Raw genomic sequence first — 60,948 nt, forward strand, 5'->3', positions numbered from 1 at the left:
TATCTAATAATCTTAATGAATAAAAAAAAAATAAAAAAATTAGTTTAATAAAAATAAAAATTTAATATATAAAATAATGAATAAAAAAAAAAAAAAAATAATATTAATTAAAAACTAAATAATTAATAGATAAAAGAAATAAAACCAATAATGAGTTATATTATAAAATTAATATTTTTATTATAAGATAAATATTTATATAAAAATAAAAATATATTTTAATAATAAATTAAATTAAATAATTTTATAAATTTTTAAAACTTTCATTTAGTTATTTTTTTTTATACACATAACTTAAATATATATATTATGTAGAATAAAAGTTGATATAATTTTTAAATTTATGTTTTGACACTTATATAAATCGATGTTATATAAGTGTTATCTATGTAGAGCTTGTTACTTCTTATATAAAAAAATATATTTATTATCTTATTGTACTAATGTATATTATTGATATAGTCATCTATATTGGATTGATTTTAGAGTATAATTTTATTATGATATTAGAGATTAATAGAAAATAATATTTTAAAAATATTATTTTATATTTATAATTATATTTTTAATATATTATAATAAAATTTATAAATTATAATAAAATATTAATATTTTCATAGTATTATAAGTTTGATAATATCATTTATTTAGTATATTTTTTTTCATAATAAAAATTATACTTTAAATCAAGCTAATATAGACGAGTATATTAATAATATACATTAGTTCAATAAGATAATAAATATATTTCTATATATAAGAAGTAACAAGCTCTACATAGATAATACTTATATAACATCGATTTATATAAGTGTCAAAAAACATAAATTTAATATTAACATCTATAGACTTTACTTATATATTCTAAATTTTAATATATATATATATATATTATCTAATAATCTTAATGAATAAAAAATAAAAAAAATTAGTTTAATAAAAATAAAAATTTAATATATAAAATAATGAATAAAAAAAATAAAAAATAATATTAATTAAAAACTAAATAATTAATAGATAAAAGAAATAAAACCAATAATGAGTTATATTATAAAATTAATATTTTTTATTATAAGATAAATATTTATATAAAATAAAAAATATATTTTAATAATAAATTAAATTAAATAATTTTATAAATTTTTAAAACTTTCATTTAGTTTTTTTTTATACACATAACTTAAATATATATATTATGTAGAATAAAAAGTTGATATAATTTTTAAATTTATGTTTTTTGACACTTATATAAATCGATGTTATATAAGTGTTATCTATGTAGAGCTTGTTACTTCTTATATATAAAAATATATTTATTATCTTATTGTACTAATGTATATTATTGATATAGTCATCTATATTGGATTGATTTAGAGTATAATTTTATTATGAAAAATTATATAGTAAATAATAGTATAGAAAGTATTTATTTCTATTAGAGATTGATAATTAAATATTAATTTTTTTATAAAAATATGATTATATTAGATGTTAATTATATTTTAATTGATTTAATATTTAATTAATTTTTTTAAATTTATGTTTTATTAATAATTATTATTTTTTTTTGAAGTAATGAAATAAAATTTATTTATTTATTTAATGTTTCTAATGGCCGCCTTATGCACCTTTACTCCGCCAGACGATATCTAATGTTCCTTAATAATTATTATATTTTAAAGGGATTGTAAAAAAATTCTTTAAAGTTGACTAATTTTTTATTTTATATAAATTTTTAAATATTCTTAAAAAAATTTATCATTAATAATATATTGAGTATATCATATAATATATTACTTTTATATATATTTTATATATATATATTCAACTGAGCTAAATTAGTTTCATATAAATATAAAATATTTCTTAATTAAAATTATTAAAAAAAGAGTATAATAAAATAAATTAATTTAATAATCTTATTTAATATTTATATTAACTTTGATATATTTAACTAAATTTTTATTGTATTTTCAGATTTAATTTTTGCTAATAATTTTTATTTATGTAATGAACATTCAAAAATTAAAATATAATTTCTATTAATAGTTTTAGATCATCTCTATATTAGATGGACATTAGTATTAGTAATACTTAAAAATTTATTCATTTGATATTTTTTTTTTTTTTTTTTATAAATTTTAATATATTATTATAATTATATTTTATTTAAAAATATCTTTAGTTTATCTATTTATAAATAACTCTTCTTTTATAATTCTTCTAATTATAAATTTAGATAAATTAAAATTATTTATATTTATTTTAATATTAGCTATTATATATATATATATATATATTTATAGTTTTTTATTAGAAAAAATATTTTTTACATAATAATTATAATTTTGAATAGTATTTGTTAAATTTTTATAATTAATATTATATATATTAAAATTATACAATATTATAATTTTTTATTAAGTGTAATTATATATAAAAATATAATATAATTAATATATTGAATTATTATATTTTATATCTTTATTTTTTATTTATTATCCGCTCTATTATCTAATTATTTTTTTTTGATTTTTTTATTGTTATCTTATTTTTACAAAGTCTATATTCTATTATTTTAATATTAAAAATTATATAAACTTTATATTTATATAAATATCATACATAATTAATATGAAATGAAATGAAAAGAAAAAGAATTCAAAATTCAAAATATTAACAATAATAATAATAATTTTTATTATTATTTTAATTTCCATTATTGCTTTAATTATATTTTTCAAATATAGAAAAAAATCAGTTAAAATTTATGAAGAATTTAATTATAATGAAATAAATCTATTAAAAAATAAATATGTTTTATTAAATGAATATTTTATTTCTTATTTTAATAATATTGAATATAAGGAATTTATTGAAATTTTATCAACTGAACCTTTATCTTTTAGTAAAATAATAGTTTTAATAGAAAATGTAACAAAAACAATAAAAACTATTAAAAATATATATAAAAATAAAAATCAAGAATTAAAAAAAGAAATTGAAATATGTAAAAATTTACATATAAAATATTTAGATTATATATAGAAATATGAAAAAATAGAAATAGATAAAGATATGATAGAATGAAGATATAATTTATTAGAAAAATATTTTTTTGTTTTTAATGAAAATATAATAAATTAGCTTAATGAAATGAAAAATTATTTAATATATGATGAATATGAAGAATTTCTTAAAAATAATTATAAAAAAAAATTAGATAGAATTAAAAATATTTTTTCGTTAGAATTAAATATATTACACTTAGAATTAGATAATATTAATAATAATATTTTATTAAAAACAAGAAAAAATAAAATAATAAATAAATAGATAATAGATTATATTATTACTAAAAATTATATATTAATGGATTATCATCGACTTAATAAAAATATTAATTCATATGATTGATTGTGAAAAAATATTGAAATATTTAAATTTTCATATAGTTGTATATTTTTTGTTTATTTATTAAGACATATTGAAAAAATTTATCTTGTTATAGAATTATTAAAAATAGATAGAGATAACTGAAAATTAATACAAATATCTGATTTTGATAATTTAGATATAATTATAAATATAAAAGATGAAAATAATATATAGGATGAAATAATAAATTATTTAGAACAATAGTATATTTCTAATAAGAATATATTTAATAAAATTAAAATAATAGAGAAGAAATTTATGGAACAAATTTATGAGAAATTTCCTGAAAAAGAATTATGACATGATTCATATTATGAAATATCTGAAGAAAATAAATCAGAATATTATTCATATTTATCTATTATGTCTATATCTAATATTGATGATATAATACATATAATTCAAACGTTATACCTATAAAAATCTAATATTAAAAAGACTACTATAATAACACATATAAATTAACATATAATACTATAATAATAATAATTGAAAAATAAAAATTAATTATTGATATTGATTTTTTATATAATTATATCATATGAAAAATTTTAAAAATATTATGAAACAAAATTTAATATATTTATATTCAATATCGATATAGAATTTATTAATAATTTCTTGAAATATATAAAATATATTTTAAAATATAATTAATTATTAGTATAATTTTTTAATCTTATATGCTAATAATAAATCTATTGTTTTAATATTTATATATATTCAAATTCTTTTTTTAATCGATTATATAATAGTTTATTTATTAATACTTCTAAGTTATAAAAATGTTTATTTAATTGATATTAATTTCCTTTTTATTATTATATTTTTAGATAAAATACTTCTTTATTTATTATTTATTAATTTTTAATTTTAATTTTTTTCTTAAATTTTAAATTTCTACTTTTCAACTATTTTTAGATTATATAGTATAATAGTATAAAATCTAATATAAAATAATTATAGATATATAGTAACAATAAATTTATATCTATATTTATTATTCTATTAATTAACAATAATATTTGTATTTTCAATTATAAAGTTATATTTAAGATATTTTAGTGTTATAGAATTTATCAATTAATATAGATAAGCATTGTTATATATATTTGATATCTTAACAATAAAAATTTATTCAATAGTGTAAATATTTTAGAATAAATTAAAAAAAGATGAATAAAAAAATGAAGATGGATGGAAGAAAAAAAATTAATTAATTGATTTTATTCTTCATAAGGTGGTGGTGAAGATGGATTTAATTGTTCTAATTGTATAACTACGGAGGATTCTTCTTCATATGGAGGAGGTAAATTTTCTATTTGATTTTACCTTGAATAATATTTAGGAAGATATACAACTGTATTAAAATAATTTTCTTCTTGATTGAATTCTAATTCTATATCTGTAAAACTTCTTGAATAAGAATATCTTAAATATATATTTTTTATAATCTAATATGTTTTTAAAGAACAAAATATTATAAAAAATATAAAAATTCAAAAGAATAATGCATAGCAAATCTCATTAAAAAATCTCTTTTCATTTATCATTTTTAATCAAATAATGATATTAATATTTAATTTAATATAATAATTATTTTAATTATAATAAATTTAATTTTTTTTTAAAAAAATAAAGAATAGTTAAAAAAAATAAATTTATATAATATGAATTAAAAATTAATTAAGATTAGATTAATATAATATATTCGGTATTTTATTCATCACTTTGAGAATTATTAAAAATTTCATCATATGATGGAGGAGGTAAATTCTATGATTTTATAGCTTCTTAGTATGTTAGGAGAATTATATTCTATAATTCTATTATGTTTTCATAAGGAGGAATATAATGAGGTGGATTTATCATTGGAAATATTACAGAAGGCTGGGAATTATCGCTTTCTATATAATGAATTCTATCTTCATTGGCAACTGAGTTGGGTCTACTCTGAGACGTGAAGACTATTGTTGTTCCAGTAGTTATAGGTGCCTTTGGCGCTGTTACAAAGAACTTCAATCGTCTGATTTCAGAGGTCATGCATGCTAACATAGGCAAGTAGGTGGTCCATAGAGCAATCCGTGAGACATTAGATATCGTCTGGCGGAGTAAACGTGCATAAGGCAGCCATTAGAAACTTTAATTAATTTAATTTTAAAAATTAAAATTTCTTAAAAAAAATTCTATCTTCGCTTTAATTTAATGATATATTTATATTAAAAATACTTAATAATAAATTCTCCTCTGAACATGAACATGAACACATTATATTATATATTGTACAAAAAATACCCCCATAAATATAAAAGCAATTAGAAGCAATAAAATTAATAAAAATGGACCTTTATCAAGTGTTAAAATTTTAACCATATTTTTAAGTAATATTATTATTTTACTTAAAATTTATAATTTTATAAATAAAATTTTTATTTCTTTTGAAATTTTTTTTTTTTTTTCTAAAAAATAATAATTATTATTAAAATAATTTTATATGTAAATTATAATGAATTAAATATTTCCTTGAGTTTAATTAATTAAATTTTTAAACAAATTAAAATTTGAAGAAATAATATATAAAATTTATGTAATAATAAGACAAAAAAATATTATATTATATTTAAATCTTATTTTAATTAAAATTTATATTATTAAATTATTATTTATATTCTTTTTACTCTACTAGAAAATCTTTAATAATTCATATAATACTTTATAAATGATTTATTTATCAATATTAATAGATATTATTTATATAATCAGATAATTAAAATTCAATAGTATTAAAAATATTAATAATAAATGAAATATTGTTAAAAAAATAGAATTTAATAATAAAATATATAATATAAAAAAATAAATATGACTAATATAAAAAATTTAATAAAATTTAATAAAATTTTTATTATATTAAATTAAATAGAAGCCCGGATAATTCTTTATATATAGAAAAAATCTATATGAATTATAATAATAAATTAGAAAAATATTATAAGTAATTTTAAAAAATAATTTTTTTATTAAAAATAATCTTAATTAATTATATTACTTATTTATAGGTTCTTGTATTTTTCTTTTTTTGGGAATTTTCTAATTTAAATTATTATGTAAAATTTTATTATTATTTAATTCTTTTATGTTTATTTTTCCATGAGTTTCTAAATATATTTTTTCACCATCTAATAATATTTCTTCTAAATCCAAAATTTCTGATTCTATTAGATTATCTACTACTTCTGAATCGAAAAATCTTATGTCTATTTCATTATTTTCACCTAATATTGGTATATTTGGTTCTTCTGTTATTATTTCATTAGAAATTTCTAAAGTGGAATTATTATCTAAATTATTATATTGTAATATATTATTATAATAATAATATATTAAAATTCCAGATAATATACAAATGAAAAATATTACTATAATAAATAAATATTTAACCCTAAAATTCATAAATTTATTATTTACGATAATTTTTTTAATATATTAATTTTTTAAACTAAAAATAAAAATAGTGAATATATAAAAATTACTTTAATTAATCTGTCTCTGTCTCTGTCTCTTCTTCTATTAATTCTGATTTTTTAAAATATAAAATATCATTAAAAATTTTATCTTCTAATTCATCTGTTTTTATTGATTAAGAAGTTTCTAAATATAAAAAATTATTATAAAAAATTTTTTCTTCTACCCTGTTTTCTTCTATTTCTTCATAATTTTATAAATTAAAAAATTCGTCATCAAAAATATTATTTTTTTCTGATAAAAACTCATTTTCTATTCTAGTATAATTCATATCATATATAACAACTCCAGATAATAAGGAAAAAAGAAAAGTTATCATAATAAATAAATATTTAATACTAATCATTGTATATAATTCGATATTTTTAAAAATAATTAATTATTATTATTATCCATAATATTTTTTAATAAAAAATTTATTTGATCTAATACCTTTAATTTATATATTATTACATTTTTTCTTATTCATTTCCAATCTTTTTATCCAACTCTCTTATTTACTTTTATTATTAATTTATTTCATAATATAAACTATTGTACTTCTAAAAAGTCTTATTATTTCTTTTATTAATATATATTTTTTCATAATTAATATTTCTAATATTTTTTTATTTTATATCTGATCCATATAAATAATATTAATTTATATATTTAATAGTTTAATAATATAAAATTTTTTAATTAAATAATTTTAAAAGTAATTTTTTAGATATAATTTTTTATTTTATATAATAAATTATATTAACTAATATTTTTTATTTTATTAAAAATAACATAATAAACCCGGATATTATTTAAGAAATATAACTTCTTAATAAAGTTTATTTTTTTAATTTACATAATTTTTATATCGGACTTAATATAGAGTATATAAATATATATAATTTTTATATCTTTAATGATACAAATTAAAATTTTATTTTTAGTAGTATTAATACAAATTATTAATTCAAATAAAGTTAATGATAATAAAGATATATTAGAAAACTATTATGGATTATCAATTTATGCAAAAAACCTATTATCAGCAGATGATTTAAAGCAATCACAAAATATATTACAATTATGGGAATATATATATATGTTATCTAATTCTAGTGATATGAAAATTGATAACGAAAGTAATTTAAATGATTTATATTTTAGTTATTTTTTTAATAAAGATAAAAATGATTATTCTATTTCTAAACATATAGAATATACAAATAATATAATTTATGAAATGTAGAAAATATTATAGATAGATTCAATAAAAAAAGAAGAAGTAATTGATTTATTAATATTTTCTGTTATATTAGATATTGTAAGTTATGTAGATTTTAAATCTTGATATCCATCCGATCCAGAATATTTTCATAAAAGATTAGAAAATCTTTTAATAAAGTTAGATGAGGATGGTATTATATATAATAATAGTTATAAAGATATGTTAGAGTTATTAAAAAAGTTTGATAAAATGAATTTTAAAGAAGATAAAACTAATAAATATATTTTAACAAAACAATATACATCTGATATGATAAAATTGGTTTTTAAAATAGTAAATGAGGTAACTAATAAAAATGTTAAAAAAATATATATTTATTCAAATATATATTATTTATTTTATTTTACATCATCTACTATATCTACAATATATTTTTCTTTAGATGTCGAATATAATTTAATATGATATTCTAGTTTAATTAAAAATATATTAGATTATGTACCACATATATTTGAATATTTAGATAATGAACCACAAAGTAATAATATCCTTTTTAATTATTTAAAAAAAATTTTTATTAATTATAAACCAGCATTATTAGAATTAAAAGAAAAAATAAATATAGAATTACCAAAAACAGAAGAAAAATATAGATTAATCAACGAAGATGTAGATAATCCTAATAAATCAGATGAAACGGTTAAAATATTTAATATATTTTATGAAGATATTTTAAATTATTTTAATAGTAAAAAATTAGATTTTTTTAGTGAATATATGAGTTTATTTTTTAATAATACAGAAATTTTACTATTTAAAATATATTCTTTTAATAAATTACCAGAATCTTATTTAGAATTAGGGTCAAAAATATATACAAATAATGATTTTTTTGAAAAATATTTTGAAAAAAAGGATGGTTCTTTAATCAATGAATCTATGTATCAAAAACTTACAAAAATTTCTAATGTTTCCTATTATTATAATTGATTAATTAATATATTAGAAAAATTAGATAACTATATTACATAGATTTTAACTAAAGTTAATGAATCATTAAAAAATGAAGTATGAATAGTATATTTAAATTTAATAAAAGAATCAATATTATTATTAAAAAATGATAGAGAATTAAAAAATTGAGCAGTATTAAAAAGAAAAATGAAAAATTTAATTAATAAAGAGAATTTAGAATTAAAAAAACTTAAAGAAGTAATAGATATATTAATTAAAATTGAAGAAAATATAGAAGCATTTAATAAACAATCCAAAAATATACGCGAAGTTTTATATTTAGATGAATAATGATTAATTAATTAAATTTAAAATTATTTTTATTAGTAATAATCTTATATTATATCTATATTTTATAATATATTAAATATTCATTTTATCTTTATTTTAAATTTCTATTTTTAAAATATTTTCTAAAAGTATAATATATTATTTAAAAAATCTAATTAATAATTATTATACCTATATTAGAAATTGATTTATATCTATATATTATTCTATTAATTAACAATAAAAATTAATATATTTCTAATTCTAATTTTATAAATTATAAATTATAAATTTTTTATTTTTTTTAATATTTTTATTTTTTAAATAATAATATAATAATTAATAAAAATAAAAAATATATTTAAATAAATTATAATAATAATATTTAAGTTTTAATATAAGATAATAATTTATTTCCTTGTATTATCAAATTTTTTTTAAAATACAGTTAAATTTTAAGAAATAATTGAATATGAAAATTTATTAAAAAAAAAAAAAATAAAATTAAAATATTTTATCTGAAAATATTAAAATATAATAAATAATAAAAATATTAATATAACACAAAATGGATAAAAAAAAGATTAAGAATATATTTATTTTATTTTATATTCTTAACTATAATATGAATCTATATTTTTTTAATAGTTTCAATAAAAAACAAAAGTTTTATAATAAAATATATGGGAATATTTATATAGTAGATGTTAAATATAAAATATAAATAGTTAAATAAAATATGAAAATTATAAGAAATACATAATAATGTTATTTTAATATCATAAAATCTATTATTAAAAATATAAAAAGAATTATTTATATTAATAGATGATGAAAATATATTATCAAATAATTATTGATTTGATTTTAATATTGAAAATTAATTTAGATAGTGAAACTAGTTGAGATATTAATATATGAAATATATTAAATGTTATTACAAATAAAAATGATCAAAAAGTAGCATATATAATAAATAATTAAAGTAATTTAGAATAATTTATGTAAGATATTCTTAAATATATATTTAAAGAGAATTTAGTATTTTTTAAACATATTTTTTTATTTAAAAACATCATGAAATAATATATAACAAAATTAAATTATATATATATTAAATCAAAAACTATGTGATGAAGTTATATATTTTTAAAATATTTATTCATAATAATAAAAAATTTTAAAAATAGGATATAGAAACTTTTAAAAATATAGAATTAATTAATAATAATAAAAAATATTTATATAAAGTAATTGAATATCATATTATAATTAAAAAAGAATTTAATCATAATATAAAACATATATTTATTGTTATAAATGATAATAAAAAAATAGATTTTTTCATGAATTTAATTATTATTTAGATGAAGAATTTGAAACTATTTCATATTTTTATAAATTAGATAAAATAGAATGAAAATAATAATTTTTTATCTTAATTAATTATATTAATAAATAATAATTTTTTTAAATCAAAAAAAAATATAAAAATAAAGAATTAAAATATTATATATAAAATAAAATATCTCTTCTATAATATTAATAAATTATTGAAATTATATATTATAAAATTCATTATAATTATATTTTTTATTATTTATTTTTTCTTTAATTTAATAATAATTTTATTAAATTTTATTTCTAATTAATATATCAATTTATTTAAAATATTATTAAAAACATTCTATTCTCTTATTATTTTAAATTATAAGATATGCTATAGTATTAAAATTAATTCATCTAAATTTATATATAAGATATTGAATTTTCTAACAATTAAAAATTAAAATATTATAAAATAAAAAATCCTTAGAAAATAATAATTTAAAATAACATTTGATTATTCTATTCTATTAAAATATAATATAAAAAACAAATTTAGTATATTTTTATTAAATAAAAGAAAAAAACAGAATAAATAATAGAGTTGAAAATAATATCCTATCAATAACAATAACCTAAATAAAGTTGAAATATAGAAATATAATAAAATAATATATATCTAAATTCTTTTAATCGATATTAGTAGATTTTAAATTTATCAAAATCTCTAATAAAAAAACTATTTCTATTAAAAAATTATAAAAATTATTAAAAAATGATATAATTAGGATAAATTAAATTAATAAAAAATATTATTATTAAAAATTTTAATGAATTAGAAAAATTAATCATAAAAACTTTTGAATAAATAAAAATATAAGTTAATAATCATAACTAAATAAATTATCATTATAATAATTAAAATATATTTATTTAATATATATGTATTAATTATTTTTATACTTTTAATTTTTAACAATAAAAATTAAAAGTATAAAACAAGTTGAAATAGAAAAAAAACTAAAAAATTAGAATAAAAACATTAAGATATATATTAATTGTATATATACATAGACTATCATCTATTACACATATACTTATATAATATTCATTTATATAAGTATTTTAAAACATAAATTTAAAAATATTTTTGATCTAAGATATAAATATATCCTGTTTCAATTAATATTTATAAAAATTGATATATATGATAGTAATTATTTTTATTATTAATAAAAAGAACATAAATTAATATTAAATATATAAAGCAAATAATCCAAATTATAAATTTATTTTTATATCATAAGTCATTATTTTATATATAATTATGATTTATAATTTTTCCATATAAGTTATTATTTTTTAAACACAAATTTAATGAAAATATTTTTTGTAAATATAAAATATAACTATAATTAGAAAATTTAAATTTTTAAAAATGAATTTAATTATTTTCTTTTTCATTTTTATACTATATTAAACTTAAGTTTAAATTATTGTAATATTCTAGATATTTTTCTTTAAATGAAATGGGGTCATCAAAATATCTAACAAAAACAGATAAATAAATTCCTAAAAATGAAGTTTGACCAACAATTACAACAATTACTAAATTTATTATATAAGAAAATAATATATAAGAAAATAAATTTGTATTATTTCATCATTTTCATGATATATAATCTGTTGATAATTTATTATATATATTTACCATAAAAGAACAAATAAACAAAGTAAAAGTAAAAAATACCAAGTATAAAATTTTTGAAAATACTCCGGATAATAATTTTAATAATCCCTAAGATTTAAATAACTATTTTATATTTCTTGCTCCATTTATTATACCAAGTCTTTTTTTATAAGTATAAATAATCGCATAATTTAAAAATATATCTATAACATCTCTAATATTTTCTAATAATATTTTAATTATGATAAGAAAAATAATAACAAATACATTATCATTATCATCAATATTATTGTTATCATTTATCATAATTTCTATTGATTTAATTAGTGGCATAAAAAATGATAATATAGAAGCTGAACCAGAATGAAAACATATATTATATAGTATTTTAAAAATATTAATTTTTTCTCCTTTACTATCTATTTGATGTTCTATTGATATAACACCTATAAATCATAAATATGATAAAAATTCAGTCATAAAAAATATTATTAATGGTGATACTATTGATAATATGAATCATAAAATATTTAAAATATTTATATATTTTGTAATATTATTCTTTTTTATTATTATCATTATATAAAAAAGTATATATATAAATAATAAATAAAATAAAAAGAAAATTGGGAAAATAATATAAAATATAAAAAAAATAAATTTTGTTTTTGATATAATATTAAATGTAATTTTTATTATAATTTCTTCAAACTTAAATAAATTTATTTGTGTATATATTATACAAAATATTATTGAAAATATTAAAGAAATACTTGAAAATATTTGTAAAATCATATCTTTTATTATAAAAGAAAAAACCGTTAATAATAAATTTAAAAATAGTCCGATGTAAATAACTTTATATTCTATTATAATAATTAATAAAAATAAAAAATACTATATAATAATAGCTATAATTCCAATTAAAAAGAAATTAAAAATATTAAGTAAAAATATTTTATTAAATATTAAATTTTTAGATTTATCATTTACTAATAAATAATATATACAAATAGATAATATTATTGGAATAGCAATTGTTATAATAGGTATAATTAAATATATATTATCTGATTTTTCATTTTTTAATTTTTTTATATCTTTATTTTTTTCTTTCTTCATTATATTTATTTAATAATTGTTAGTATTATTAAATATAAATTATTATTTATGGATTATAAATCACATATCACAAATTTATATAATCTAATAATTAATTATAAATTTAAAAATATTTTTAAATTAAATTATATCTTTACATAATATACCTTAAATTCATTATATAATTATAATATTTAATTCTATCTACTAAAAATAAATTTTACTATTTTAATATTTTTATAATTATATTCAAACTTCTTTTTTAACTAATTATTAATTATAGTAAGAAATATTTATTTAAATTTCTAATTTATAAAAATGTTTTTTAGTTTTTATAATATTAATAGTTATTTATTATTAAAAACTATTTAAATATATTATATAATAAAAATAAAAATATTTTTCTTAAATTTAAATTATTATTTTTCAACTATTTTTAGATTATAGATAAGATTATTTAAAAATTTAATTAATAGAAAATATAGATTTATAATATAAATAAATTTATATCTATTCTATTAATTAACAATAATATTTGTATTTTCAATTATAAAGTTATATTTAAGATATATTAGTATTATAGAATATATTAATTAGTATAGATAAGCATTGTTATATATATTTGATATCTTAACAATAAAAATTTATTCAATAGTGTAAATATTTTATTTAAACAATATTTTTTTTATTTTATAAATAAAACAAAAATAATTAATATAATTACAATTACAACTATTATTATTAATATTTTTTTCTATATTTTTTCTATTCTTTTATTCTTCTTATTCTTTTTCTATATCATCATAATATTCTTTAGATATAAATTCAGTTGTAAAAAATATTATATCTTTATTAATTTTGTTTATTAAAATATTTTTTAAATCATCAATATTATCATTATAATCTTCTTTTGTCATTTCTAAATCTTCTTTTTTGATCAATATATTTTTTTAAAAATAAGAAACCCTTTTATCAAAATCAGAAATTCTAGCATATAAATTATTTTTTTTATGTATATTAGGGGTCACTATTATAATACATATTAGTTATCTATGAATCTATAGTAAATAACTAATTATAAATAAATTTAGAATATAAAAATTCATTATTAAAAAGAATTATTATTTTATTATTTAAAGGTATTTTTCTGAATCTATTATATATTTAAACATATAAAAATTGTCTATATAATTTTCTAAAGCTATTTTATATAAAAAATACACATCTATATTAAATATTTTGGAATTATTAAGTATATTTTTATATATATTATTAATAGAATTAAATTTATATTTTTTATATTTTTTACATATATTCTAATATATTTTTTCAAATTTTTCATTATATATTATTTTTATATTTTCTTCTATTTCAATTACACATTTATCTATTTTATCTAAATAATTTTTTAAATAATAATTAAAATCATCTTTATTTATAATTGTTTTCATCTATTTATTTAATAGATGAAAATTTTCTATTAATTTTTTTATATTTGTTAAATATTTTTCATATTTTTCTTGATTATATATAAATATATGAGATATAATATTTTTTATTACAAACATTTGTTTATAAAAAGGTGATAATCAATTATATATTTTATTAAAATTTTTCAAATTTTTATATATATTAAAAATAATCAATTTATTATGTAGATAATTTAATTCAATATAACAATCTAAATATATATCCAAATTTTTTGTTTTTCTTTTAATGCATCGTTTGTATATATTATGGAAAAATAAACTATAAAAAACAATATTAAAATCATATTTTATATTAATTTTAGGGTTAAATAAAATAATGACAATAATTTGATATATCTAAAATAAAAGAATATTATAACATTTATATTATAAAATATTTTTTCTAATATAAAAAATATAAAATAAATAGTTAATTATATATAATTCTTAAATTATCCATTAATTATAGAGAATCATAATTTATATATTTAATTACTTAATCATATATATATCTTTTAATTTAAATATATTATTGTTAATATTTTTTAAAATATTATTTTTTTGATAAAGATATGGGTTGTTATTTAAAATAATAATCTATATCATATATATAAATTTTTTAATATTTTATTTATTTTAAATTTATGTTTTAAAATACTTATATAAATGAATATTATATAAGTATATGTGTAATAGATGATAGTCTATGTATATATACAATTAATATATATCTTAATGTTTTTATTCTAATTTTTTAGTTTTTTTTCTATTTCAACTTGTTTTATACTTTTAATTTTTATTGTTAAAAATTAAAAGTATAAAAATAATTAATACATATATATTAAATAAATATATTTTAATTATTATAATGATAATTTATTTAGTTATGATTATTAACTTATATTTTTATTTATTCAAAAGTTTTTATGATTAATTTTTCTAATTCATTAAAATTTTTAATAATAATAATGTAAAAAAATTATTCGATAAATTTTTTAATATAAATTCTAATCTTTATGTATTATATCAAATTATATTTATATTATCCATTACATAAAAAAATAAAAAAAATTTGTTTAATTATTATTAACAACAATAATTAATAATGTAAAAAATGTAAAAAAAAATTATCCAATAAATTTTTTAATATAAATTATAATAAATCAATTATTATTTTAAAAAATCATAATCTTTATGTATTATATTAAATTATATTGATATTATCCGTTATATTAAAAAAAATAAAAAAAATTCAATTAATTAATCAGTATTTTCTTTAAATTTTTTTCATAAATTTAAAATTAAATTATTTATAAATTTAAAATTAAAAAAATGAAAAATATTCATATAATAAAAATAAAAATAAACACCCGATAAAAAAATAATATAAATAATTATGACATAAATCATATAAAACACTAAAAATAAGAATAAATGACAACCATAAAATTTTCAAAAATAACAACCATAGTAATAATTTTATGCATAATTTCATTGAATACAGTATATAATAACACAGATGAAGAAAAAATAAAAGCTGCAAAAGAAGAAATTGAAAAAATATCAGATTAGCTTACAGCTGTAATCCAAGAATTAAAAAAAATTCCAGATACTACAACAGAAAAAGAAAAAGACGCAATAAAAAATAGTTTAAAACCATTTTTTGAGACTGATGGTCATCACGAAAAAGCAATCAACCATTTAAATGAATTATAGACCAAATTAAAAACACTAGAATCTACTTTAGAAGATGGAGGAAAAATAAAAACCGATTTAACTGATAAATTATCAATTTTAAATAACGAAATAAAGGGGTTAAACGACGCTGTAATAGATATAAATGACATAACTAAAGACTCATATACTGGTGCAGTAAAAAAATATAAAGAACAATTAAATACCACAGAAACCGCATATTTAAATACATTAGGAATAATAACTAAAGGATTGTCAACAGTTATAAAAGTACTTATAGGAATTGGTTGTGTAGTAGTTGTTATTGCAATAGTATTAATGATATACTGTCTAATAAAAGGTAATTCAAGCGATAAGTAAGTAAGTTTCAGTTTTTAAAAAAATATATTTTTTTATTATATTTTTAATTTATTTAACACAAATATAAATATATGTTAAATATAAATTGAAGTATTGTTCTATTAGCAAAAATGTTTTATGATATAAATATAATAATATCTGAAATAAAATAGTTTCCTATAACAATATCTAACATAAATATACAAGACTTTTTAAATAAAACCTTTATTTTATATCATAATAAACTAAATAAAAGTTTAAATATTTTAATAACTACTATTACTGCAAAAGAATTATGAGAATATAAAAGAAAAATAATTTTAGATAAATTATTACAAGAATTGTTAGATAATATTAACGATTTAAACTATATTTATAATAAATTTGTATTTATTACAACTAAAGAAAAATATGAAATAATTATTAATGAATATTTAATCAAATTAGATTCCTTAAATATAACTCTTATAAAATTAATGAATTTTTTTCAATATAGCTAAAAGTAAAGATAAATCAACTCTTAAGTTTATAATATCATTAATTATTATATTAATTATTATTATTGTTGTATTTATATTTTATTTATATTATTTTGATAATGTAAATGAATTATTAATTTGGTTAAAAAAATAAATTAATTTAAATTTTAATTAAAAATTTTAAAAATTTTAAAAATTTTTAAAAATTTGACTATTATCTATTAATATACATCCCATTCCCGTAATATATTTTAAATTACATACATTTATACTATTAGTTAACTAAGAATACTAATCATTATTTTCTTTATAAAATTTCATACTAAATTTATCTATATCCTATGATGTCACATCTCATAATATACATAATATTCTCGGACAATTATATACCATTAATTTTAATATAGAATTCTCAGGTATAAAATTCTTATAATATTCCATTCTTCCACTTGAACACCCAAATAAATATATTATAGACTTAATGTCCTACTTAATACTATTATAATTAATAATTTTTGTACCATTATTATGTCCCATATAATAAAATATTTTATTATTATATAAATTTGATATATTCTAATACTCTTCTTTTATAAAATCTTTAAATTTTTCATATGTATTTTTTAATTGCTTATCTATATATCATATTTTCTACTTTCCCAACTAATTATTGTTCTTCATTAAATTAATTAAACTTATTACTCTTCTAATTTTTCTATTAAATGTATATTCTATTGGTATATTAAAAAATTTAAAATCTAATAAAAGATAAATTTCTTCCTATGGTATAATTTCTTCATTCTATTTATGTATAATATTCATCTTCTATATTATACACTTTAATATCATATTTGCTATATATCTACTCTTTCATCATATAATCTAATTTTCTTCATTTTCTTTAAGTTTAAACTATTTAGCATAATATATAGTCTTTTCTAAATAATTATTAAAATTATTGAAATCGTTCTATATTAAATCTATTAAATTATTAGAATTTATTCTATATATATTAAATTTATTCTAATAATAAATACATATTAATAAATTATCTGATAATATTCCATATGTCATTATACATTTCTTCATATTCCTTAAATATTTATTAAATTCATTTATATAATCTATAAATTTATAATTATTATTTTTTAGTTTCATATAAGTTCTTATATATGGTAACTATAATTTAAATGAATGTAATATAAATAATTCATTGTTATCTTTTTCATTAATTAATAAATAATCTATTGTTTTTTCTATTAATAAATAATTAAATACATTATACTAATATAAATATTTTTTTCTATCTTTATTAAATAATAAAAAATCATTATAATATATACATTCAATTCTTATTATCTATTTATATTTAATTAATAAATAACTATTTATAATCTATAAATACTTATTATTATATACCGTTACTTTTTTATACTTAATATTATTTTCAAATATTTTTCATACTTTAAAATACTAATAATAATTAATAAATGAAATCTATTTATCTTCTTCATATATTAAATTTTCTAAAAATTTATATATTACTATATATTTTTTCATTTTATTTTTTTTTAAAAATTTTATTCTTTCTAATAAATATTTACTAGTAGATAAATCACCTTCTATTAAACATATAAAATAAATTATTATAAGTAAATTAAATAAACAAAAATAATAAGAATATTTATTATCAAATGAATATGTATTAATATTTTTAATTAAATTTAATAAATAATTACTCTTTTAAAAGTATTATTATATTCATATTTTCCATTAAATATAATATCTAATATTATATTGTTATAATAATGTTTTATATTATTATTCATTAATGCATTAATCATCTAATATCTTATATATAATTCTTTAATATTAATATTATTCTTTAAAAAAACTAAAATATAATTCATGTTTTTTATATCCTATTCTAATATTATCCTATCTATATACTCTATTATAAAATCTATATTGATATTTTTTATTATTTTAATATTCTAAAATATTAAAATATTTTTTATTATTTCTAATTTCTAATTTTTTATTTTTTTATTCAAATTACTTATATGATTAAATATTTTCTATGTTAATAATTCATTTTTATTATCTTTAAAAAATAATAATTCGCATATCAAATATATTATATATTCTAATGAATTATTATAATCCTGATATTTATATAATATTAAAGATATATTAAATATATCTCTATAATACTCTTTCTTATATTTAGTATTATAAATAATTAAATTTTTCATTCTTTTATTAATTTCAATATTAATACTCTATTTTAAAGATAAATATATAAAATTAACTAAAAATAAAATTTCTATATTATTATTATATTTTCATAAATATTCTAAAAAATAAATATTAATTTTAATATTATTTTTTATTAATATTTTACTTATTTTTTTTAAAAATTTACACCCAATATTTATTATATCTTTATCTTCTTTAATATATAATCCAATCATTATTTTATCCTAAAATATTTCATCTTCCATTATATTATTAACTATTATATTATTTTTTTCTCCTAATTCTCCTATAATTTCTATATTATTAAAATAATTTTTTCATGTTATATAATATAAATAAATCTATTTTAAATTTTTATTATTTTTTAAATAATAATCTATCAATAAATAATAATCATATTCTTCATTAATATCATTATCAATATTAAATCTTATAAAATTATAAATTACTGGATTAATAGCTTTATTTATAAACTCCTACTAAAAATTCTATATATTTCTATTTGTTAATACATTATATATATAATTCTAAAAATTTATTTTTTTAATAATTCATTCATTATAACATTTATTTATTAATTTTAATACTAATATAATATTTTCTTTCTATAAAATAAATAAAAAAATTATTTGACTTCTTTTACATTTTAATAATAAAATATTATAAAAATTAATTTTAATAATATTATTTCAATTAAATAATAAAATATAATTTAAAATATCTATAATATCATTTTCTCAATTATCAAATATTTTTATAATAAAATTTAAAAATACTTGTAAATCATTTTCTTTAATATTATTTATATACTAAAATATTATATCTATATTTATAATTTTTTTATTTATTATAAAATATTTTAACTCTACATCTTGAAATATTATTTTATAATTTTGATATTTTAATTTTAATTCAGAAAATAATTTATATAATAAATTAAATTCATAAATATCTTTTCTTTCAATATTCACCATAGTATCTAGAATTTCTTTTATATTTTCTTCTACGTTTTTAATATTTAATATTCAATTTTTAAAACTATCAAAAGACATTTGTGTTAATAATGAAAAAATTAAGAACAATAATATGTATTTTATTAAGTAAATTAGATGCATATGATTGATTTTCTGAACCTGTAGATCATGAAGGATTAAAATTATTAGATTATTTAATAATAGTTAAAAATCCAATGGATTTAGGTACAATAATAAAGAATATAGATAATAATATTTATACTTCAAAAAAAGAAATAGTAGATAATATTAATTTAACATTTGAAAATGCTTTAAAATATAATAATAAACATACTTATATTTATAAATTATCAGATTATTTATATAAACAATTTTAGTTATTATTATATTTTTATTTTAATGAAAATGATATATTAGATAATAAAAAACCAGTATTAAATCAAATATTACCATTAAAACCTAAAATTATTTTTAATAAAGTATCAAATATGTTATTAATATTATTTAATTCATATTTTTCAGAATATTATAAAGAAAATAGATTAAAATTATCTATTAATCTTAATGAAATAATAAAAAATCTAGAAGAAAATAAATATATATATGTAGAAGAAATAATAATAGACTTAAGAAAAATAACTATAGAAATATAGAGTTCATTTACAAAATCACATCTTGTTTATAAATTATCTGTATTATTTCAATTGACTAGTGAATATTTAATAGATCTTATTTATATTACAAATATAAAATATTTTAAATAGAATTGTAATATAAATTATAAAATTTTAGTTTTAGATTCATTTATTAATATTATTGATATAAATAATTTATATGAAAGTTTATTTTTTAGAGAATTAGAAAATAAAATAAATATTTAAATAATTATTATTTTTAATAACTTTGTGTTAATATTTTAAATGACAACCAAAAATATAGACGAATCTTTATATAGTAGATAGCTATATGTACTTGGACATAGTGCAATGTAGAAAATGGCAAATACTAATGTTATTATTATAGGTCTTGATGGCCTTGGTGTCGAAATAGCAAAAAATATAATTTTGTCTGGTATGAAATCGGTATCTTTATTTGATGATACATTAATTTAGGAAAAAGATTTGGGATCATAGTTTTATTTTAATAATGAATTAATAGGAAAAAAGAAAGCAGAATCTTGTTATAAAAAATTATAGGAACTTAATTTATACTGTAAAGTTATGAATTTAGATACTTTAATATTGGATAATATAAAAAATTATAATATTGTATGTTGTTGTAATCAATCGATAGATTATCAGATAAAAATTGATAAAATTTGTATAGAAAAGGATATAAAATTTATTTCAGCTAATACTTATGGTTTTATTGGAATAGTTTTTAATAATTTAAATGAAAATTTTCCTGTTATTGATATTAATGACGAAGAACCTATATCTATTTTTATTGAAAATATTACTAAAGAAAAAAATGCTAAAATTATTATAGATGAAAAAATTCAAATAGAAAATAATAGCGAAATTATATTAAAAGAAATAAAAGGAATGGAAGAATTAAATAATAAAATATTTAAAGTTAAAATAGTTAATGGAATAATAGAAATAGATTTTGATACTCAAAATTTAAATAATTTTTCTTCAGGTTATTTATTATAGTAGAAAGAAAAAAGAAATTTAAATTTTTAGTCTCTAGAAAAATCTTTAGAAAATCCTAAAATAATAGAAATAGAATATAAAACTAAAGAAATTTTATTTTTTATGAATAAAATAAGAGAAAATAAATATAATAATGAAAATATAGAAAATATTTTTAAATTATTAGAAAATGTAGAAGAATTAGATAAAACTTTTTTATTTCATTTATTTAGATGTAATGAATATATATTAGGTCCTATGTGTTCTATAGTAGGAGGAATAGCTGCTTAGGAAATAATAAAAGCAAGTACTAATAAATTTATGCCTATAGAATAGTTTTTATTTATTAATTAGTATTTAACTTTACCATGATAGGTAGAATATAATGAATTAAAAAAATTTAAAACTGAAAATTTTATAAAAAATACAGGAAGATATTAGGATTATATTAATGTATATGGAATAGAATTAATGAATAAAATTTTTTAGATTAAATTATTTATAGTAGGTGTAGGAGCATTAGGATCAGAAGCATTAAAACAATGCGCTATGTTAGGAATAGGAACAGAAAATGGAGAAATTATTATAACAGATGGAGATGTAATAGAGAAATCAAATCTTAATAGATAGTTTTTATTTAGAGAAACTGATATAGGTTAGTATAAGTCTAATGTAGCTAAGAAAGCATGTTTAAATATTAATAAAGATCTTCATATAAGATCATATACTATGAAAATATCTTCAGAAACAGAAAATACATATTCAGATAATTTTTTTGATTCATTAGATTTAATATGAAATGCATTAGATAATGTTGAAACAAGATTATATATAGATAAAAAATGTTTACTTTATAAAAAGCCTTTATTAGAATGTGGAACATTAGGAGCTAAAGGAAATGTTTAGATTATTATACCTTATAAAACAGAAAGTTATGGTAGTACAAGAGATCCTCCTGAATAGTAGATACCTATGTGTACATTAAAACATTTTCCTTATTAGAAGGAACATACTATAGCATGAGCTAGAGATTTATTTGAAGGTTATTTTGTTTCATGTATAGAAGTATTAAATAATTTTCCTATAAAAGAAGGAATAGATGGATAGAAAATAGAAACATATAAAAAAATAATAGAAAGATTTGGAGATTTTCCTATAGAAAAAGATGAATGTATAAAATGAGCACTTGATTTATGATATATATTATTTTATTAGAATATTTAGTAGTTATTATTTAATTTTCCAAAAAACTGTAAGACATAGAGTGGAGAAAATTTTTGACATAATAAAAAAAGATGTCCAGAATTAAAAGAATTTGATATTAGTAAAGAGCATAATTTATATTTTATAATATCTTTAATAAAATTACATTTTAATAATATAAATAAAAACATAGAAGTAACTGTAGAAGATATAGAAAATGTTTTAAAAACTTATAAAAAACAGGAAATTAAATTTAAAAAAATTAGAATAAATACTGATGAAAATAAAAATGAAGAAGATGAAGTAGAAGATGAAGAAATATTAGAAAATATAGAAAATAAAGTTAAAAAAATAATAAAAATTAAAAATTAGAAAAATTTATAGATAGAGCCTATAGAATTTGAAAAGGATTAGGATGATAATTATCATATAGATTTTATTATGTCAGCAGCTAATTGTAGATCAGATAATTATGATATAGAATTAGTAAATAAATATAATTGTAAGAAAATAGCAGGAAAAATTATACCAGCATTATCTACTACTACAACTATAATAATAGGATTTGCTAGTATGGAAATATTTAAATATTATTAGAATATGAAAATCGAATAGTATAGAAATATTTATTTGAATTTATCTGTTCCTTTATTTTTAAGTAGTGAACCAGGAGAATCTGTTATTATTAAAGCTATGATGAATGGAAAAATAGATAAGTTTACTATATGAGATAATTTCGAAATAAAAGGAGATAGAGAAATGTTATTGGATGATTTATTTTTATATATAGAAGAAGAATGTGGATTTCCTAGTATTACATTTTTTACATATGGAAAATTCTTAATATATAATACATTTTTAAGAGAGGAAGAAATAGAAAGAAGATTAACAAGTAAAGTTATAGAATTAATTGAATAGATAAGTCAATAGAATATAAGTAAAGATAAAAAATATTTAATATTTGAATTTTTAGTAGAAGATAATGATGAAGGAGAAGTTAATACATTACCTATTAAGTTTATTATTAATTAATTATATTTTTAAAATTTCAAAAAATTCAATTACGGAAAATAAAAAGAACATAAAAAATTATAATATGTTTTTAATTTTTAATTTATTATTATGAATAATGGTAAGAATGAATACGGATGAAATGGATGAAATTAAAAAATTAAAATCAGAGATTGATAATAAAACTGAAATAATAAAGGAAATAGGGAATATAACAAATGAATTATTAAATACATAGAATAATAATATAATAGATATTACTAGAAATTTATTAAATATTGAAGTATAGAATATAAAAGAAAAAACTGAAAATTTTTAGAAAATTATAAATTAGACATAGGTTATGAAAGTTAAATAGTTATAGAAAGTTAATGAAATATTTTCTAATTTATGTAATAAAAAATTAATAGATTAGATAAACGAAATATAGAGTGATAAATAGATTGAAGATTTTATAAAAACTATTGATAATATATAGTATTTAGATTTAGAAAATATAAAAATATTTGATTATACGTATGAAACATGATATTATTTAAGTATATGATTAGAAGAAGATCATATATGGAATATATTTTGCAATGAATTTAAATTAAAAAAAATAAGTATTGATACTATGTTAAGAATGCGTATATTATTTTATATGTAGAAAAATTCTTCTTATTATATTAAAAAAGAATTAAAATTAATAAATACTTTAGATGATAATTAGTTTTCATCATAGGAAATAAAATTATGAGAAGCTTTAAAAAATGTTTAGATTTTCAGTGAATTTATGATAAAATATTCACATATATGATTAATGGCGAAAGGAATAAATGTAAAAATTCATTTATTATGTGAAAAGATGAATATAGAACCTATAACTAAAAATCAAATAGATACATTTAATGATTCTTTAAAAGAAATAAGTAAATATATAACAATAGGAGAAAAAAATTATTTAAGTTTATATGAAAAGATAACAAGTATTTATATATTAGAAACAATGATATAGACATTTGAAAATATATACGATGAAAATAATTTTATATTAATTAATTATAAAAATCTATATGATAAATTATGAAATGAAGAAATAAGAGAAGAATAGAAAACATTATTAGAATTATATATAGATGAAAATAAAGAATTTGATAAAGATATTAATTTATAGAAAGATAATTTTTTAATAATACCTAAAGATAATGAAATATTTTTTTTAGAAACTGGAAAAAAATGACAACAATAGATTAATATAGAAATAATAAAATATGTAGAATATGTAAGATTTATAATAAATAAAATAAAATCAATTAAAAAAATAAGTAAAAAAGGAGAAAAAATAAAAGAAGAAGAAAATTTAATAGATAAAACAAATACAGATATAGTTTCTAAAGTTGATTTATTAATTGCTAATTATTAGAAAATATAGAAAATATTTAATAAAGATTTAAAATTTGAATTATGCATGAATAGAATATTATTAAATAATATATATAGAAAAATATAGATAAAAATTAAAATAATAATAAAATTATTAAAATAGTTAAATATAAAAAGAAATAAATTATTTTGACATTATGAAGAATTATAGAATTTAATAAATAGTTTATTAGAATTTGAATATATATAGATAGATAAGCGATCAGATTTAATAGATGATTATTTTAAAATATAGAAAAATAATTCATTTGTAGTAACATGTATTTTTTTATTTATAGTAATAGCAATATTTACATTTTAGATTTTATACATTTATTATTGGTCAAGAAAATTATAATTAAATTTTTTTTATGTATTATTAATGAAGAGTGTTTAAATTGTTTTATGTATCGATATGTATAAATAGAACATTATTCTTTCAGGTTTAGAAGAAGATGAAGTAAAGACTTAGAGATAGAAATATGGAAAAAATGAGTTTCCAAAAGAACAGGGAAATAGTATTTTAAAGATTTTTTTCAGTTAGTTTGAGGGATTGTTTATTGTAATATTAGGAATAACAATTTTTATATCTATATTAATGCATTATATAGGAAAATAGAAAGAAAATCCATTAATAGAACCAATAGGAGTATTTTCAATTTTATTATTAAATGCAATAATAGGAACAATATAGGAAGTATAGACTAATAATAGTATAGAAAAATTAAAAGAATATAATCCAGAAAAAGCACTTGTATTACGTAGTAAAATATGAAATTATATAAATTTTGAAGAATTAGTTGTAGGAGATGTAGTAAAAATATCTTAGGGAGATAAAATACCAGCAGATTGTTCTATAATATAGATAGAATCATCAGTATTAGAAGCGAATGAATCTATTATGACAGGAGAATCAAAATCTGTAAATAAAATATCTAGTATTAATAATATGACAATAGATTTAGGATATTTTAAAAAAGATAAATTATATAGTGGTACAATATTAGATGAAGGATAGTGTGTTTGTATAGTTATAGATGTTGGATTAAGTACTGAATTAGGAAAAATATATCAAAGTTTATAGAAAATGGAAAAAATTAAAACTCCATTAGAAAAATAGTTAGATGATTTTTCAAATACATTATCAAAATTAATTATTATATTATGTGCATTAATATGAATATTTAATATTCATAATTTTCAAAAAAATGGTAATGGTAGTTTTCTATTAGGAGCATTATATTATTTAAAAATTTCAATATCATTAGCTGTAGCTGCTATACCAGAAGGATTACCTACAGTAATAACAACATGTTTAGCATTAGGTACATAGAGAATGGCAAAAAATAATGCTTTAATAAAAAAATTACATTCCGTAGAAACTTTAGGATGTACTACTGTAATATGTACAGATAAAACAGGTACATTAACAACAAATAATATGAAAGTAGTTTATTTATAGTTTGATTCATATATTTTAAAAAATGATAATGATTTTTTAATAAATTATCCAAATCATATTTTACTTCCGGAAATAATAAAATCTGTTTGTTGATTATGTAATTCTTCTATTATTAATATAGATGAAAATAATAATGAATGAAATAAAGTTTCTGGTTCTGGAACAGAAATAGCTTTAAAATGTTTATTTATTGATAAGGAATTTGTATAGAATATGACAAATAATATAGAAATAATAAAAATTTTTTCATTTAATTCTACTAGAAAAATGATGTCCGTAATAATTAAAAATAAACTTACAAATAAATTTTATATATATTCTAAAGGAGCTCCTGAAATTATTATGAATAAATGTCAAAATTATTTAACTACAAAAAATGATGAAATTAAAAATTTTCATTTAAAAAGTATTCAATATCAAGAAAATATTTTAAGTTATAATAAACAAGGATTTAGATCAATAGCATTAGCATATAAAGAAATAACTTCAGAAGATATTACAAAAGAAGAAATAAAAACAGAATATTCTATTTTAGAAAATAATTTAACATTTTTAGCTTTATTACATTTACAAGATCCACCTAGAGAAGGATTAGATAAAATTTTTAAATTATGTGAAGATGCGAATATAAGAATTATTATGTTAACAGGTGATAATAAAGTAACAGCACAAGCAATAGGTAAATAGATAGGTATAATAAATAATGATGATTTATTAAATACTTGTTATAGTTCAAATGAATTTTTTACTTCTACTACTGATGAAAAAATAAATTCCGTAAAAATTATTTCAAGAATGACACCATTACAAAAAAATAAATTAATAAATATATTACAAGAAAAAAAAGAAATAGTTGCTATGACTGGAGATGGAGTTAATGATGCTCCTGCATTAAAAAATGCTAATATAGGAATTTGTTTAGGTCAAAATAGTGCTTCTATAGCTAAAGATTCAGCTTCTTTTATATTAGAAAATAACAATTTTGAAACTATTTTATATGCAATAGAAGAAGGTAGATAGATATATAACAATATAAAACAATTTATAAGATATATGATAAGTTGTAATTTAGGAGAAGTATTAACAATAACAATTTCTACAATATTTCTTAATCTTCCTTTAAATTTCTTTAGACCTATACATTTATTATGAATAAATTTAGTAACAGATGGTTTACCAGCTATAGCGTTAGGTATTACTAAAGCAAATACTAATGTAATAATGAAACAATCTCCTAGAAAAAAAGATGAAAAAATAATTAATAATAATTCGATATTTAGATATATAATAATAGGGTTATACATAGCAATAGCTACAATTTCAATATATATTTATAGTATCAAAAGTAATAATTTAAATTTTAAAAATTTAGCATAGTCTTATAAATGTAATATAAATAATCCACCTCAATGATGTTCAATTTTAAATAATCCAATACATAATACAATGGCAGTAACTACTATAGTAATGGCAGAGATGTTTAATGTATTTAATTGTTTAGATGATTTAGAATCTATAATAATTGTTTCTCCTTTTGTTAATATTTATTCAATAATAGCAGTATTAACTTCAATATTATTGCATTTGTTTACATTACATAATTCATATTGTCAAAAATTATTTAATTTAACTCCTTTATCATTATCTGATTGATTTAAAATAATAATGATCACTTTTCCTATAATACTAATAGAGGAATTAATAAAATATTACAATAGACATGTAAATAAAAGTTACAAATTATTTAAATAAGAATATTTTTTGTTAATAGAATCAATTTCATATACTTCTCTTAAATTTTTAACCTGGCTAGTTTCATCATATATAATACTATTAAAATTTAATAAATCATCTATATTAATCTTAGTTTGTATGTTTTCGTTTGATATCTTTTTTCTTTTTTTATTATGATTTTTTCTTTTCTATCTCATCACAAAATAATTTTTACATAAAAATTATAAAATAAAATCTAAAAATAATTATTATATAATTGCTTCTTCTTTAATTTGTTCTTCTTCACCTAACTAACTCTATTTATACTAAACTGCGATTTTTCAGTAATAAATATATCCACATATTGTTCCTAAATGAATAAACAATGCTAATCAATAAAACATTCTTTTTAAACCCCCATATTTTACATCTCCACCTGATTTTAAAGGGTTAGATATTACATTAATTATACCAAACAAATTATATAATAAATAAAACCCCTATATTCCATAATTTACTACAAAAAATAACCATCTAATTTTATTAAAACCAAAACAAACTAAATTATGATACTAACAATATCATCCAATAAATGCAAAAACTATTCCTGATGCACATAAAATAACATTTATAATAAAAACAATAATTCCATTTAAAGGGTCAGAAAATATATTAAAAAAATCTCCTATTAAAACAAGTGCATAAGTTATCACAAATAGACCAAATACATACGATAAATGTTTCATATCTTCTTTATATTCTTCTGGTATATCATTCTTATTATAATAAATAATTGGAAAAAATGGTGGAAAATTTGATTCTTTTCCTGTATTTAACTAACTTCTAGTATCATCAACTTTTTTTTTAGTATTTTGTGCTTTTTGTGCTACATTATGCATTTTTCTTGCTGTTTTTAAATTGTTTTCAATGTCTGATGGTACTAAATCTTTCATAAAATATTTGATTTCTAATTTGTGTTTAAAAATGTTTTTTACAATTTTAGAAAATATAAAATAGAAGTTTAATGAGAATATTTTTATAATAATAATATTGTTTAATTTATATGGGTTAAAAATTAATCGTGAATCATAGTATACATAGTATATATTATTTCTTAATTTACTTTTTTTATATTATATAAATTATGAAATATTTTTAGATTTGAAGAATGAAAAAGAATAGATTAAAAATAGATTAGATTATTTAAAAAAATTATTTAAATAGCAAGAAATAGATTTATCAACTTTAAAAAAATTATTTTTAGATGAAAATCTTGTAGTAGATAAGATTAAATTTAATTTAAATTCATTATTAGAAAGTAAAGAAGAAATAAATAAAAATATTGATATTTTATTTAAAAATTTAGAAGAATTAAATAAAAATTATTTAGAATATAAAAATAGTTTAAATAAAAAAATAAATTCAATATTTAATGATATTAAACAAATGGGAACAATAACAAATAAATCAATAGATAATAAAAATAAATTAGAATATTTAAAAGCTTATCGTAATGCATTAAAAGAGAAATAAATAAATAATTTAACACTGAAGAAAATGGAAAAAATTAATTTATTATTTTCTCAACTAGAAAAGGAATTAGTCGATGAAAAATTAGACAATATAATAAAATATATAGACAATATAAAGAAGGAATGTAATATTATAAAAAATAATATTTCTATTGATATTTACAGCTATAAAAGAGAAAATCTAAAAAAATTATTAAATCAATTTAATTTAAAGAAAAGAAAACAAAAAGATATAAAGAGATTTAATAAAATAAAAATAAAATTTGAAACTTTACCTATTTTTACAGAGGATATTCCTGAAGAAGAAAATGAAGAAGAAAAAATAGATAAAAATAATTTTGATGATATAGAGCAATTATTTAAATTATTTAAAGTAAAGGATTTATTTCTTAATTATTTAGAAAAAAATTTATTAGAAAATAATAATCTTACAGAGGAATAGAAACATAAAATTATTAATTATTTAATATTAGATGATAAAAAACTTATTAAATTTGATAAAATATTGGAATATTATTATTATAATTCTTTTTTATTAATTACTATTTATGATAGATATTTAGAGAATAAATTGAATAATATTAATTTAGATGATAATAAATTAAATAAAATAATAAATAAAACAAAGAACAATATAGAAAATATAAATGTTTATCTTATATGATTACAAAATAATTATTTAAATATTTACAATGATAATAAGAAAGAAATTGATGAAAAAAATTTATCACATTTTAACAGTGAATGAAAAAAGATAATAAATTATATAATAAAAAATAGTATTATTATTGAACAAAAAATAGAATGTTATATTTATTTAATTTATAATTTATTACTTAATGATTATTTTATAGCAGCATATAATTATTTTTTTAAAATTGATAAAGAAGATTTTCAATGTATTAATGAAACATATATTCAAATATTATATAATAGATTAATTGTATTATTTTCTATTAAATTTTATGAAAGAAATATGTATAAGGAAACATATTATTTTCTTTATAACATTATTAATTATAAGGACATTGATATTTTATTAGGTCAAGATAATTTAAATCAAATTTTAAAAAAGAAGAAACCTTTTTATATTAATAAAAAATTTTATTTTAATATTCAAAATTTAAAAATAAATTATATTACTTCAGGTTATTTAATAAATCCAAATATTAGTTTAACATTTTTAAATATAAAAGATAATATAGAAAACAATATAATAAATTTATTTTCTTCTATTAGAATGTGTAAATTTGAAAATTTAAATAAATTTACAAAAAAATTAAATTTAGATAAAAAATTAATAGAAAAATATAAAAATATAAGTTTAGAAAAATGAAAAAAAGAAAATTAGATTTTTTTAGAAAATATTAGTTATCTTAATTAATTTTTAAAATTGAATAATTTTTATAAATTATAATAATTTCTTTTTTATTCTATTTTATAAAAAATAATTTTTTATTATTAATATAAAATTCTTTATATTTTTCAAATTTATTATTATAAATTATTATTTTATCAAGACATATACTAATATAATGATAACTACTATTATTTCTTATTATATTAAAATAAAGTGCATGCTATTTATTTATTTCTTGAGTTATTTTTTTAAATAACAATAATTGAAATATTTCTTCATCAAAATAATAACAATAAATATTATTTAAAAAATCTTGAACATATACTAAAGAATTTATGCATTTTATATTAACTACGTATCATTTCAATCTAATAAAACATCTTTCTTCTAATTTATTATCGAAATAACTATAAACAATAACTTTAAATCCTATTCCTAATATTAAATATTTATCATTTATAGAAGAAGAAACATATACATTACTTAATATTTCATTATCATATATTAAATTAAACTAATTATCATATAAATAAATTTCACTTTTAGATATTTGATGTTCTGTACTATCTAAAATAGTACTTACAAATAAAAAAGATAAAAATTCTTTATTTTTTATTTCATTAATATCTATAACGCTTTGATATTCTATTTCATTATCATCTGTAGCAATAGGTATAGCTTTTAAATTATCAAAATAAAAAGTGGGTCTATTTACATTCTATAATTTTATAGAATTTATAGAACTTACTAATCATTTTAAAATAATATTTTGTAAAAATTTTAAATTTTCATCTAATATAAATAATATATTTTTATTATTATAAATTATATGATTATTAAAAATATTAATAAAATCTATTTTATAATTTAAAAATTTATAAAAATGAGTAAAATATTTAAAAATCTAGAATGTATTTGTTATAATAAAATTATTATTAATAATTCAAAAATTTTCTAAATTTAATTTTATTACATTTCAAGATATATCTATTATATTATCATATAAAATCACATAAATAGAATTTTCAAACTATAAAATAATTCTATTATACATTTTATTTGTTTTTATTATTTTAGTATTTCATTGTATCATTTCATATAATTCCTATTTAACAAAATTATATTTATATATACTATAATCTTTTATTATATATAAAATATTATTAATAAAAATAAAATTTAAAATATTTTCTATTACATAAAAATTATCCTAATAAAAAATTGAAATTTTATTTTTATAGTATAAAATAGTATAAATATTATCAAAATAATAATAACATTCTAAATCAAGTAAAAAATTATTATCTATTTTTATATTTTTAATTATTTTCAATTCATTAAATATTAATAAATTATCATCGTAAACAATTACTATAATAGGATAAAAAGTAAAAAATAAAAATTTTTTATTAATTTTATATTCTCATTTTATTTTATTATTTAAGTCATATAAACCAATAGAAGTTGAATAAACATATAAAATATCATCATTATAACAAAATAATTTATTAAAAGATAAATTAATCTATTTATTAGAAATCATTTTATTATTTTCTAAAATAAAATAATTATTTTTATTATAAATTATACTTCTATTATTATTTCAATGACAGCCTAATATTTTCATATTTTTATTTTCTATAAATTCTAAAATATTCTATTTTATTTCTATTAAAGTATAATTTATATCTTTTCTTATTAAATATGAAATATTATTTAAATATAAGATTTCTGGAATTTGAAAATTATTTCATTTTTTTAAAATTTTTATTTCTTCTTGAATATTTATTATATAACAATATAATATTTTAGAAAATAATAAATAAATATTTTCTTTAATATATATAATTTTTATAGTACTATCATGAGTTTTTAATATTTTATTTATTATAAAATTATTTTTTTCTATAATTATTTTAAAAACATCTCCATCCTAATTAACAGCTAATAAATTATTATCAAGATAAATTTTTAAATTAATTGTATTAAAATTAATATTTTGATTTTTATTTAATTTTAATATAGAATTATTAGATATTAAAAATACTTCTGGTATAAACATATTATTGTCAAATAAAACAAAAAATTTTTTAAATGAATAATTAAATAATTTTGTGGAATGTATATAATCTGTATTAAGATATCTTTTTATAATAAAATTTGTATCTTTTAATAAATCTTCTCTACCTTTATATATTAAATATTTCTAACATAATACAAATATTTCATATTCTTTCTATCTTTTTATTATTTCAAAATTTCAAATATTTATAATAATTTGATCAGATAAATCTCAAATATTTTCTTTTATAATAATATTATTTTCTATAATAAAAATGAATAAAGAAAGTACATTAAAAGTACTTATAATTATTATATTATCTTTTATTCTTACTTTTTTCTATTTTATTTCCTTTATGTTTAAATAAGAGAAAAGAATTATTAATTAAATCTGATAAATAAACTTCATTTTTTTCTGTTATATATAATAATTTATTATTAAATTTATAAGATTTTATTATTTTATCAGTTCAAATAATATTAAATAACTAATTAGTTTTATAAATTCTAATTTCTATACATATATTCTTAATTAAAATAATATATTCATCTATAAAGATAATGTTTTTATATTTTTTATATATTGTATTTGAATTTTATTTATATTTAACATAAATTTATCACTATGGATGATATAATTTGAGATTGTATTTCAAAAAATTGTAGTTATAAATTACCTATTAATAAAAAAGTATCTCTATGTAGTAATAAATATAATGTAAGTGGAAATTGTTCTAAAAAATTTTGTCCTTTAGCTAATAATATTTATTCTACTGTTAGAATAGTAAAAGATAAAATTTATCTTTATATTAAAAATTATAAAAATAATGTATCAATTTGAAATAAAACTTTAATAAATGATAAAAATGAAATAAAAAAATTAGTTAAAAAATTTCCTAATCATTTAAAAAAAAGAACTTTATTAAGATATAAAAGATTAAAAGAAATAAAAAATAATATTAAAAGATTAAAAAATAAAAAAAATAAAGAAATTTTAATACCTAAAATTAAAAAGAGAGATAAAAAAGAATATAGTAAAGAAAGAAAAGCTTTAAAAACTTTAAATATTGAATATACTATAAAAAATGAATTAATAAAAAGAAATAATGAAAGATTAAATATGATTGAAATAAAAAAATTAAATTTAGAAGAAGAAATGATAAATATTGAAGATTTTAATTATATATAAAATATTTTAAAAATATTTATTTAAAATAAAAATATTCATAAACGTTTCTAATTTAGGTCATCCTTCCTAATATTCAAAATAAGTTTTGAATACTTGAAATAATTTTTTTAAATTTTTTTCAGTGATTTTTATATTATCAAATTTTATATTAAATAAATTATTTTTTATTTTGATTTCATATCATTTATTATTTAAATTATTTATATCTTTAAATAATTTTCAACCTTTAAATTCTAGAATTTTTTTATCTTTATAAATTATTTTTTCTATTATTAATGTTCCTATCTATAAATATTTTGCTTTATTCATATCTTTTAAATTAAAAATATTCTAGTTTCTTATTATATTTATAGCTAAATAATTATTTCTTTTTATTATATAATTATTTTGATTAATAGTATAAAATCCATATTCATAACTCTATAAATTATTTTTATTAATTATTTTTTCATTAGTCAAATCTGTATCTAATATATGTTCCTTACAACAAAATATTTTTTTAGAATTATTAGTAAAAATTCAATTTTTACTAATACAATGTAAATGTCTATATTCTTTACAATCTTCATTAAAACAAAATATATTTGCATATTCTAATTTACATCAAGTACACATAATATTTTTATTTAATTCTATTAAAGATTTAAATGTAAAAACAGGAATTTTTGGAATTTTTATATATGTTCATATGGCGCATACTATATGTATTCAATCATCCTATAAAAAAGGTATCAAACTTTCTTTAGCATTTTTACATATAAAACAAATTCTATTATCTATTTTATTTTTAAACTTATTTAATTTCTAAATTTCTATTTTTTGCATTATTTTACTTATCTTAAATTTTAAAAAAATTTTATTATCTGTTTCAAAATCTTTTTTTCAAAATATATTATATTCATCTAACTATAAACAAATAAAACATGTAAAAAATTTATAATCATTTTTTCTATTAATATTTAATATTTCCTAATTCTACTCTAAACAACTTTCATGTAAACTTTTATTACAAATATTACACTATATTATTTTATTATTTAAATCTCTATTACAAATAAGACATAAATTTTTATTTAAAATTTTAAAACAATTCTTACAATTTTTCTAATTACATTCAATGCATTGATCACAAGAATAACAAATATTACCCACATTCTTCTAACACTTATTATGCGATATCTTTTTACAAAATGAACATTTAAATATATCTAATTTATCTAATATTTCTATATTACATATTTCACATACTAAACAATTAGGACAAAAATCATTAATATAAATTAAATTATTATCATTTAAACAATAAGTATGATAAGAAGAATAACAAGATAAACATTGTATCAATTCATTCTTACTATATGATAAACAAATTGAACAAAATATTTTTTTATTAAATTCTAAAATATTTCTATAAATTATTCTCTAATTTAAAATATAATTTTTTCTTTGTAAATTATTATAACATATTATACAATAATTATCTCATTCCTAATTATATAAACAATTCTTATGTATTTTTACTTGACATTTTTTACATTTTTTATATAAATTTTTATTAAGCTTTATTTTAAAATATATTTCTGTATTTTCATATCTAATACATAATATATTATGAATATTCTTATGAATTTCTGGAATAAAAATATTACATTTTTCACATTTTTTAACCTAAAATTTATTAATATTTACCTAACAATTTATACAATTATTATAACATTCTAAACAACATAATTTTATATCAAATAATTTATATTTTTTTCATATTATTTTAATACAATTATAATGCTTATATGTATTACAAATCTAACAATGAAAATTTTCATATTCTATTTTTTGACTACAATAATAACAATTCTCATACTAACTTTCATAAATAATTTCATATTTACTATCTATATCTATATCAAATATTTCCGTATTTTTTCTTAACTAAATACTAATTTTATTAGTATCTTTATTAAAATCTATTATTTTAAATTTTTTACTATTATAAATTATCTTATATGCCTTTATATTAATTAAAACCTCTTCTATTAATAAATTTTTATTTTTTATTTCCTTATTCTAAAAATTAATTATTATTTTCTTATATAATGTAATATAAGAAAATTTCTTTTTTATATTAATTTTTTCATTTATTATTTTTTCAATATTATTACTATTGTTTTCTATTAAAATAACATTTTTTCCTTTATTTTCTTTTTTTAAACAAAAGAAAAATAAATAAAAATCTTCAATATCTTTCATATCTATTACCTCATTTTTTTCATTATAAATTTTTAATTTTTTAATAATTTTAATATAATTAAAAATAATTTTACCAATATTTCATTTATTCTTAATTAAAAAGAAAATAATAAAAATAATAAAATCATTTTTATCGCTTAACTATAAATTTTTAATAATATAATTATCTTCAGATATATTAATATTAGATGAACCAATTATAAATAACATTTTGTTATTATTTATTATTTTATTAATTCTATAATATATTTGTTTTTCCATACTTTTAATATTTTTTTCTTCAACTTTTGTTTCTTCTTTTTTATTATTATTATTATTAAAATCTTCAGATTTTTGTAGTATTTTTCTAGGAACATATGTTAAATTTAATTTTTCAGGATTTAATACACCAATATATTTAAATTCTCTTGAAATATATTTTTCTTTATCTTTTTTCATTTTGTGGTTATTAAAAAATAAAAAAAAATAAAATATTTAATCTAAATATATTTCATTATATTTTCCCATAACATCAATATCAAATAAAGCTTTTTTTCTTAATAATTTAGTACCTGATAATCAAGATTTAACCATTCATTCTTCCTTTTTTATATAATTATTCTTAGTACTCTATAAAGAACAAAACATTTTAGCTCCATATATACATAATGCTTCATAATATTTTTCATCTATTTCTAAAATATTAATTTGATTAATATCTATTTTATTTTCTTTAAAATAATTTAATAAATTATTATGTAATTTCTATTCTAATTCTTTATTAAATGAATTATATAATAAAATTCTTTGAACAAAAAATTCAAATAAAGAAAAATTTTCTAATTTCATTAAAGAATAAACAATTGCCTTCTCTAATGTTAATAAAGTATCTAAAACATCCGGAACAAATTGAAATGATTCTATAAAATATGCATCCATATTGAATTTATTTTCCTTTTCTCCTTTTTTTCTTTTTTGAATTAATTTCTAATATGTATTTCAATCAGAAATTGATTTGTCTAATCTTAAATTATTATATAAAATTTCATCATAATCACAACTTTCATATTCTAATCCTAAATTATTAACTTTTTCTTTTAATTTATCTTCATCAAAAAATATATCAAAATTATTAACATCTTTCTTACCATATGGTAATACTATTTTAGTATATACCAATTCTATACAATCTTTTATACATACAATTCTAATATTATTATACCCTATATCAACAATACAAACAGATATTAATTTAATAGCAATAGTACATAATACAGTTTCTAAATGAAAATAAATACCTTTAAAATTATATTCAAATATTTTATTAATTATCATACTTAAAATATTACTTCTTCATTGCGTAGGTATAATAAGACATAAATTATAATCTTTAATATCGACATTTAATTTTAATAATAATTTATTAAAAATTAACATAAATAAATCCATTCCATTTATTCTATTCTCTATATTAATATTATTTTCTCTATATAAATTACTATTAACATTTTCTGTATATATCTAATTTGATAAATATAATGTCATTTTAAACTAATATGCTCCTGGATTGAATATTATAATATTTTTATCTAATTCTAAATTCATTCCTTCATTCAATGTTGATTCTAACATTTTATAACTATAAAAACACTAAGAAGTTAATGACTGATAATAAAAATGAAACTAATAAAAAAATTGAATTACATTATAAATATATAATCTATAAATTAAAAAAAGAAAGTATTATAAAAAAAGAAATAGAAATTGTTAAAAAATATTTAAAAGATTTAGAAAGTAAAATAAATAAATATTTATATGCAAAAAAGAAATATAAAAATTCAGCTAAAGAATTAAAAACTATTTTAATAAAATTAGATGAAAAAAAATATAAAAATTATACTTTAAAACAAATAAATCAATTATGTATTAATAAATATAAATAAATATATTTTAATAACACAAACAAATGAAAAATCAATATCTAAATATAAATGCAAGCGTTTATTGCCCTAGTAGAGATTAGAAAAAAATTACTGATAAAAATGTTAATTTAATTTTTAATGAATTAAAAAATGAAAATAACATTTTAGATCATGATAAATTTTTATTTTATCTTAAACATACAAATGATAATTTATTAGGACCTAAAAATAATGTAACTGATAATAATGTAAAATCATTTTTAAAACTAATATCTGAAAATGATAGTGGATTAGTTGATAAAGATAATTTTAAATGTGCTTTAATTTTATTTCCAGGATTTTTAAATTTCTTTATATCTTTATTAGAATATTTAAATTCTAATAATAATACAAGATTTGATTCTTCCATATTAGAAATAAAAAATACAAATAGTTTACATGAAAAAAATCATGTTAAAAATAATAATAGAAAAATTTATATAGATAAAGAAGTACAAAGTAAGAAAAGAAAGAAAAAATCCTTTTGTTTTTAATTTATTATTTTTTATGATTAATTTCTTTTATTCGCCCTTCCTTTTCTTATTTTGTACTTCTTTATCTATATAAATTTTTCTATTTTTAAATTTATGTAAATTTTTAAAAAAATAATTAATTAGACTTTTTCTAATCTATCTGCTGGTTGACTTGGCGTGTCTTTTATAGTTTGATCTATTCTTAATATAATCTTACATGCTTCAATTACTAATTCTATCATATTCCTTTTCATTATAGCTGGTTCTATTATTACATCCTATTCTACTACATTTCTTACTTCCTTTTTTATAACATCAATTCCATAATAAATATTTCCTTTTTTAATTTCTATCTATAATTTTTCTAATAATAAAGTAGCTTCACGTTCATTTAATCCATTCTTTCCTAAACATCATGGTATAAAAAAGAACGCATTGCCTATACTTTCTATTATTAATCCTTTTATATCTTCATATCCTAATCCATCTTTTGTTAATTCTATACCTATATTAGTTTCAAAACATCCTGCTCCTGGTAATACCTTAAAATCACCTTTGTATTTTATTGTATTATATAATAATGAAACAGAATCATTAAGAGATCTTTTAACTTCATCCAAAAATATATCTGATCCTCCTCCTCCACATAACATTAATGTAATCTATTGAGATTCCTATATATTATCATATCCATATATAAAATTGTATCTTGTATTAGATATTTCTCTTTCTTCAAATAATTTACATTTTCCAATATACTTCTATATATCTATCTAATCTATATTTCTTATTATAGGAACATCTAATAATCTTGAAATCATATTCATAGTATCCTAATTTACTCTACCTGCACAAAACATATTTTTCTATTGAAAATACTATGTAGCTAAATCTCCTATAGCTAAATTAGATAAAATAATATTAGCATTTGAATTTCCTAATTTATCTAATATACTATAAAATATATCCCATTCTGTATTAATAATACTTTTATAATCAGATGTTTTTATTTCTATCTCAGGATTAATCTATTGTCTAGCACTTATCTCTAATTCCATATTTAATAAAATAATTTTAGCATTTTCAAATTTCTTCTACATCATTTCAAATCCCGCATAACTAAATGTTTTTTTAAAAACTACTCCATTTACTAAAAATGAATCCTCTAATGAACTTGTTATACCTAAATTACTTTTAACTTTTATTATATTTAAATCTTTTATATCTAAATTATTTTTTATTAATTGTTGTACTATATCTAATACTAAATTTGCAAAATATTTTTTTTCAGTCTTTATTAATTTTGAATTTAAAGGTGTCATACAAATATCTTTATAAACTTCTTCTAAATTTTTGTTATATTTTATAGACATTTTATCTATTTTTTCTAATATAAATTTTTTAACTATATCTAAAGATTCTATTATTAATTCTATATTTCTATTATTTTCTGTATATTGAGTTAAATATTTCTTTATATTTTTTAATATTTCTACTGTTATTAATACTACAGAAGTTGTTCCATCTCCTATTTCATTATCCTAAGTTGATGATAAATCTACTATCATATTAACAACAGGATGCATAATATTTAAATTTTGTAATATATATGAACCATCATTTGATACTATTAATTTATTATCATCTTTATTTACTATTAATTTATCTAAACCTCTTGGTCCAAGTGTAGTGCATAAAATAGAACTTATATTTTCAAGTGCTTCTATATTATTTATTACATGAGAATTCTAACTTTTATTTATTTCATATATTGCATCTTCATCTAAAAAATGTACTGGAGTTTGTATATAACCTTCTTGTTTTTCATTCATTTTTTGTGTATTTATATATAAAATAATGAATAAAAAAGTAGCTTATTATTACCATGAAGACATAGGAAATTTTAATTTTGGTACATATCATCCTATGAAACCATTTAGATCAGTTATGTTACATTCACTAGTTTTGGCATATGAATTATAGGATTATATGACATTTTATAAACCTGATTCATTAAGTATAAAAGAAATGACAAAATTTCATGCAGAAGATTATATTCATTTTTTATCAGTAGTAGAAAATAGTAATAGAAATTTATATGCAAGATTAGCAAATAGATATAATATAGATTCAGATTGTCCTATATTTGATGGTATGTTAGATTATTGCGCTATAGCTAGTGGAGGAAGTGTAAGTGCAGCTAGAAAATTAAATTCTAAATTATATGATATAGTAATGAATTGAAGTGGGGGATTACATCATTCTAAAAGGGAAGAAGCAGCTGGATTTTGTTATGTTAATGATATAATTTTAGCTATATTAGAGTTATTAAAAGTACATAGAAAAGTATTATATATAGATATAGATGTTCATCATGGAGATGGAGTAGAAGAAGCATTTTATACTACTAATAGAGTATTTACATTATCATTTCATAAATATGGAAATTTCTTTCCAGGAACAGGACATATAGATGATATAGGAGTTGAATTAGGTCAAGGATATGCTGCTAATGTTCCATTAGAAGAAGGAATAACAGATGAAAATTATTAGTATATTTTTAAACCTGTAAGTAAAAAAATAATAGAAGGATATAAACCAGATGTTATAGTATTACAATGTGGAGCAGATTCATTGTCGGGTGATAGATTAGGTTGTTTTAATCTTAGTATAAATGGACATTGTGAAGCTGTAGAATATATTAAAAGTTTTGATATACCTTTATTAGTATTAGGAGGTGGAGGATATACAGTAAGAAATGTAGCTAGATGTTGAATAAAAGAAACAGCAGCTTTATTAGGTAAAGAAATAGATAATAATATACCAAAACATGAGTATATTTATTATTATAGTCCTGGATGTAAATTATATTATGAACCAAATAAGGAATTAGAAGATAAAAATAATAAATTAGAATTAGATAATATGATAATGAAAATTCATGAAAATGTTAAGAATATAGAAGGATTATATGTAAATGTAGATAGTTTATTAAATACTGAAGAAGATTTAGATGAATTAAATAAAAAATTTAAAGAAGAAAATGAGGAAGATATTAATCATGATAACAATTAAAGTTCTAAAATATTTTTAATTAATTTATTTTGTTCTATTATTAATTGTTCAGGGTTAAAAGAATAAATTTTATTATTAAGAATTTTTATAGAATTAAATAAAATATTTATTTTATTTAATTTATTATCAATATTTATTGTAGGAGATTTTAATTCATTTATTTTTTGAAAATTTATTTTTTTATAATTTTTTATTTCAATAATTAAATGTTTTGTTATTTTTATGGTTAAAGAAATATATTTATTATATAACTTTTTATATATCAATAGAGTATTTTTAGCAATAATTAATTCTTCTAATAATTTTACAGGATGAGTATTAGTTAATTTTATATTATTAATTAAACTATAAAAATTTAACATTTTTGTGCTTTTATATGTAGAATTAGAATATAGATGGAGATAAATTAGGTGCAATATTAAATTATGTAACAAAAAGTGAGTAGATAAGTGAATTAGGAAAGATGTATAATAAAATAGATGATAATTCAAAAGATAATAAGTTTAAGGGAATATTATATAATAAAGTAGAGGGTGAAGTATATAATAAGGAGAGATATAATAAACCAGAAGGAATTAGTAATTATATGTGGGATTTAGCATGAGAAAATAATATAGATAAAAGTAAATATATTCCTGTTTTTATAGATAAGGAATAGGATTTATTGATTAGAGGAAATATTTTAAAGGAAAATAAGGAAAAATTAAATAGATAGATAGGAAATATGTATGAGAAAATAAATAATATTATATAGAATATAAATATTAATATAAAAAATAAAGTTGAATAGATTAGGTAGAATAATACGAATATAAGGAAAAAATATTTAGATATAATAATAAGATTAGAATTATCTATATTATAGAATATATAGATTTTAAATAAGGAGAAGAAGATGCATATGACTATAAAGGAATTAAACAATAAGATAAATTCATCATGAATTAAGGAAATATAGTATGAAGAGATTAAAGGGGAAGATAATGAATTTATATTAGGATAGAATTATAAGGAATTAATGGATAAGAATTGTAAATTAATAGAAGAATAGGTTAATACAGTATTAAAAATAAGATAGGAAATAGATGAAATAAAATAGAAATTAAAAATAAATAAGGATTAATTATTTAATAATATATCTTTAATATTTTTTAAAATAAATTTAATTTTTTTAAAATTATTAATGGAGAAAATTATAAATTTTTTTTGATTTTTATATAAATCTGTTGTTATTTTATTATAATTTATTAATTTTTTATAATTTTCATTTAAAATAAGATTAATTTTTATTTTATAATCATCAAATTGAGTATTTAAATTTTTATATTTTGTTTTTAATATATTTAAATTTTTATTTAATTGATTATTTAGAAATATTTTTTCATTTAATTGATTATTAGTTTCTATTTCTAATTTATTTTTTATTGAAATTGTTAATTCATTTTCTAGAAGATTAGGATAGGAAATTATTTCAAAATTATATTGTTGTTTTTTCTCTAATAGAATTTCTTCAGTAGTTCAAAAATATTTTTTATATAGATTTGGATTTATATTATTTTCTTTAGCTTTAGGTGAATTTTCTATATTATCTAGATTTAATATTTCATTATTTAAGCTAATTAAATTTACATAACATCAAATAATATTATTTATTATTATTCTTTTTTCTATTTTTATTTGGATTAAATTTTTTGGAATTAGGGGGCCGGTAAATCATAATTGATTTATATTATTTAGAAGAAATTGATAATATTTTACTAATTTTTTATTAGTATCATTTTTCTATTCTATAATATTAGAAAAATTAATTTTTCATTGATTAAAATCATTTAATTTATTTTTATCTATAAGAGAAATAAGATCATCTAGCTTAGGAATCATTATATAACAAGATTTGATTTGTGTTAATTAATTATTTAAAACTTAAAAATAATTTATTTATTCTGAGTCTATAATTTTTCTAATGATAGATACATAATAAATTAATCCAGTATATATAAGATAAGGATCTTCTTCATTTTCGTTTAATAAGATTTGATAAGATGAAATATCGGAGTCAAAAGGTAAATCGTTTAATACACTTGCTATGTATTTATAATCTTTAAATAAGGTGTTAGAATTTTTTCATTGTGGATATGATAATTCTGGTAAAAATATGGTTTTAAAAAAATTACTTGCATTTGTACTTAATATATATGATCGACCACCTATAATAGTAGAGAAAATATCTGTTAATTCATTTTCAAGATTTAATATAAGTTGATTTTTAAGAATAATTGTTTTATGAGATATTTTTTGTATTAATTCTATCTACTTCATATGTTTTTTATATACATAAAAAGCATCATTTAATAAATCTATTATTTCTTCATTATCTGGAAGGGTTAAATTATATATAGATTGCTATCTTCTTAATTTTTGAATTTCTTCGTCAAATAAGTTTATATTGTTATTAATTCCTTGCTACAAAATACTATCGAATAAATATCTAATATTTTCTATTTGATCTGAATCATACATGAAAACTTGATTTCCTAGATGTCCAGATAATTTCATAATTCTAGATAAATAATTTTGTATTTTTTCTAATTCTGATATTACAAAGCATAATATTCATATATATTTAGAATTTGAATTACTATTTTCAAAATATTTTGTTGAGTTCTATTGAATAACATTAAAATATTTTCCGTATAGTTTTTCAACATCTTTACTATAATATTTTGAATCTATATTTGAATAATTTACTTTTAAATCTTTTATTGATTCCATTTCAATATTTTCATATTGTTCCTAATCATTTTCTTTTGTAAAATATTGAGTTACTCTGTTATTAGTTATTTTTTCTTTTAAATTTAGGTTATGTATATTAGGCATGCGTTGTTTAATATCTGATAATTTTTCTCTTACATTTATATTAGGTATATGTTCTCTAATACTTGATATTTTATTTACACACCTTTCTGTAACAGGATGATTTGTAATTCTATTATTTGGTGAGAAAGTTCCTAGTATAAAAAACATACTAACTACGAATAATAGAGATACTAGAACAAATTTAATAATTTTAAAAATCATTTTAATTTAATCTACTAATTTATGAATAACAGTATAAAATTATATTAATGGATTATTATGGATTAATATTTTTGGAATTAAATAAATTTAGAATTTTTTTTTATTTCCATAGAAAATATATAATAAATTAAAATATATAAATAAAGAATATATATTTAGAAAATAATACATAAATATTTTTATATTTTATGTATTATGTTTAAATATTTTTTTAAAAAATTTATTTAAAATTTAAAAATATTTAATTTATTCTTTATTTAACAAATTTACAGTAGTTAATGTATAATAAGTTAATTGGAAATAAATTTTATACATATTTACTTCATATTTATCTAATTTAATTTTTTCCATATTATCTATATCAAATGGATAATCATTTAATATCTCTATTATTTCAAGATAGGATTCTAGTAATTTTTTAGTATTTCCTTGGTCAGAATTATCTGCTCTTGGATTTACTAATTTTTTAAATACAGAAGACCACCTATTTCCTAAGTTGATTAAATTAGCACCTATAAGACTACAGAAAAGTTTTGTTAATTTATTTTCATGAACTAATATAATTGTATCTTTTTTTAAAAGATTTAATTGAGTTAATTCACTACTGAGTGAGTTTAATTCATTTTGATATTGAGTATATACATCTACTGATTCATTTAAAATTTGATATAATAATTTAGTTTCTCTTGGAAACTGTAATTCAACCTCTAGTGCGAAATTTTTTAAGTATATAATTACTTCAATAGATAACTTTTTTTTTGTATGAATCAGATTCATAAAAAATATTTTTATTCCTTCATCGAATATTTCTCTAACTTTTTCCATGTCAGAAATATTATATAGATATCTACTATTTATTTTTCCAGACAATTTTATTCTATTTAAACAGTATTTTGTATACTAATAATTTCTCCATATACGAAAACAAACATTTCAATATATTTTACCATACATCTTTTAGAAGTTGGAAGATATTTTTTACTAATTTTAGGTGCAAAATTTAAATAATATTTATTATTTTTTAAATCATAATATTTTAAATCTATATCTTGAATTCCAACTCCTTTTACTACAATTTTATCTTTTAATGTTTCTCCTCTATACAATGCTCTTTTAATAATATTTTTTGGTTTTAAACTTTCTAAATATGGAATTTTAATATTTTTTATTTTATCTCTGCATGTAGTAGGAGTAAGATTTGCTATTTGTCTCATTGGAAATTTAAATGATATAATTCCTATAAAGGCAGCAGATAAGCTTATCAATATTATTATTAACTTTATTATTTTCATAAACATTTTAATAGTTTTATATAAAAATAATTTCGGATAGATTTAAAATATTTTTAAAAATACTATGGATATATTAAAAAATTATATATTATGGAATATATGTAAACTAATGTATTTTTATATTATATTATATATAATATTTAATATATAGTAATATTTAGATAAAATTTAATATATATTAAAAAATTATATTTTATGTAATATTAGTATAATATTGCATAAAATATTTTATGATAAATGATTATAATAAAAGATGAATAAATTATATAAATATAATTTATAACAATTAAGAAAAAATCAGATTTTTATTTTTAAAAATTTAAAATTAAATAGTTATTGAATATATACTACTATTATCTGAAAACTTATCTTTATTTAAATAGATATCTATATAATTTATATAATTTGATAAATTATAATATATTTTATATATATCTTTTTCCTTTTCATCTAAACTTATTTCTTCTAATGATTCTTCATCTATATAAAATGGATTATTATTTAATCTAATAGCTATATCTTTATAATCTATTATAATTTTTCTAAACTATACTAATTCTTTTTTATTTTCAGGCTATATTATAATTCTTTTTATATATTGATTTAGAGTAAATGCTTTTTTTACAAACTTTACAGATATAAGTTCACAAAATAATTTTGTTAATTCATTTTCATATTGTAAAATTATTTTTTCAGTACTTATTGTATTATATAATAATTTATTTTCATATTCAGAATATATAAAATAAATTTTCTAAATTATTTTTTCATTAATATATGACGGATTTGAATAAGCTATTTCTTTGACATTATTATGTAAAGAATTTAATTTATTTATTATTTTTTGTTTTGATTCATTAATAATCTATTTAAAAAAAAATTTATTTTTTTCTAATTCTTTTATAGTTGATTTCTAATTTAAATTTTGTTTAAACTATTTTTTTATATTTTCATTTTTTTCTGATATTATGTCCTTTTTAGGAATATCATTTAATTTTTTAATTTCTTTAAATTTTTTTAAATTTCTCTTTATAAAAATTAAGATTAATTTTCTAAAAACAATAGGTCAATGTATTTCAACAGTATTGAGTTTAAATCTTTTTTTTCTTGACATTTCTTTTTGTAAAATTTTATCTAATAAATCTAATTCTTTTATTTGATTTTTTGATAATTCAAGATTTTCTTGATTATTTTCATAAATATAAAATTCATGACTATATTTTTGAATAAAATTTTTAAATGTATGTTTATTTAGAAGTCAATATTTTATGATTTTACTTTCAGGCATTTTTTTATTTATTATATTTAACATTTCTATTTCTATTTCTTCATCTATTATCTAAAATAATTGATTTTCTTCTTCTTTATATATTTTTAATTCTGGATCAAAGATATCTAAATCGTCAAAATCATTTTCATTTAATATAATATCTATATAATGTTTTTAGATTCTCTTAAATTTAAAAACATATTTGCATTTTCTGGTTCCATTTTTTCTTTTTCTTTATTTATTTTTTCTTCTATATCTGATAATATATTGAAATTATTAAGAGTTGATTTTATTTCATTATCAAGAAATTTTCTAAAATTTACTATTTCTGGAATATTGTATATATATTTTTCTTTTATAGTTCCACTTAATTTTAATCTTAACATTAAAAATTCATTAAAATAATTTATATTCTATTGTATAAAAACAACCGCAAATATATATTCCATTGTATTTTTTTGATATAATTTACTCTCTACTTGAAAAACTTGTATATTATTTTCTTCATTTATTTTTTCTAAATATAATTTATATATTGATTTATATTCGATATTATAATATTCTGTGTTTAAACTAGGAGTTTTTTTATAGTCTTTTTTTATTGTATTTTCATAATAAACATTATTTGTTTTTCCCATATTTTTATTATATTCTATTGTTAGCTGACTCGGTTGATGTTCTATAGAATTACATCTTTTATTTGTTTCTACTAATATACTATTCATTTGTATTGTCTATAACGGTTCATCATTTGAAAAAAATCCTCTAATACTTTGGAAACAAATACTTGTATATTTAAATATTTGATTATAAAAAAATATAACACATATACTTATAAAAATTCATATAACAAGTAAACTTCCTATTATTTTTTTATATGGCATATTTTATATATATTCCGAGAATAAAAATTTAAAAATAATTTTTCATATTTTATCATATTCTTTATTAAAAGAATTTCGGTATTTTTATTATTTTAAATTTTATATATTTAATAATTTAAATTTAATAATTTTTTAAGTAATTAATATATATAAAATTTAAAACGGTAATTAATTTTTTTAAATATATAATTATTTAGTTTTATATAATATTTATTTAATTATTTTTTGGTTTATAAAATATTTTTTATAAAAAAAATTTATATTTTCATAATTATATTTTGTCGAAGTTTATATTTTCATATTAAACTTAATAAATTTCATTTCTATTTTTTATTCATCATTTGAATATTTTATTAAAAATATTTACACTATTAAATAAATTTTTATAGTTAAAGTATCAAACATATATAATAATGCTCAGCTATATTAATTTATAAATTTTATGATATTAAAATATTTTAAATATCACTTTATAATTGAAAATAATGAATTTAATATTAAATAATAAAAAAATAAAAATAGGTATAAATTAATTTCTATTACATTATTATATTTCTTATAAAATGATTTTTTATATAATATTTTCTACAATTAAAAAATCGTTTAAAAGTAAAAAATTAAATATTAGAAAAAATTTAAATATGTTAAATAAAGATCTAATTACTAATTTCTATATAATTTATTTAAATTTTTAGATAGTTAATTTAATTAACTTAAAAATATAAATAAATTCTCTTTAATTTATTTAAATTTTTTAAAAATAATTTTAAGTTATATTTAAATAAATTATTAAAATTAATAGGATATTTTTATATATTTCAAATTTATTTTATCCTCTAATGAGATATAGAAAATATAATAAGGATTTAAAATAATTTAAATATAATAAAAGAAAAATTTAAATTTTTTAAGAACGTATTTTTATAGTATTTACAAAAATAATTAATTAATATTTCTTTTTTAATATATTTAATAATAATAAATCATATATTAAATTTTTATATTTTTTATCTAATTATATAATTAAAATCCAAAAAATATAAAAAAACTTAAATTTAAATAAAATATATATATCATAATTAAAAGATAAAGATAATATAGAATTTATTAAAAAATTAATAGAAATATAAATTATTTTAATGAAAGTATAAAATATGATAAAAGAAACAAACGGATAATGTATTTAAATATATGAAGAAATTAATAAGTATTTTTAGAAGAAAAAATGAAAAATTAGAAGATAAAAGTTAACTAAAAAAATTAAATAATATAAAGATATAAACAGAAGAATATATAATTTTTTAATTAATAATCCGTATTTTTAATATCACTAATTTTTATTTTTAATAATAGATAAAAATATAAAATTAGGTATCTATATTATATATATAATTAAATATAATCCGATAATATAAACAATATATATATTTATATATATATTTATAATATTTACTTTAAATTTATTACATAAAAAATACTATATATAAATTTTAGAAAATGAAAAATATATTTAATAGAAGAATTTATTTATTTTTATTTTTAATATTTTCTTTTATAATGTCATTTATAGTTTTTTCTACAATCGTTATTAATAATGTTAGTACTAAAATAAAAAATAATACTGAAAAATTAAAATCAATAAAAAGAAAAGGAGAAAAAAAAGAATAGATTAAAAATAACGAGGAAAATAAAGATAAAGAATAGACCGTAGATGATATAATAGAAGAAGATGAAACATCAAATGAAAATATTATATATAGGAAATATTATAGGCAAGAATTGAAAAATGATTTTCAAATTTTTTTAGAAAAATTAAAAAAGAATATTAAGTTACATGGAGCTTAGAGTCTTGTTACAAAAGAAAATAGTAGAGATTATTCTGTTTTATTTGTATTTTTAGAAAAACAAATAGAAAAAATTCATAATCTCTTGAATATTAAATTAGAATTACCATGTATTGTACATACTATTGATGAAGAAAAATAGATAATAGGTGATAACAATTATATAATGAAATTTAAATGAATGCTAGATGATGAATTAAATAAAATCATATATTTTGGACAATAGATAGGACTTCTAGGGATTAGATTAAATGAAATAGAATCAAACAATTAGGATAACCTTGATAATAAAGATGAAATAATTTCTAGTATAAATATTTTACTTAAAAAATATAATGAAAATTTTATAAGTATTAATGAAAAAATAAAAAAAGAATTAATGAACTTATATGAACTTATAAATAGAAATATAATTTATCCTGAAGAAAAAATTCATGAAATAATAAATAATGCATTTGTGCATGGTAAAAATTTAGTATTTTTAGAAAATAAATTAGAAAATAATAAGTAGCCAGAAGAATTAGAAAAAATAACGTTAGATATAGAATTATAGTGAAATAAATATAAGGATGAATATAAAAAAAATCTTGTAATAAATATTTTATATTCTAGATATGTAACAAATTGAGAGGATTATAAAGAATTAATTTCTGATATGATAAAAAAACGTATAAAAATAGTACCTGAATGAAAAGATGTTGGAATATTATATGATTCTTATAAAGAAGAAATATCATTAATTCTTAGTGATATATTATTAGATGAAGAACATACAAAAATTTGAACAGATATAGATTTAAAGGAAACAGATTATTATAAAATCTATAAAATATTACAAAATTATGTAAATTTTATAGACAATTATTTATATTATAAAAATAAATAAATATTTTTAAATTTTATATATTTATAAATTGTTCTTAAATGATAATATTATATTTAATATATATTAATTAGAACAAAAATATTTAAATAAAAAAATATAATTTTTATAAATATAATATATATTAATTTTTATTATTTTAAAATAATTATATTAAATTACATTTATATTATAAAATATTCTTATTATAAAACCATTTATAAATTTTGGGCTTTTATTAATGATTCATATTTTTGATATTATATATATTTTTATTTTTTAAAAAAAATAATAATATAAGGTTAAGGTATCTATATCATATATATAATTAAATATAATCCGATAATATAAATAAAATATATTCAATAATATTTATAATATTTAATTTAAATTTATTACATAAAAATAATATTTAATTTAAATTTATTACATAAAATAATAATATATAAATTTATTACATAAAAATAATAATATATAAATTTTAAAAATGAAAAATATATTTAATAGAAAAATTTATTTTTTTGTATTTTTATTAATTTCTCTTATAATTACAAGTTTAACTATTTTAATATGAATGATTCATAAAATAGATACTAAATTTAAAATAACTTTTGAAAAATTAAAATCAATAAAAGGAAAGATAATAAAAGATAAAGAACAGACTACAAATAATAAAGAAAATCCAGATAAGGATAAAGAACAGACTACAAATATAATAGTAGAAAATGAAAAAATAAAAATTATAAATAAAAAAGATATAGTATCAATAGATAATGAAGAAAAGATAAAATCAGAAGATGATGAAATACCATCCCTAACCTATATACATAAAAAATATTATAGATTAGAATTGAATGATGAGATTGATAGTTTATATGAAAAATTAAATAATTATATTAGTTTATATGAAAATAAAAATACAATCGATATGGGGTTTTTAGAATATTATTGTACTGTATTTGTATTTTTAGAAAATCAAATAAAAAAAATTACTTAGTTTTTAGATAATAAATTAGAATTACCTGGTATTATAAACACTCAAAATAAATAGATATAGACAATGAGTGATAATAATTATATAGGAAAATTTAAATTAATACTAGATAACGAAATTAGTAAAATTATAGATATTGGAAAATAGTCTAAAATTAAAGAATTTAAAGTTGATATAAATCAAAAAGAATTAGAAAAATAGAATATAAATGAAGAAGAAGATGAAATGTTAGAATTAAAAAGAATTAAAAATAAATTACAAACAGAATTAATAGAATTATATAAAAATATAAATATAAATTATTCTAAAGAAAAGATAGATAAAATAATAAAAGAAATAATAGATAATGCGCTTAAATATGGTAATGAATTAATATTTTTAGAAAAAAAATTAGAAAATGAAAGTTAGCCAAAAGAATTAGAAAAAATAAAAATATAGACAGAAATATTCATAAAAAAATATAAAACTGAATATAAAAAAAATATTGTAATAAATATCTTACAATCTAAATCATATGTAACAAATTGAGAAAATCATAAAGAATTAATTTCTACTATGATAAAAAAACATATAAAAATAACACTTAATTGAGAAGATGTTGAAATATTATATAGTTCTTATAAAGAAATATCTAAAATATTGAATAAAATCTAGTTTGGCGTAAATTTTAAAGAATATTAGATAAAAATAGATTTAAATGAAACAAATTATTATATAATTTATAAAATATTATATAACTATATAGATATTATTATAAAAGATCATTTATATATTTAAATACTATAAAAAATTAAATAAATATTTTTTGAATTATAAATTATTAATACTAAAAATAAATATTATTTTATATTCTTAATATATTTTTAAAAATTTATACTTAAAATAAAAATATTGTTTTTAATTAATAAAGTTATTTAATTTTATAATTAATATTATTATTTGAATTAGATTTTAATGTTTTATTAAATTAATATAAAATATATTTCTAATAAATTATATTATTTATTTATTTTATTCTGAATTTTTTTCCTATACCTATACCTATTCTAAATTATTTATAAATTCTTCTTCTATTTCTTGTTTAAATAATAAATATGATTCTAAATTATTAATATTAGATATATTTATAATCTAATTATTTTCTAATATATTGATTTCATCTTCCTATTTTAATATATTTTCATAAGGTGTTAAATTTGATTCGTCACAAAAAGTAGCCGCTGATGTTTCTGATATATTCTATTCTTTATTTAAATCTGTTGAATCTTGATTTATAATTGAAAATTCATCTTTATAAATTAGGTTAAATTCTTCTAATAATATTTGTTGAGCTTTTTTATATTTTTCTTCAGAAGATATATTTGCTAATTACTAGTGCCATATATAGGACTTTATTAAAATAAATAAAATAATCATTAAAATAAATATTTAGATCCAAATCATAATGACTATTATACTATATATATAAAATTAAAAATTTATTTAAAAATTATAAATGAAACAATAAATTAAGAAATATAAATAAGTATTTTTAGTTTAAATATTAATATTAATAAAAACATACATGTAAATATAAAATATTTTGAAATAAAAAATCATATAATTCAAAACTTTATTATTAAATTAAAATTAGATATTTTTTTACATAAACATAAAACTATAATAATAATTTTTAAAAAAGAAAAGGAAATAAATTAGAAAGTTGTAAAAAATATTTAAAACATAAACTAAAATATAAAAAATATTTAAAAATAGTAGTTAATTAAAATCCATAATATTTTAAATATAAAAATATTTGTCTACATCTTTTAATTCAGATTTTAAAAAATCTGAAATAATTTTATTATAATATCTAATAGCAATATATTGTTTATATATATTATTTTCTTTAGGATTTAAATATATCTAATATCTTGAGAAATCTGCTAAAAACTATGTTTTATTTAATATAGTTGCTAATTCTTTATAATCAATAAATAAATTAAAATAAATTTCATTTTTTGATATAATATTATTAAATTCAATTTCCTAAATATCAATATTTGGATTTTTAAAATTTATATCGAAAATTTGACAAAATATTCCTGTTATTGTATTTTCAAAAATTGATATAGTTTCTTCTTTATTTTTTTTATTTATTGATAACTATGAATCATCTAAAGAATATATATCTTTCATTTCAGTACTTATTTCTTCTATTTTCTACCCATATTTTAATGCCATATCTATACACTATGATAATAGTTCTATATATTTAGTTTCAGAAATAACATTTATATCTATATTTTTAAAAAAGCTATCTTCAAACTATATTATTAAATTTTTTGCAATTTCTTTAATATTTTTTAAAATATTTTCTTTTTCTTCTTGTTTTAAATTTAATAAAATATTATCCTATTGAACCTTTCTTTTATTTAAAGTTGAGTCATATATAGATAATGCTTTATTTATTTTTTCATATTCAAAACCATAATTTATAACTTTTCTTATTTCTTTATCAAAATAAATTCTAAAAGATTTTATTATTTTATAGTTATATAACTATTTATTATTTATAATACCTGGTAATTTCAATTTAATATCAAAAAAATCAGATAAATTTAATATTTGATTTTGTACATATGTATATATAATTGTAAAATCTGATAAAAATTCATTATTTTTTACTGATCTAAAATTTCATCTACTATTTAATTTCATCTTCTTTTTTAAATTATCATATAGTATATGATAATTTTTAATCTCATTTTCCATATAATACTTACCAGAAAAGTCAGTAAAAATTAATCCACTTTCATTTTCTATATCATCTTCTAATCCAAATTCTATATCATATTCAAATAAACTATTTCCTATTTCCTCTTCTAAATCATCATTTCATTCAATTGGAAAAACTTTTATTTTATTTTCTTTAATATTATTCTTATCCTTAATATTTTCTTCTTCATTTGATGAACTAAGTATGTTTTTAGTTTTTCATGCCATAGTTATTAAAGAAATTAAACCAATAAATATTGCAAACATACATGCTATTGTTATTATAAATTTACTAAATATTCCCATTAAATAAAAATTAATTGATTAATAATTATACTCCGAAAAAATAAAAATTTAATAAATAAAATAATCTGTATTATATATTATTAATTATACCATTCCGGTATTTAATAAAATTTTATTTTTTTATTTAAATATATTTAATTATTAATAATAATATTATATTAATAATTTAAATATTTAAAAAAAGTATTTTATGTTTCTTATATTTTAAATTAATTAATTAATTATATAAAAATTATAATATTTTATTATATATTTATATATAGAAATATTATAATTTCTAATTTACTCATAATTTTTAATATTTTTCATAATTAAAAATAATTTTAAATTTTTTCTAATATTTAATTTTTTTTTTTTAAACGATTTTTAATTGTAGAAAATATTATATAAAAATCATTTTATAAGAAATATAATAATGTAATAGAAATTAATTTATACCTATTTTTTTTTTTTTATTATTTAATATTAAATTCATTATTTTCAATTATAAAGTGATATTTAAAATATTTTAATATCATAAAATTTATAAATTAATATAGCTGAGCATTATTATATATGTTTGATACTTTAACTATAAAAATTTATTTAATAGTGTAAATATTTTTAATAAAATATTCAAATGATGAATAAAAAATAGAAATGAAATTTATTAAGTTATAATATGAAAATATATAGTTTAATTTATAATATAACTAAAAAAATTATATTAATAAATAAATAAATAAATAATATTTACTTAATAAAATTAAAATAATAATAATAATTATTTTAATTAATTAATTTAATTATACTCTGTTTTTTTATAAAACTTAAATTATTATATAATCAATATTTTCAATAATTTTTATTTAATTTAATATAATCTTACTATAATAATATAATAATTTCATTTATCGTTTATTTTTCTAATAAATATTTAAATTATATTTTTATAATTTTATTTAATAATTATTATAATTATTTTTCATAATAAATTTAAAACACAAATATGAAAAAATGTATAAACAAAGATGAAACAAAAAAATTTAAAAAAATGATAAGTGTTTTAAATATTTATAACTTAATTAGAGAAGATGTAAAAATACATTATTTTAAAGAAAAAATAAATTTTGATAATATTTTAGAATATAAAGAATATTTTATAAATTTATTAATGAAAAATATTTAGAAAAAACTTATTAATAATTTATTTAATGTTGTTCCTAACTTTTTTGCCGATATACCAATTGAAAAAACAAAATTTTATAATACTAAAATTGAAATATTATGTAATTCTAATATATTTAAAGATTATATAAAAAACAATAACGATCTAACTATTAATATATTTATATGAGATCAAGTAAATAAATTTAAACCTATAATAAATAGAGATAATCAAACTTTTTGTTGAATATATAAAAAAAGAAATAAATATAAAATAAAATTTTATTTTAAATCTAATGATATAAGAATGATTGCTATAAAAAATTTATTAAAAAATAATAATAAATTAAAAGGTGTATTATTTCCTTTATATTCTCTTGTATCAGATATTAGAAAATATAATTCTATTAATAATTTTGATAATATTAATATTTATAAATATATATTAAATCCTATTTTATTAAAAAATATAAAACAAAAAAATATTTGAAATGATATTCCTTCCAATTTTAAAAATAGTTTAAAATATGAACTAAATAATACCTAGTTTAATTCTCTTTTAAATATTTGTAGCGGTATTAATGGCCCTATTAACCTAATTCAAGGTCCTCCTGGTACTGGAAAAACAAAATTAATTATTAATATTTTAAATACTTTACATTTATATCTATTTAATGAAAGATATACTAAAATAAAAGATTCTATATTAAAATATATTCAATATCAATTAGAAAGTGATATGCCTTGAATAATAGATATTAAAAAATTAGATGAATTTGTAGAAATAGAAAATAAAAATAAAATATTAGTATGTGCTCCATCTAATTCTTGCGTAGATGAAATAATATCAAGAATACAAAAAATAGGTTTTATAGATGATTCAATGCATAATTATCGTCCAAATATATTAAGAATAGGAAATAAAGAAAAAATTATAGATCCTAATATTGCCTTTGTTTATATAGAAAATAAAATAAAAAATTATGAAAATCTTTATAATAATACAGAATTATTAAATAATAATTTAGATCAACTTTTAAAACAAAAATTAGATTATGAACAAAATATTCAATACTTTATTCATACTATTATAAATAAAAAATTAAATTCAAAAAATGATGATACTGATATGGAATATTTATTTAAATCTGTAGTTTTATATAATACATTAATAGATATAAAAAATAATATAAAAATATTATCTATAGCTAATAATCAAAATAAAATTATTAATAAATATTTAATGAATAATACAGAAATTATATTTTCTACTTTAAACTCTTCAAATACTTATAACTTAGAAAATATAAAATATTTAATAATAGATGAAGCTGCTCAATGTGTTGAACCTGATATCTTAATCTCTTTATTTTCTAATCCAGATAAAATAATTATGGTAGGTGATACTCAATAGCTACCTGCTACTGTATTTATAGATGGACAATTAGGAGATTTTTATTCAAAATCATTTTTTGAAAGATTAAAAGAATGTGGAACTAATGTAGAAATGCTTAGAATATAGTATAGAATGCATCCTATAATTTCTTGTTTTTCTAATCATTTTTTCTATAATGGAAATCTTATAAATGGTGAAAATGTTTGAAAAAATGATTATAAAAATAAATAGTTTTATAAAGAAAATAGATTTTCTCATTTAGTATATGTTAATGTTAATCTTTCTAAAGAAGAAAAATAGAAAAGAATTGAAGAAAATATTAATATATCTAAAAAGAAAAATAATATTTATATTAATACAGATGAAGCAAGTGCTATAGTAAAATATATAGAAGAATTTTATAAATCCTATTCTACTGAATTTATAAAAAATAAAAAATTAATTTATATTTTAACTCCATATCAAAAACAAAAAAAATTAATACAAAAATATTTAGAAGCTTCTGCTATAATAATAGATGTATTAGAAAATATAGAATGTCAAACTATAGATTATTTCCAAGGAAAAGAAGCCGATATTGTTATTTTATCTACTGTTAGAACTATTTATAATAAAGGAATTGGGTTTTTAGATGATATAAGAAGATTAAATGTTTCTATTACTAGATCAAAATATTGTTTATGAATCTTTGGTAATAATAAAATTTTAAATCAAAATAAATATTGAGAAAAATTTATATCTTATTGTAATAAAGCAGGTGTATATTATGAATTAAATACAATAATAAAATCTAAACAATATTCAATAAAAAGAAATGAAATAGAAAAAGAAGTAGTAGAAGATAAATTATCAAATTTATAGAATCAATTAAATGTTTTATTAGGTAAAAAATAAAAAATATTATATTAAAACAATTTTCCATATTTAATACATATTTCACATCTACATTCCCCTTCTTCAAAAAAATATGGTACATTTTTTCTATCAATATAATCTGTTATTTTTTTATGAGCGCCTGAACCATAAAATATATTTTTTTTTGTTTTTTTATCTAAAAAAGGTGAAAATAATCCAAAAATCATATTAAATGTTCAAGCGGTGTTTAAAAGAAGAGTTTTTTCCATCATTTCAGGAAAATATGTTGAATTTTTCTTTATAATATCCTATATTAAACTTTTTAAATTTGATCCCTCACTTCATAATGAAAATCCATTTAAATCTAGTATTGTTGTAGTTCTTAAACCTAAAAGTCCTGTTTTTTCTTCAATTTCTTCTATATTTTGTCTTAACTTTTCAGTCAAATGTAAATTAATATCTAATAATTCTTCTAAAGTAAATTCTTTCATTAATTCTCCTAATTTTGATTTCGATATTAATATATAATTAACAATATTTCCAAACTTATCATAACCATGATTAAACTATGGATTTAACTAAAAAAATCTTTTAATTTTAGAATTTTTATTATTTAAAACGTCTTTCTTTTCTTTTATCATTTCTAATGTTTTATTAAAATTTTCTAAAGTTATTTTTTCTCTATTCTTATCATCTCTATATCCTATAACAAATTTTTTAAGATAATTTTCAGATAATAAATTTTCATTATTTAATTTTTTTAATTTTTCATAAATTTCATAATCATTTTCCTATAAATTTAATAAATTTTCTCCTTTAATAAATTCTCTTTCATTATATACATACTTATTATTATCTTTCATATTATAATAAAAATATCAGAAACACAAATATGAAATTAATAAAAATAATATTAATATTAATATTTTTTTTAAATATATTGTGTACAGATGAAGAAATGAAAACAAAATTAAAAAATTTAATACAAGATAAAAAAATAGATAAATCTTTTGGTATATTTTTATTTCCAATATTTTTATTTTATAATATTTCAACTACAAACAATACAATAAATGAAAAAAATTATGAAAAATTTGAAAATTATATTGCAAGTTCTATAAATAATGATAATTTATATACAGAAATATTAAATATAACAAATGAAAAAATTAAA

At 15.1% G+C, this 60,948-nt stretch overlaps 1 protein-coding gene and 1 pseudogene across 1 annotated transcript; both read left to right on the plus strand.

Moving 5' to 3' along the window:
* The first annotated feature begins 22,678 nt into the window (after positions 1-22,678).
* On the plus strand, positions 22,679-30,230 carry LOC125290328 (annotated as a pseudogene).
* An 11,642-nt stretch (positions 30,231-41,872) lies between these two features.
* On the plus strand, positions 41,873-42,790 carry LOC125290329 (probable histone deacetylase 1-B). Its single transcript, XM_048237160.1, is given in 1 exon segment — positions 41,873-42,790. A coding segment is annotated over 1 exon segment (918 nt).
* The last annotated feature ends 18,158 nt before the right edge of the window (positions 42,791-60,948 follow it).

Source organism: Alosa alosa, unplaced genomic scaffold, assembly GCF_017589495.1.
Source record: "Alosa alosa isolate M-15738 ecotype Scorff River unplaced genomic scaffold, AALO_Geno_1.1 AALO_1.0_unplaced_4, whole genome shotgun sequence".
In the NCBI taxonomy this organism is placed as follows: Eukaryota; Metazoa; Chordata; class Actinopteri; order Clupeiformes; family Clupeidae; genus Alosa; species Alosa alosa.